The sequence below is a fragment of the Cervus elaphus genome, chromosome 1 (assembly GCF_910594005.1).
Source record: "Cervus elaphus chromosome 1, mCerEla1.1, whole genome shotgun sequence".
NCBI classification, from domain to species: Eukaryota; Metazoa; Chordata; class Mammalia; order Artiodactyla; family Cervidae; genus Cervus; species Cervus elaphus.
The window spans coordinates 95,872,273-95,930,074 of NC_057815.1; the positions used below are offsets into that span (position 1 = coordinate 95,872,273).

At 52.4% G+C, this 57,802-nt stretch overlaps 2 protein-coding genes and 1 non-coding gene across 7 annotated transcripts; 1 reads left to right on the forward strand and 2 right to left on the reverse strand.

The window, feature by feature from the left end:
- The first annotated feature begins 6,512 nt into the window (after positions 1–6,512).
- LOC122676993 (proteoglycan 3-like) lies at positions 6,513–10,581 on the forward strand. The gene is made up of 6 exons (XM_043876695.1): positions 6,513–6,600; positions 6,975–7,104; positions 7,540–7,838; positions 8,319–8,450; positions 9,599–9,710; positions 10,447–10,581. Exons 2-6 carry the CDS (start codon positions 7,047–7,049, stop codon positions 10,503–10,505), a joined length of 660 nt encoding a protein of 219 aa, XP_043732630.1. The 5' UTR covers positions 6,513–6,600; positions 6,975–7,046; the 3' UTR covers positions 10,506–10,581.
- A 21,867-nt stretch (positions 10,582–32,448) lies between these two features.
- On the reverse strand, positions 32,449–32,555 carry LOC122703893. The gene has a single exon (XR_006343643.1). It is a non-coding gene; the product is annotated as a U6 spliceosomal RNA (small nuclear RNA).
- Positions 32,556–40,029: 7,474 nt separating this feature from the next.
- On the reverse strand, positions 40,030–57,506 carry SLC43A3 (solute carrier family 43 member 3). 5 transcript variants are annotated; one of them, XM_043913811.1, is made up of 13 exons: positions 57,382–57,506; positions 55,936–56,315; positions 55,455–55,584; positions 52,994–53,040; positions 50,374–50,450; positions 50,065–50,157; positions 49,232–49,371; positions 47,672–47,769; positions 46,472–46,639; positions 46,131–46,250; positions 42,349–42,535; positions 41,480–41,603; positions 40,030–41,033 (listed from the first exon to the last, which is right to left on the reverse strand). In XM_043913811.1, the coding sequence occupies exons 2-13, from the start codon at positions 56,117–56,119 to the stop codon at positions 40,932–40,934; spliced, it is 1,470 nt and encodes a 489-aa protein (XP_043769746.1). In that variant the 5' UTR covers positions 56,120–56,315; positions 57,382–57,506; the 3' UTR covers positions 40,030–40,931. The 5 variants fall into 5 exon arrangements, with proteins under 5 accessions (XP_043769746.1, XP_043769739.1, XP_043769753.1 ...); XM_043913804.1 differs by having other exon boundaries at positions 57,315–57,453; XM_043913818.1 differs by lacking the exon at positions 57,382–57,506 and adding an exon at positions 56,942–57,122 and having other exon boundaries at positions 55,936–56,277.
- Between the last annotated feature and the right edge of the window lie 296 nt (positions 57,507–57,802).

Consider the following 57,802-nt stretch of genomic DNA (forward strand, 5'->3'; position numbering starts at 1 on the left):
TTAGTTTGCTGATTCCTAGAATGTCGATATTCACTCTTGCCATCTCCTGTTTGACCCCTTCCAATTTGCCTTGATTCATGGACCTAACATTCCAGGTTCCTGTGCAATATTGCTCTTTACAGCATCGAACTGTGCTTCCATCACCAGTCACATCCGCCACTGGTAGCACCTGCAAGGCACGTACCCAGTAATGGTATGTCCTATGGAAACAGCATGTGGGCACCTTCCTCTGTCTGTAAGAAGGCCCCATGGACCCCACACTACAGTCTCCTTCAGAGTGATAACTTCCAGTCCTTTTTATGGAACACAGTAGAGTCGGGAGGCATGATTTTTACAAGGCAGAAATCTCTTGAGGGGGGCTAAGCAAAGAAGATCAATGTCTGGAAGGAAAAGAAATCAGTTTCAGGAAAACACTTTTATTGCTGGGGGTGGGAGGGGCCAGCTGGAGGCTGCCCGGAAGATCCAGCTCAGTAGGAAGAGTGAAACAGGAGGCTGAGCCGCAGTGAGCGACTGCAGGGCCTCCTGTGAAGACACAGAGGGAAGGACTCTGAGCCTCTTGTTCCCCGACTCAGCCCCAGGAGGGTCTTTCCCTACCTGCCTGACACCATGGTGGAGATGAGTCTAGAGACCCAGGAGACCCGTCCTCTGGAGGGCTGGCTCTTCCTAGTGCCCCCCCCCCAGGCTGGCTGACAGTCACCCCCTCTCCCACCTCCAGTCCGGTAACCAGGGCCACACATCCAACTGCTGCCCTAGGGAAGGCCGGCTGCCAGGGATGCAAATTCCAGGCCCTGATGGCAAGCTAGTGAAGGGTGTCCAGTGACCCCAGAGGAGGTGGGAGGGAAGGAGGGGCCTGGGGCCTGGGGCGAAGGGAAGCAGGTGGGCAGCGCTGGCCTGTCCCTGCCTGCTGCTCCTGCTGCCTGCCCGGCATCAACCCTTAAACAGGGGCTGGACCATGCTGGACACTTGCTGGTCAGATGGGATGGAGACCCAAGCGATGGTCCTCCTCACATTCTCTGTGTCCCAGGGACACACGCACCCCTCTGGCTCTAAGGAGAGGAAGGCAGGATGCCACCCAGTCCTACAGATGAGGAACCAGGCTCGTCCTCCTGCCCAAGTTGTACAGACAGTGAGAGACCAAGCGTGACTTCCACACATGTATCCTGACCCTAAACGTTTGGTGGGACTTCCCTGGTCCCATCTCCAGTCTTCAGGGTGGACTCTCAATGCACTGTACTTGCATCTCCATGTCTGAGGACATTTTCTCCCACAAACAGCTATTGCCTTAATGTGCCTGGATATTAGCAAGTCCCTGGGGACAGTCCACAGCTCCCAGGAGTGGGTGTGTGTAGAATTGCAGTCTTGTGCTCCTCGAGTGGAATAATTCTGGGGCATGTCCTGGGCACCGCTTCCCAGAGTTTCCCAGCAGGATTAACTTGCAGCTATCCGCTGAGGAAGGTGGCTTTATCACACACAGTGTACTGGCTGCCTTCTCCTCCCTGTATGAATCCTCCTCTGATTCCAGCATCTCCCAAATATTCTACTTGCTCAAATCCTGTTTCAGGGTCTGTATCTAGGGACTCAACATACGTCGAACCGCTATTAAAATATGTACAACTCTGTGTAAGATCTCAAATATGATCAGACACAGCTTCAGGAACATGAGGATGATTGCAATATAAGCACAAAGTGAAATTCGCTCAGTTGTGTTCGACTATTTTCAACCCCATGGATTGCAGCCTGCCAGGTTCCCCTGTCCGCGGAATTCTCCAGGCAAGAGTACTGGAGTGGGTTGTCATTTCCTTCTCCAGTGAACACAAAAGAATCTGCTAGTTGTTTCTGCTTCTTGTGCTTCTGTAAAGCAACCCCCGACATGGTGAGTGAATGCATGCGTGCTAAAGCACATCCCTCATATCCAACTCTCTGTGACCCCATGGACTGTAGCCGGTCAGGCTCCTCCATCCATGGGATTCTCCAGGCAGGAATCCTGGACTGGGTTGACATGGCCTCCTCCAGGGGATCGTCCCAACCCAGCGATTGAACCGGTGTCTCCTACGTGTACTACATGGCAGATGGTTTCTTTACCACTAGCGCCCCCTGGAAAACCCTAGCTGTGGCAGGCTCCTCCAAGGATGGCCTTGTGTGATCAGTAACTATAGTCCCTTTGACAGAACCAGGTTAGAGAAGTTGTGACCTGGTTTGTGCCCCAGGCTGAGCATCTGAATGTGACCCATGAAGAGATGCAAGGATCTCCAGAGCATGTCCTTTCAGGCAGTAGGATTTCGTGGCTGGAAGTGTTGGCTGCTTCCTGGCCATGATCACAAGTGATACAACATGGAAGGGAGGCAGGACAGTGTCTTCTACTTTTTTTTTTCTTTCCGTTATTTTTCTGAAGTCATTTGCTTACGGCTGTGCTGGTCTTGGTTTCTGAACGCAGGCTTTCTCTAGTTGCAGCAAGTGAGGACTACCCTCTAGTTGCAGCTCACAGGCTCAGTTGCCTCAAGGCATGTGGGATCTTCCCAGACCAGGGACTGAATCACTGTCCCTTGCATTGCAAGGCGGATTCTTATGCACTGGATAGCCCCACGTCCTCTACCCTTGTGTTCACCTTGGGAAACAGGATTCCAACCACACTCGGCTGGATGGAGTCCACTCCCAGTTGAGGACGGAGGGTGTCCTAAACTCCCTCTGCTGGGGGGTGGGGGCGGTGAGCAGAAAGTAAGGGGTCAATGCTTTGAAGTCCTTTTCTCCAGAACTCCTCAAATTTAGAGATGTACAGAAGGTCCCAGGGTCTTACAGGCAAAGGAAAAACTTCACTTAAACATTATTTCATTTTTTACGTATTTGATTTGGCTGTGTTGCGTCTTCCTTGGGGCTCCAGGCATCTCTAGATGTGGCCCCTCATCTCTAGAGCTCACGTGCTCAGTAGCTGAGTCTCGCAGGCTCTGTTCATGGCAGCAAGTGGGATCTAATTCCCTGACCAGGGATGGAACCCTGGCCCCTGATTTGGGAGCTTGGAGTCTTAGCCACTGTGTCACCTGGGAAGTCCCACCCCAGGGTCTTAAGAAGCAAATCAAGAACCTTAATGTTTTGACTGTGGCCCCGATAGGAGAGGTTACTTACTCAAGTTTGCAGAGTAAGTAGAACAAATTAAGAAATCAAACTGAGGTCCGTTGTAACTGCTGTTGTCTTGATTTCAATAACAGTGGTTTTCCGACACAACTATGGGTTCAGCTCTGTGCTGGGTGCAGAGTTTTCACTCCTGTATTCAGGGACTTTGTGTTCTAGGGGGGCATTGCTTCTCTTTGTTCTGGAATTAATAATAAAGAATAACAAAGTCCCTCGTTTATTAAGCATGAAATATGTGCTGCCCTCTGAGACTTTGTGCTAAGGGAGACTTCAGCTTGTTCCTCACAAATCTCTTCTGCTGGCAGTGTGTTTGTGGCAGACGTGTGACTTCTACCTTTGGGGGTTAAAGTCAACGAGGAGGCATCTGGGCTCCTGGAAAGATTCTGGATCTTGAAGTGGGCTCCATCACATTGTGCATTTCTTCCGTGACAATTCCCCGAGCAGTCTATGATACAGTGCAGGGGGCAGGATGCATCTTAAAGCTCCTTAAGATAAATCTTAAATACAATGAGAGGACTGGCCTTATATTCCCAGAGATGGGCTTGCCTGTCCTTCCCCCCTGCAAAATGATGCTAACCAAACTCTGAGCAACTCAGCTGGTGTCTTAAAACAGAATCCCTGGAGTTCCCTACATCATCCTGAAATCCACAGAGTGGGACCTCAACCAACTCCTGGTGTTTACTGGTTGACTAGGGGGGCCGTTGGGTCCTGGATTCCTGACAAAGGCTACCCCCAAGCCCACATGCCACATACTGTCCTCAGAGGCCTACTGGAGTGGATCTCAGTAGAGGTAGGTCCTTTCATCAGCCTTGGTTTGTGGATGGGAATATTGAGAGCCAGATTGGCTGACCCTGGAGTGGTGATTGCATTCTACATCAGAGCACACTGCCTTCTGCGTGATGTGGGGCTGGACGGACTTCACACGAGGGGCAGAGTTGAAACCCCTTCGAGCAGAGATACAAACAGTAAGCTGGGTAGGTGGGGTTTCATGGATGCTGAAAAGGTAGGCACCATTAGCTAATCGGGGTAACACAGCTGAGTGAATCCAAGACAGCAAGGACATGGGAGTCAGACACTAGGGTCAGACATGCGCCTTTGAACTAGCTGTGTGGACTTGGGCAAGTTACTTAACTTCTCTGATGGATCTGTCAACTGAAATGGCAGTGTCTAAAGCCCTCAGGTGAATGTAAGGATTAAGTAAGTAGGATAAGGATGCTAAAGCCTTAATGAAGCACAGCTATGGGATGGTGGTGGAGCTTCAGAGATGTTATGTCCAGACTTCCAGCCCCAGGGTTAAGACTCTGAGCTTCCCCTGCAGGGAGTGTGAGTTTGATCCTTGGTTGGGCAACTAAGACTCCGCCTACATCGTGGCAAGGCCTAGAGAGCTGTGTCCAGTTTCACACCAGACAGGCATCATCGTGATGACTGAGGGGGTCCCTGAAGTCACAGGGATGTCTTTGCCCAGGGTCAGCCTAGGGGAGGGGCCGCCCAGAGGGATGGGCACACAGGGGAGGAGGCCAAGGAAAGGCGGGCAGATAAGGAGCCAGAAGGCCTGTCTCTGACTTGTCGTGTGGTCCTGGGCGATTATTTCAGCTCTCTGAGAGGCCATTTCCAAATGTGTGAAACAGGAATTTTACATGAAACAGCCCTGAAAGCCTATCATGGTGCTGGTTCCCAACACCAGCCGATGTTACTGGTCATCCCAACTGCTGAGTGAAATGGTGTCCTTGGCCTGGGCCCAGGACTGGGAGAATAATGGGGGGTGGGGTGGGGTGGGTGGCCCTCTACTCCTCCTCCAAGGGAAGTCTCCAGTTTGAAATCTGGGGACCAGGTTTTCCCTCTCTGGAATTGACTAATCCCCCCAATCCCCAAGTCAGGTAGATAAGCTGAGGGTCCAGTCCATTGGCCCCGTGAGATAACGGCTGAGACTGTTACTCTGCAATCAGCCCAGAAGTGACCTCTCAGACACTTCTCCATTTGCAGGGCCCCGGGGAGAGCAGAGGCCAGGCAAGAAGGCCTAGGTGACCCATCCCTGGTGCCCTGAGCACTGGGATGGAATCCAAGGTACAAAACTATCCTGCCCAGCTAGGATACCCCAGAGTGGAGGCACCACCCTGACCAGTCCATGGGCTCTGGGCCGTGATGTCTGCAAAATCAAGCCTCAGCCCTGCTGGCCCCTTCTGGATTGCAGTGAATGTGGATTGATGTCTTGCGATTGATGAATATCTTGACATTTTGTTTATCACGGTACTTTTGCATTGATTCTGACTTTTAAGAACGATTGTATGAAATGTTTATTTATCTTGACTACTGAACTCTTTAGTGTCCCATTAAACTCTGCAACTGAGCTGAGTGCCTCACTTGCTGCCCCAGGTGCTGACCGTGGGGGCTCCTGGATTGGAAGGGAAGCGTGGCCCACAGAGAACTGGAATGAATCACTACGAAGGTCTCCACTCCAGCTGTTGCTTCCTTATGAGAAGACCACCTCTAGGCTGGACACCAAGGCCTGAACTAGGTCAGTGATCCTCAGCAGAGGCAGTTTTGCTTTCTAGAAGAGATTTGGAAATGTGTGGAGACATATCAGAGTGACTTAACGCTGCTAAACTTTCTACAAAAGATAGGACAGCCACTCCGACAACCCCTATCAAAGAATGATTTGACTCCCAACAGTCATTGTGCAAAGGCTGAGAACCTTGATTGAGAGCCACAGTATAAAGGAAACAGCATACATTTTTCATCTTAAAGATGAGAAAGAAATAGGCAGAGAGGAGAGGGAGAAACATGAAGAGAGTGAAGAAGGGAAAGAGGAGGAGAGACAGACAGAGACACAGGGAGAGAAGATTTTGAGCCTCAGAGGCTTAGTAATCCCAGCTCCCCCGCGTCCTGCACAACCTTGGCTAGTCACCTGCCCTCTCTGAATCATTCTTCACACCAGTTAGTCAGGCTAATTGCACATTCTCGTGGGACCGAGGTCAGGAAGGTGAGGGGTCAGGAAGGTAATGCACATGTAGCCTGCACACATGGTCCACAGAAGTGCTCAGGAGGGCCGCGCTTCCCCTTAGCCTGCCCCCTGCTCCCCCCGGTGTCCCTGCTCCCTGGGATCCTCATGGCATTTGCTGAAACACTGACCCAGGGAAGGCTGCTCCTGGGACTGAATAGGACAGTTTAGACCTGGACCCTGTAGGGGCATTAATAAAAACTCAGTCTGGGCAATAGTCATGGGGGCTTCTGGAGAATACTAGGGTGTTTGGGCATCTGTGTCCAAACAGGAGGTAGGTACCTGAAGTCCCAGCAGTGTGCAGCGCTCAAGGGTGGGAGGACTGAGCCAACTGCTTATCAGCCCCACTGTCCAACCGCCCGAGCCTGGGGCAATCCTCCTGGCCTCTTCCCACTTCCCCAAAGCCCGGTATAAGGGCAGCTTCTGTGCGCCAGTAGCCAGAGGCGCTGAGAGTGGAGGCTTCAGGCTCTCAGGAGGTAAGTGCTCCCTCGGCTTCCCCGGGAGGACAGGCCCCGGGCTGGGAAGAACCCGGGCTGTATATGGGAAACACCAGGGATTGTGGTCCTCTGCACCATGATGAGCACTGTCCTCCCCCTTCTTCCCCAGTGTGTCTGACTCTGGCGCTGAAGCTGAGCACCCCTGTTCCTCTAGGGGTGATGGTCTGAGCTGAGTGCTGTCCCAGGGAGCCGAGAGGCACTCTCAGGAAAGGGACTCTTGTACTTGAGCTCCCAGCCCTGTGTTCATCCCCTGATCCTCCAGCTCGGGGTCTGTTCTCTGGGGACAAGGAAGCTCTCTCGTTTGCCCTTTAATCTACCAGTTAAGCAGACACTTTCTCTCCACTGTGTTCCAGGGACCGTGCAGACACAAGGAAGTCCCCAGGAGGGAACGTGGAGCTGTGTGTCTGTCACAAGACTGCAGGGACATGAGAGGCTGCCTGCTCCTGCCCTTTCTGCTGGGGACAGTTTCTGCTCTCTATCTGGGTGAGTCCTCCCCTCCCCTTCTCATCTGTTCTCCTTTCTTCTTTCCTGCATTCCTTTTTGCTACTATGGGTCCAGGGCCACAGCCCCTCTTCAGTTGCCCCAGCCCATCTCTAGTTAGATTTCTCCTGGACCTAGAGCTGTGACCTGAACTTTCCCTCAGGGCTCCTTTGCCAGGAAAAACACCCACCTGTGAAGACGAGGGCATCTCACAAGTCTCACTCCCAAATTACCTGCACATGGTGTCAGCCAGCTTCAGGGTCTCATGCAATTGTGTGTGTGATGCAAGAATTCTGGCTCATCCAACCCCCAAGGGATCCTCCCAGTCTTTGATCCCAGAGGGAATCCCTAGGAGAACACAGTGGAGCCATCAGAGCTGTCCGTGGTCCTGGAGGGAGGTGGTACCTTGTCTAACGGTGAGCTATTTCTTTTTTGCAGAGAAGGATGCCCCGCATCTGGGTGGTCCGGAGACAAAGGCAGACCTGAGCCAGGATCTGGAAGGCTCAGGGGGGCAGGAAGGCGTGCTGCCCCTGAGTGGTGAGGTGCTTGAGTCGGGGGCACAGGAGGCCGAGGACGCCCATGACGATGAGTTGGACTCAGAGTTACACCCAGATGATTTAGACAAGGACGTGCAGTGCCCCAAGGAAGAGCAAACAGTGCGACTTCTGGGCAGTCCTGAGTGTGAGAGCTGCCGCTACACAATGGTGGTGACCCCCAGGACGTTTAATGGAGCTCAGGTATATGGCACCAAGGCTGCTTCGGGGACCAGGGATGGAGAGACAGGATTGGATTCAACGTTCTGTTTCTTATTACTTAGATTAGTGGTTCTCTTAGGCTAATATGCATCAGAAAAGAAAGTGAATGAAAGAAAGTGCAGTTGCCCAGTCGTGTCTGACTCTTTGAGACCCCATGACAGTAAGCTATCAGGGTCCTCTGTCCATGGAATTTTCCAGGCAAGAATACTGGAGTGGGTTGCCAGTTCCTTCAGCAGGGGATCTTCCCAACCCAGGGATCAAGCCCAGGTCTCCGGCATTGCAGGAGGATTCTTTACCAGCCGAGCTACCAGGAAAGCCCACATAAAGGCACAAGAGATGGGATTCAGGGGAAGCAGTAGATACCTGATTTCTGATTTGCAAAGGGATGTGGGGTCTGTCCTGGAGGCTCAGGCATTTAACAAGAAATCAGTGAATTTTCTCTCCCACCTATTCTCTCTGCAGACAGTCTGCAGGAGGTGCTACCGAGGTAACCTCTCCTCCATCCACAGCTTCAGTGTCAACAGTCTCATCCATCGCTTGGCCATAAGGACCAACCAAGCGCAGGTTTGGATCGGAGGCTTCATCAGAGGTTGGGTAAGTGAGGGGTCAATGTCCAGGGAGAGGAAGCTCTTTCTTTCTGTCCTCTATAAAAAAGGTTGGCTTAATACTTGGGAAGTCAATCCCCTATCTTTTACAGCCTTTTTCATTTATTCATATTTGGCTGCACCCAGGCTTTCTCTAGGTGTGTCTGGGGCGCTCCCTCACTGGGGGTTATGGGTTTCTTCTTGAAGTGGCTTTGCTTGTTGGGGCACACAGAATCAAGAGCCCTGGCTCAGCAGTGGGAGCACAGGTGGGTGCTCTGCGTCACATGGGATCTTCCAGGAACAGGGATCAAACCCATGGCCCCTGCATGGGCAGGCAGCTTCTTCACCACTGGACCATCAGGGAAGGCCCAGGGGGGAGGGTGCGTCTGATTGCCTCAAGGCCCACCTACTCCCATCGAGCCTCATCCTGGCACCTGAAGCTGCCTTGTACTGACCTAGGAGAGGTGATGATTGAGCTCTTCTCTTCCTCACCGATGTTCAGTGGCTTCATGCTTACAGCTTGAAATCTGCCACAGTGGATGCATTTACACTGAAGAAGTGGGCAATTATTATAAATCAAGATTCTTTCTTTCCTCTGCCTCTCATCTTCCACCAAAGCTGGCTGTGACATGTCTATCAGCCCATCACTGGAGGCAGGAGGTAGAGTTCAGACCCAGCTCTGCGCGTTACTGGCTGAATGACTGCCTCTTAGTTCAGTGTTCTCATCTCTAAGTGGGTCCTTCTCTCAGAGTGACCTTGGGGACTGTGACTAAGTTCTGTTACATTTGCTGCTCATGTGTGGTTCAAGGACCAGCAGTATCAACATCTCCTGGCACTTGTTGAAATATAGGATCTCGGGCCCCACCCCAGACCTCCTGAATCAGAATCCACATTTCCAGCAGATCCCTAGGAGATGTGTCTGCTCAGTGAAGTTTGAGAAGCTTCCTCTGTGTGGGAGCTGGGAGTGATGTTTGCTCTTCCATGTCATTGCCTGAGAACCCTGGGGGGTTGGTCTGTGTGGTGGGGTCCTAGCCAGGTGACACAGTGAGAGGAGATTATAGACACAGTGTCCAGAGGGGATGCTCAGGGGACTTTCAGGAGCCCCAGCCTCTGTGTTCCTGGACCTCTGCCCTCTGACCCAGCCTCTCTCTTCTCTAGTGTCTGTGGAAGAACTATTGCTGGATTGATGGGAGTTCTTGGAATTTTACAAACTGGGCCCGTTGGCAACCTACGTTTGGGTATGGCCACTGCATAGCCCTTTGCACCACAGGTGAGGGGGCCAGGGGCCCAGACAAGGGGGCGAGGTGGACTTGCACACATGTCCCTGTGAGCTGCACACACACGTCTCCCCTCCTAGAGAACCCCGCCCTGTGTGTGAGCAGGGCTGGGGAGCAGGGATCCTCAGAGTCCCAGTGAGGGGTCCTGCATGGGGCTGGGGGCTCTGTGTCCTCCAGACTCAGCGAGGCTCCTTCCCTTCCTCTGATGGGACGGTGACAAGGAGCTAGTGTGGGACAGACGGGAGGGACACTCGGGAATCGGAGGTGTGGCCGAGGGACACAGGAAGACGTGGGAACAAGGGCCAGCTGACAGATGAGTTCCCAGCTCCCACAGCACGGCTGCCCGACGTGCAGGAGTTTAGAACGGGGGGAAGACCATGCGGGCTGGGGTCAGATGGCCGAGGTCCACAGTTGGCTCTGCCCCTTGTCTGCTGAGATCAGGGTGGGTTGTCAGTCCCCCGAGCCTCAGTTTTCCCGCCTGTGAAACGGGAGAGATGACAGCCCTGACCTCGTGGAGTCCCTGTGAGGGTGAAAGCACAGTCCATAGGAAGCACTTAGCACTCTGCCTCTGCAGGGGAGGCGGTCAGTGAAGGGGGCTAGCTGGGACATGGGGAGACATGCGGCCCTCAGCTTGGTAGGCAGAGGTGAGCTGTGAGGCGCGTGGGACTGGGGTGGGGGGACACAGGCACACAGGCGTGCAACTGATATCGCTGTGTTCTCTGCCCCCAGGGGGTCGCTGGCGACGAGCTCAGTGTAATAAGCAGCTGCCCTTCGTCTGCTCCCACTAAGCCAGAGACGGGAAACCCTGCCTCCTTGCTCCCCGGCCTGCCCGGTCTCTCCCTTCGCCCCCTTGCCCCCAGCCTCCCCACATCATAAAGCCTCGTTCTCACAGCATCTCCTGACTGGTTTCTTCATTGCACACTTTGCAGGAGTCCCCTAGGTTGGAAAATCCTGGAAGCTCTCATTCGGCCTTTCCTGGGAAAGATTGAGGGCAGGCAGAGAAGGGGATGACAGAGGATGGCATGCTTGTATGGCATCACTGACTCAATCAACATGGGTTTGAATAAGATTCAGGTGTTGGTGATGGACAGGGAGTCCTGGCGTGCTGCAGTCCATGGGGTCGCAAAGAGTCGGACACGACTGAGCAACTGAACTGAACTGAAGTGTTGTTCCATGTCCAGTTCTAACTGTTGCTCCCTGACCTCCCTACAGATGAGTCAAGAGGCAGGTCAGGTGGTCTGGTATTCCCATCTCTTGAAAAATCTTCTGCAGTTTGTTGTGATCCACACAAAGGCTTTGGCATAGTCATTGAAGCAGAAGTAGATGTTTTTCTGGAACTCTCTTGCTTTTGTGATGATCCAGGGGATGATAGAAATTTGATCTCTGGTTCCTCTGCCTTTTCTAAATCCAGTCATGGTTCTTGGAGAATTTTGAGCATTAGTTTACTAGCGTGTGAGATGAGTGCAATTGTGCAGTAGTTTGAGCATTCTTTGTCATTGCCTTTCTTTGGGATTGGAATGAAAACTGACCTTTTCCAGTTGTGTGGTCACTGCTGAGTTTTCCAAACTTGCTGGCATATTGAGTGCAGCACTTTCACAGCATCATCTTTTAGGATTTGAAATAGCTCAATTGGAATTCCATCCCCTCCACTAGCTTTGTTCATAGTGATGCTCCCTAAGGTCCACTTGACTTCACATTCCAGGATGTCTGGCTCTAGCTGAGTGATCATACCATCGTTATTATCTAGGTCATGAATATCTTTTTTGTACAGTTCTGTGTATTCTTACTACCTCTTAATATCTTCTGCTTCTGTTAGGTCCTTACAATTTCTGTCCTTTATTGTGCCCATCTTTGCATGAAATGTTCCCTTGGTATCTCCAATTTTCTTGAAGAGATCTCTAGTCTTTCCCATTCTGTTCTTTTCCTGTATTTCTTTGCACTGATCACAGAGGAAAGCCGTCTTCTCTATCCTTGCTATTCTTTGGAACTCTGCATTCAGATGGGTATATCTTTCCTTTTCTCCTTTGCCTTTTGCTTCTCTTTTTTTCACGGTAATTTGTAAGGTCTCCTCAGACAACCATTTTGTCTTTCTGCATTTCTTTTTCTTGGGGATGGTCTTGATCCCTGTCTCCTGTACAATGTCACAATCCTCCATCAACAGCTCTTCAGGCACTCTGTGTATCAGATCCAATCCCTTGATTCTATTTCTCACTTCCACCATATAATTGTAAGGGATTTGATTTAGGTCATACCTGAATGGTCTAGTGGTTTTCCCTACTTTCTTCCATTTAAGTCTGAATTTGGTGATAAGGAGTTCATGATCTGAACCACAGTCAGCTCCTGGTCTTGTTTTTGCTGACTGTATAGAGCTTCTCCATTTTTGGCTGCAAAGAATTTAATCAGTCTGATTTCAGTGTTGACTATCTGGTGATGTCCCAGTGTAGAGTCCTCTCTTGTGTTGTTGAAAGAGGGTGTTTGCTATGACCAGTGCGTTCTCTTGGCAAAACTCTATTGGCCTTTGCTCTGCTTCATTCTGTACTCCACAGCCAAATTTTCCTGTTGCTCCAGGTGTTTCTTGACTTCCTACTTTTGCATTCCAGTCCCCTATAATGAAAAGGACATCTTTTTTTGGGTGTTAGTTCTAAAAGGTCTTGTGGGTCTTCATAGAGCTGTTCAACTTCAGCTTCTTCAGCGTTACTGGTTGGGGCATAGACTTGCATTACAGTGATATTGAATGGTTTGACTTGGAAACGAGCAGAGATCATTCTGTTGTTTTTGAGATTGCATCCAAGTACTGCATTTTGGACTCTTTTTGTTGACTATGAAGACTATTCTATTTCTTCTAAGGGATTCCTGCCTGCAGTAGTAGATATAATGGTCATCCGAGTTAAATTCACCCATTCCAGTCCATTTTAGTTTGCTGATTCCTAGAATGTCGATATTCACTCTTGCCATCTCCTGTTTGACCCCTTCCAATTTGCCTTGATTCATGGACCTAACATTCCAGGTTCCTGTGCAATATTGCTCTTTACAGCATCGAACTGTGCTTCCATCACCAGTCACATCCGCCACTGGTAGCACCTGCAAGGCACGTACCCAGTAATGGTATGTCCTATGGAAACAGCATGTGGGCACCTTCCTCTGTCTGTAAGAAGGCCCCATGGACCCCACACTACAGTCTCCTTCAGAGTGATAACTTCCAGTCCTTTTCATGGAACACAGTAGGGTCAGGAGGCATGATCTTTACAAGGCAGAAATCTCTTGAGTGGGGCTAAGCAGAGAAGATCAATGTCTGGAAGGAAAAGAAATCAGTTTCAGGAAAACACTTTTATTGCTGGGGGTGGGAGGGGCCAGCTGGAGGCTGCCCGGAAGATCCAGCTCAGTAGGAAGAGTGAAACAGGAGGCTGAGCCGCAGTGAGCGACTGCAGGGCCTCCTGTGAAGACACAGAGGGAAGGACTCTGAGCCTCTTGTTCCCCGACTCAGCCCCAGGAGGGTCTTTCCCTCCCCACCCCACAGCGCAGTGGAGATGAGTCTAGAGACCCAGGAGACCCGTCCTCTGGAGGGCTGGCTCTTCCTAGTGCCGCCCCCCCCAGGCTGGCTGACAGTCACCCCCTCTCCCACCTCCAGTCCGGTAACCAGGGTCACACATCCAACTGCTGCCCTAGGGAAGGCCGGCTGCCAGGGATGCAAATTCCAGGCCCTGATGGCAAGCTAGTGAAAGGTGTCCAGTGACCCCAGAGGAGGTGGGAGGGAAGGAGGGGCCTGGGGCGAAGGGAAGCAGGTGGGCAGCGCTGGCCTGTCCCTGCCTGCTGCTCCTGCTGCCTGCCCGGCATCAACCCTTAAACAGGGGCTGGACCATGCTGGACACTTGCTGGTCAGCTGGGATGGAGACCCAAGCGATGGTCCTCCTCACATTCTCTGTGTCCCAGGGACACACGCACCCCTCTGGCTCTAAGGAGAGGAGGGCAGGATGCCACCCAGTCCTACAGATGAGGAACCAGGCTCGTCCTCCTGCCCAAGTTGTACAGACAGTGAGAGACCAAGCGTGACTTCCACACATGTATCCTGACCCTAAACGTTTGGTGGGACTTCCCCGGTCCCATCTCCAGTCTTCAGGGTGGACTCTCAATGCACTGTACTTGCATCTCCATGTCTGAGGACATTTTCTCCCACAAACAGCTATTGCCTTAATGTGCCTGGATATTAGCAAGTCCCTGGGGACAGTCCACAGCTCCCAGGAGTGGGTGTGTGTAGAATTGCAGTCTTGTGCTCCTCGAGTGGAATAATTCTGGGGCATGTCCTGGGCACTGCTTCCCAGAGTTTCCCAGCAGGATTAACTTGCAGCTATCCGCTGAGGAAGGTGGCTTTATCACACACAGTGTACTGGCTGCCTTCTCTTCCCTGTATGAATCCTCCTCTGATTCCAGCATCTCCCAAATATTCTACTTGCTCAAATCCTGTTTCAGGGTCTGTATCTAGGGACTCAACATACGTCAAACCGCTATTAAAATATGTACAACTCTGTGTAAGATCTCAAATATGATCAGACACAGCTTCAGGAACATGAGGATGATTGCAATATAAGCACAAAGTGAAATTCGCTCAGTTGTGTTCGACTATTTTCAACCCCATGGATTGCAGCCTGCCAGGTTCCCCTGTCCGCGGAATTCTCCAGGCAAGAGTACTGGAGTGGGTTGTCATTTCCTTCTCCAGTGAACACAAAAGAATCTGCTAGTTGTTTCTGCTTCTTGTGCTTCTGTAAAGCAACCCCCGACATGGTGAGTGCATACATGTGTGCTAAAGCACATCCCTCATATCCAACTCTCTGTGACCCCATGGACTGTAGCCGGTCAGGCTCCTCCATCCATGGGATTCTCCAGGCAGGAATCCTGGACTGGGTTGACATGGCCTCCTCCAGGGGATCGTCCCAACCCAGCGATTGAACCCATGTCTCTTATGTCTCCTGCATGGCAGGTGGTTTCTTTCCCACTAGCGCCCCCTGGAAAACCCTAGCTGTGGCAGGCTCCTCCAGGGATGGCCTTGTGTGATCAGTAACTATAGTCCCTTTGACAGAACCAGGTTAGAGAAGTTGTGACCTGGTTTGTGCCCAGGCTGAGCATCTGAATGTGACCCATGAAGGGATGCGAGGGTCTCCAGAGCATGACTTAGAGACTGGAGAAGAGTGGACTGTTCTAGATACTTTTCATGTATTAGTTAACCCTCACTACAACTCTGACGTGGGACTGTACACTGCCGTTTTACAAGTGAAGACACAGGAGCCCAGGAAGGTGAAGTGACTTGTCCAGATGAAACAGCTGATGAAGGCAGAGCCAGGATTTAGCACAGGTACACCTCACCCCAAAGCTTTTTATCTAAACCAGCAACAATAACATTAACTGGGAATGGGTTATAAATATAAACCCTTACACCCCAGATTTGCTAAACCTGAAATTGAGGGGATGCACCCCAGAGACCTGTGTTTTAACCAGACTTCTGATGCATCCTGGGACTTCCCTGGTGGCTCAGATGGTAAAAAGTCCGTTTGCAATGTGGGAGACCCAGGTTTGATCCCTGGGTCAGGGAGGAGCCCCTGGAGAAGGAAATGGCAACCCACTCCAGTATTCTTGCCTGCAGAATTCCATGGACAGAGGAGCCTGGTGGGCTATACTCCATACGGTCGCAAAGAGCCGGACACAGCTGAGTAACTAACGCATTCTGATGTATATTATGCTTGGAGAACCACTCGTCTAAATAATAGGGAACAGAAGGTTGAATCCACTCTGTCTCCCCCACACCTGGACCAACATAGCAGCCTCCTTGCCACCTACCTGAGCTTTCCTAAATATGTTCCGTGTTTGTACCATCAGGTAGTGGCAGCTGTTGCATCCAGGGGTCCTCGGAAGTTGAACTGCCTCCTCTTCCTTGGAATTCTTGGACATAGATGCCCTAACACCCTAGTATGCTCCAGAAGCCCCCCATGACTACTGTCCAGACTGAATTTTTATTAGTGCCCCTAAAGGGTCCAGGTCTGAGCAGTCCTCTTCAGTCCCAGGAGCAGCCTTCCCTGGGTCAGTGTTCCAGCAAATGCCGTGAGGATCCCAGGGAGCAGGGAGACCGGGGTAGGAGGGGGAATGCTAGGGGCGGCTCAGCCCTCCTGAGTGCTTGTGTGGACTACTTGTGCAGGCTGCATGTGCATCCCATCCTGAATCCTCACCTTCCTAAACTCGGTCCCATGAGAACGTGCCATTAGCCCGGCTTCACAGATGTGAAGAATGAGATTCAGAGAGGGCGGGTGACTTGCCAAGGTTGTGCAGGATGTGGGGGAGCTGGGATTCCTGAGCCCTTGAGGCTCAAAACCTTCTCCCTGTGTCTCTGTCTCTCTCCCTCTTTCCCTTCTTCACTCTCTTCCTGTTTCTCCCTCTCCTCTCTCTCCATCTCTTTCTCTTAATTTGTGAAAATTTTATGCTCTTTCCTTCATGCCATGGCTCCAGATCAAGGTCCTCAACCTTTGTATCGTTACTACTGGGAGTCAAATCATTCTGTTTCGAGGCTGGGGGCGTGATCAGTCCTGTGCCTCGAAAAGTTTAACAGCACCTTTGGATCTCTGCCCGCTGGAAGTCAATTGTGCCTCCCCCAGTCATGCAGAGGACATGTCCCCACACATTTCCACATGTCCTGTGGGGGGTAAAATTACCCCCGTCAGGATCACTGATCTAGAACAGGCCATTTCGTCCAGGCTTGAGCCCTATCTACTGGCAAGGAGACAGCAGGTGGAATGGAGACCTTCCTACAAGGTCATTCAGATGCTAGGTGGGCCGCCCTCCTGCCCACCCAGACTCCCCATCTCCCACCAGCTCTCTGTCACCACCGAGGTGAGCACTAAGGGGCAGCAAGTAAGACACCGACCTCAGTTGCAAAATTTAAGGGGACACCAAAGTATGCAGTCGTCAAGATAAATAAATATTTCATGCAATTTTCCTTAAATATCAGAATAAATGCCAAAGTACCATAGTGAACAAAATGTCTAAATACTAATCAACTTCCAGCCACATTCACTGCGATCCAAGAAGAGGCCGGCAAGGGCTGAGGCTTGATTCTGCATAATGTCACGGCCCCGAGCCCGTGGACCGGTCAGGGCGGGGCTTCCACTCTGAGATACCCTCGCAGGACAGTGCATCTTTGTTCCTGGTCTCCTGCCCAGCCGTCCAGTGCTCAGGGCACCAGGGACAGGGCGCCCAGAGGCTGACCGGCCTGGATGCCTGCCCCTGCTCTGCTCTCCCCGGGGCCCTGCAAATGGAGAAGTGTTTGAGAGGTCACTTCTGGGCTGATTGCAGAGTAACAGTCTCAGCCGTTATCTCCCGGGGCCAACAGACCCGACCCTCAGCTTATCTACCTGACTTGGGGGTTGGGGGGGACTGGTCAATTCCAGAGAGGGAAAACCTGGCCCCCAGATTTCAAACTGGAGACTTCCCTTGGAGGAGGAGTAGAGGGCCACCCACCCCACTCCCTCATTATTCTCCCAGTCCCGGGCCCAGGCCAAGGACACCATTTCACTCAGCAGTTGGGATGACCAGTAACATCGGCTGGTGTTGGGAACCAGCACCACGATAAGCTTTTCAAGCGCTGTTTCATGTAAACGTCCTGTTTCACACATTGGCAAACGGCCTCTCAGAGAGCTGAAATAAGTTGCCCAGGACCACATGACAAGTCAGAGACAGGCCTTCTGTCTCCTTATCCGCCTGCCTGCCCTTGGCCGCCTCCCCTGGATGCCCATCCCTCTGGCCGGCCCCTCCCCTAGGCTGACCTTGGGCAAAAACATCCCCGTGACTTCAGGGACCCCCTCGGTCATCACGGTGATGCTTGTCCGGTGTGAAACTGGACACAGCTCTCTAGGCCTTGCCATGAGGCAGGTGGAGTCTTAGTTCCCCAACCAAGGATCAAACCCACACTCCCTGCAGGGGAAGCTCAGAGTCTTAACCCTGGGGCTGGAAGTCTGGACATAACATCTCTGAAGCTCCACCACCATCCCAACGCTGTGCTTCATTAGGGCTTTAGCATCCTTATCCTACTTACTTAATCCTTACATTCACCTGAGGGCATTAGGCTCTGCCATTCTGGTCGACAGATCCATCAGAGAGGTTAAGTAACTTGCCCAAGTCCACACAGCTAGTTCGAATCTTAGCTCCTTGACCAGGGATTGAATCTGCGTCCTTGCGCTGGAAGGCAGAGTCTTAACCCCCGGACCACAAGGGAACTCCCAACGTGACTCTTAAAGGAAGACCTGGACCTTTGTCTGTAAACCGGAACAGGCACGGATGCTGTATTGAGAAGCGACAAGAGAACAGCAAACTGCAGAACGAAGCTCCTGGTATGAGAATCCTGCTCCCGAAAGGCGCGTGTGGGGTCCGGCTCCTTGCCCATCAAAAGCCAATGAACAGGCCAGGCTGGTGGAAAGGAGAAGCTGCTTTATTTCAGGTGCCGGCAGCTGTTGGGGGAGGGTGGCGTGTGTCCAAAGGCTGACTCCCCCCCAGCCCTGACAAGCAGGGCATGAGAGCCTTTATAGACATGGGGAGTGGAGGGGGCCACACGCAGAAACTGCACAGTCAGCTCTGACAGTCATCTTCAGGTTGGTCATCGCTGGTCTGACCAGCATCATCTTGGTTGTATTAGCTACAGTTAATCTTCTGTTCCGGGGTGCACTTGTTCCCATTTCTTTGAGGCCAGTTCTCGGAACTGTGGCCGCTCATGTCCTGGGTACAATCCGGTCATTAGTGTAGCTAACTTCTCCACCCAGTGTTTCAGTATCAATAAGAGAGCTCACAGGGTGTGGCTCAGAATATGATCTGTAGCCCTTGAGAAAGAACTAAAGTCTTTGACTATGCTTAATGAGTACATTATTATTTATTCTCCTTACACTCTTTTCCTTTGTCTCAGCATTCCTCACTTTTCTGATTGAACTTTCAATTTTTGACTAAAGGTTTCCACATGCAAAAGGCAGGCAGATGACAGGGGGGGCGGGGGGGGGGGGAAGCAAGGACCATATGGTCCTGCTCCGTTTCAATACTTTTACGAAGGAAAAAGCTGTATGCAAGTGTCCATCTGTGAGCTTCCTTTATATAACCACGGACTGTGGAGCTGCCACGCTAAACAGATCCACGCTGGCCTGTTGACCTTGGTGGCCTCCAGGAGCAGAAGGAAGGGAGGGCAAGAAGGGGAAGATGGTTGTCTTCCTTCTTTTTACAGCTGTGCGTGTTTCAGTGGTTGTGATCTGTGTGTGTTCCCTCTGAAATTTTGTAAGAGGCCTTATCAATGATTTTGTAAAATACACAAACCCCACCCTGGGACATTTTGATTGGCTGGTAGATCCAGAGTGGAGGGCATGTGTGCCTTTTCAAAAAGCTTCCCAGCTGACCCTTCTGATGGAAAATGTATCTGAGAATCACAGTCCCGTCTGAGCACAGAAGTGTTCACCTCTGCCTGACCCCACTTCCTTGAGAATGTAACCACTCACTTAGGATGTCCCTGGTGGTACAGTGGATAAGAATCCACTTGCCAGGAGACATGGGGTCGATCCACAGCCCAGGAAGATTCCACATGCCTCAGAGCAACCACGCCGTGCACCAGCAATACTGAAGGCCCCGTGCCAGGAGCCTGCGCCCTGTGATGAGGGGCCTCCACAGGGAGAAGTGCACACACCGCAAGGAGGACGAGTCCCCGCTCCCCGTAGTCAGAGAGAGCCCGCGCTCAGCAGCAAAGACCCAGTGCAACCAAAAAACACAACAATACAAAGCAGTGAAGTTAAAAATAATAAAAGTGTTTTTTTTAAAAAAAGAACTTAATGACTCAGTTGGTCCACCTACCAGCCTTCATTACGGTAACATAACACTGCTCATTTTAAGCCACCTGCTGCATTGCATACTTACCTCATTTACAACAACCTAGTGAGCTAGGTGGCTGATATCTCCCTTGTCCAGGTGAGGAAACTAAGGCTCAGGGTGGCCCCTGGCCCACTCTGCACACCCCCTCCCCACATCGGGTCTCCTTCCTCTACATACGCTCTTGTAACTCCATGTGCTTGAACTTCAGAGGGCCTGTTGGAGTTAGTCATTTTCCCTTTTTTGAGAGATTGGTTAGTGGGTTAACATCTATCTCCCTTCTAGGCTATAAGCTCCAGAATAGCAGAATAGCAGAGACCACATCTGTTTACTTTCTGGTGCCTAGTACAGGGCATGCACATAGTAGGTCCTCAGTAAAGATTGTTCAATGAATGGATGGTTAAGTACATTGTTCAGGCAAACAGCGGGGTTGGAATTCAAATTCAGTTCTCCTTGGCACCAAATTTCTCTTCCCTTTCACGTGCCTGATGTATGTCCAAAACCATGCCATCCATCTAGGTGGAAACAAAATCACAGCAAAGTATAATCCTTGCCTTCAATTTGTTTACAGTCTGGCTGGTAAGAGGAAACACATCCAGGTTAAACAAGAGGAGAAAGATTAATATCCAAGCTAAGAAGCACTCTCCACTGATGCTGAAGAAATTCCACAGTGGAAGAGGGAGGGGAGGCCTCCAGGGAAATAAGGAGCTGATGCTCATCTCGATGCACTAGCAGTGAACAGAAGGGAGGGGAACAGGTGATCCAGGCAGAAAGGACATGAGCAAGAGGTGCAGGCGGGGCGACCTTGGCACACGTGCAGGACAGGGCCCTTTCCCTCACTGCTGTTTTTCAGTTGCTCACTCATGTCCGACTCTTTGTGACCCCATGGACTGCAGCACAGCAGGCCTCCCTGTCCATCACCAACTCCTGGAGCTTGCTCAAACTTATGTCCATGGAGTCAGTGATGCCATCCAACCCTCTCATCCTCTGTTGTCCCCCTCTCCTCCTGCCTTCAATCTTTTCCAGCATCAGGGTCATTTCTAATGAGTCAGCTCTTTGCATCAGGTGGCCAAAGTTTTGGAGCTTCAGTTTCAGCATCATTCATTCTAATGAATATCCAGGATTGATTTCCTTTAGGATTGACTGGTTTGATCTCCTTGCAGTCCAAGAGACTCTCGGGAGTCTTCTTCAACACCATAATTCAAATGAAAGTCAATAGTGTACACATTGGAAGGGGTGGGAAAATCAGGGACCTGTACCTCCCATCCTGAGTCAAGGATGGAGGCATCCTTTCTCTGTATCCACTGACTAAGGAGACAGATGCAGGAATCAGAGGATGACTCAGCAAGAGCCAAGACAGGGGACTTCCCTCGTGGCCCAGTGGATGAGGCTCCATGCTCCCAATGCAGGGGGGCCTGGGTTCGATCCCTGATTGGGGAAATAAGATCCCACATACCACAACTTAGCCTACCAGCTGCAACTACAGAGTCCACATGCCCCAGAGAGCCCACGCGCTACAACTAGAGAGAAGGCCCCACATGACAACTAGAGACGCCTGCTCACTGCAACAAAGACCCAACCCAACACTCCCCTCAGTTCAGTTCAGTCACTCACTCGTGTCTGACTCTTTGCAACCCCATGGACTGCAGCACACCAGCTTTCCTTGTCCTTCGCCATCTCCCAGAGCTTGCTCAAACTCATGTCTATTGTGTCAGTGATGCCATCCAACCATCTCATCCTCTGTCGTCCCCTTCTCCTCCTGCCTTCAATCTTTCCCAGCATCAGGGTCTTTTCCAATGAGTCAGCTATTCCTATCAGGTGGCCAAAGTATTGGAGCTTCAGCTTCAGCATCAGTCCTTCCAGTGAACACCCAGGACTGATCTCCTTTAGGATGGACTGGTTGGATCTCCTTGCAGTCCAAGGGACTCTCAAGAGTCTTCTCCAATACCACAGTTCAAAAGCATCAATTCTTCAGCACTCAGCTTTCTTTATAGTCCAACTCTCACATGCATACATGACTACTGGAAAAACCGTAGATTTGACTACACAGACCTTTGTTAGCAAAGTTATGTCTCTGCTTTTTAATATGCTGTCTCGGTCGGTCATAACTTTTCTTCCAAGGAGTAAGTGTCTTTTAATTTCATGACTGCAATCACCATCTGCAGTGATTTTGGAGCCCAAGAAAATAAAGTCTGTCACTGTTTCCACTATTCCCCCATCTATTTGCCATGAAGTGATGGGACCGGATGTCATGGTCTTAGTTTTCTGAATGTTGAGCTTTAAGACAACTTTTTCACTCTCTTCTTTCACTTTAATCAAGAGGCTCTTTAGTTCCTCTTCACTTTCTGCCATAAGGGTGGTGTCATCTGCATATCTGAGGTTGCAGATATTTCTCCTGGCAATCTTTATCCAGCTTGTGCTTCATCCAGTCCAGCGTTTCTCATGATGTACTCTGCATGTAAGTTAAATAAGCAGGGTGACAATATACAGCCTTGACGTACTCCTTTCCGGATTTGGAACTAGTGTGTTGTTCCATGTCCAGTTCTAACTGTTTCTTCCTGACCTGTATACAGGTTTCTCAAGAGGCAGGTCAGGTGGTCTGGTATTCTCATCTTTTTAAGAATTTTCCACAGTTTGTTGTGATCCACACAGTCAAAGGCTTTGGTATATTCAATAAAGTAGATGTTTTATTGGAACTCTCTTGCTTTTTTGATGACCCAACAGATGTTAGCAATTTGATCTCTGGTTCCTCTGCCTTTTCTAAATCCAGCTTGAACATCTGGAAGTTCACAGTTCATGTCCTGTTGAAGCCTGGCTTGGAGAATTTTGAGCATTACTTTGCTAGCGTGTGAGATGAGTGCAATTATGTGGTAGTTTGAGCATTCTTTGGCATTGCTTTTCTTTGGAATTGGAATGAAAACTAACTTTTTCCAGTCCTGTGGCCACTGTTGAGTTTTCCAAATTTGCTTGCATATTGAGTGCAGCACTTTCACAGCATCATCTTTTAGGATTTGAAAGAGCTCAAGTGGAATTCCATCACCTCCACTAGCTTTGTTTGTAGCGATGCTTCCGAAGGCCCACTTGACTTCACATTCCAGGATGGCTGGCTCTAGGTGAACGATCACACCATCATGGTTATCTGGGTCATGAAGATCCTTTTTGCAGGCAAAACAGGAGCTCTGAGCTGTGTCTGCTCACCCCCATCTCAGGCCCCCTGCAGGAGCATTTTGCACGTGTCTGGAGGGAGCTATTACCATCAGACGAGGACAGGATGGTGCGGACTCATAGAGCTCAGTCGGTGGCTTGGCACCTGTGCCCCAAGTTTACACAATCCACAGTCTAAAATCCACAGCTGAGCAACCGTAGAAAACCCATTTCCTCAAGATCCAGTGGAGGTACAGAGCAGTGGCTGAGAGTGTGGGTTCTGGAGTCAGACAGTCCGTGTTTGAATTGCAACTCTGCCAGTTAAAAGCTGTGTGACCCTGGACATGTTTCTTAACCTCTCTGTGCCTCATTTTCATTGTTCACAAACTGGGGATAACAGCATCTACCTTGCTGAGAATAAATGAGACCCTGCGCATGTAGCAGACACGCTGGGTGCTGCCCAGACTCCTCCCTGTCTTTCTTGGATCCCACTTCCTATGGATCTTGGGCCAGCAGGGGCAGTGGGGAGGAGGTGGGGCATCTTTTTTTAATATTTATTTTTATTTATTGACTTACTTGACTGTGCTGGTCCTTTCCTTAAAATATTTTTAAAATTCATTTACTTTGGACTGTGCTGGATCTTCATTGCTTTGGGGGGCTTTTCTCCAGTTGCGGCGAGTGGGGCTGTTCTCTGGCTGTGGTGCGTGGCTCAGCACGCCTGGATTTCATGGGAGCAAAGAGCCACAGATCTTGGGCCTAGTGCCTTTGAGTCTCAGACCTGCACTCTTCCCCCAAGAAATGTCAGGCCAATGTCACAAGGTCCCGAGTCTTAGGAAGCCCCCTTTCTAGCCCCAAAGTTACTACAGAGCTTGGATGGCCCTGAAGAGCCTCAGTCATCCATTTCTGTATCAGCACAGCCATGGGGGATCCTAGCAGAACCCCTCCTCTCCCCTCCCCTGCACTTCATCCTTCCTGATCTCATTCTCGGGGACTCATCCCAACTTTGGGCTCGTGGAAGAACTTGCTATAGTCCTAAGACAGCCTGTCCAAGGGCAGGCCTGGTTCTCAGGGGTCTTCCCTGCCACCAGTGTACACATGGGTCTACGGGGCATGGAGCAGAGGTCAGCTTGGGCACGGTGGCCAATACCATTGCAGCCTGGCTTATGTCCCTCCCATGATCGCATAACAGCTTGAAGATAGAAAGCCCTGCAGTTGCGCACACCCAGCTCACTCTGCTCAGCTCACCTTCCTACTTGCAGCCTCCCACACCCTGCCCCAGGGTACATCAACCTGGAAACTACCAGTGAGTTCAAGGGGCCTTGAGCTCTGCAATCAGAGACAATACATGGTGTGATGTTCCACACCTTCCAAGAGATTGTTTTCAGTTCAGTTCAGTTCAGTCGCTCAGTCGTGTCCGACTCTTTGCGACCCCATGAATCCCAGCATGCCAGGCCTCCCTGTCCATCACCAACTCCTGGAGTTGACTCAAACTCATGCCCATCGAGTCGGTGATGCCATCCAGCCATCTCATCCTCTGTCGTCCCCTTCTCCTCCTGCCCCCAATCCCTATTGTTTTATGTCCTCCCAAAAGGCAAAGGAAGTGCTAACTTTACTGGATGGTTTGTCCTCAAATTGCTAGGAATCACCACCAAACTTCTGCACAAAAGAAAATGTCCTCCTTGGCTCTTGTGATTCAAATTCTTTTTTTTTTTTTTCATTTATTTTTATTAGTCGAAGGCTAATTACTTTAAAATACTGTAGTGGTTTTTTTCATACATTGACATGAATCAGCCATGGATTTACATGTATTCCCCATCCCGATCCCCCCTACCACCTCCCTCTCCACCCGATTCCTCTGGGTCTTCCCAGTGCACCAGGCCCGAGCACTTGTCTCATGCATCCAGCCTGGGCTGGTGATCTGTTTCACCCTAGGTAATATACATGTTTCGATGCTGTTCTCTCGAAACATCCCACCCTCGCCTTCTCCCACAGAGTCCAAAAGTCTGTTCTGTACATCTGTGTCTCTTTTTCTGTTTTGCATATAGGGTTATCATTACCATCTTTCTCAATTCCATATATATGCCTTAGTATACTATATTGGTCTTTATCTTTCTGGCTTACTTCACTCTGTATAATGGGCTCCAGTTTCATCCATCTCATTAGAACTGATTCAAATGTATTCTTTTTAATGGCTGAGTAATATTCCATGGTATATATGTACCACAGCTTCCTTATCCATTCATCTGCTGATGGGCATCTAGGTTGCTTCCATGTCCTGGCTATTATAAATAGTGCTGCGATGAACACTGGGGTTCATGTGTCTCTTTCAGATCTGGTTTCCTCGGTGTGTATGCCCAGAAGTGGGATTGCTGGGTCATATGGCAGTTCTAATTCCAGTTTTTTTAAGAAATCTCCACACTGTTCCCCATAGTGGCTGTACTAATTTGCATTCCCACCAACAGTGTAAGAGGGTTCCCTTTTCTCCACACCCTCTCCAGCATTTATTGCTTGTAGACTTTTGGATAGCAGCCATCCTGACTGGTGTAATGGTACCTCATTGTGGTTTTGATTTGCATTTCTCTGATAATGAGTGATGTTGAGCATCTTTTCGTGTGTTTGTTAGCCATCTGTATGTCTTCTTTGGAGAAATGTCTGTTTAGTTCTCTGGCCCATTTTTTGATTGGGTCATTTATTTTTCTGGAATTGAGCTGCAGGGGTTGCTTGTATATTTTTGAGATTAATCCTTTGTCTGTTGCTTCGTTTGCTATTATTTTCTCCCAATCTGAGGGCTGTCTTTTCACCTTGCTTATAGTTTCCTTTGTTGTGCAAAAGCTTTTAAGTTTCATTAGGTCCCATTTGTTTATTTTTGCTTTTATTCCCAATATTCTGGGAGGTGGGTCATAGAGGATCCTGCTGTGATTTATGTTGAAGAGTGTTTTGCCTATGTTCTCTTCTAGGAGTTTTATAGTTTCTGGTCTTACATTTAGATCTTTAATCCATTTTGAGTTTATTTTTGTGTATGGTGTTAAAAAGTGTTCTAGTTTCATTCTTTTTTTTTTTTTTTAACTTATTTGTTTGTACCGGGTCTTAGTTGTGGCATGTGGGATCCAGTTCCCTGACCAGGGATTGAACCCGGGCCCCCTGCATTGGGAGCAAGGAGTCTTAACCACTGAACCACGAGGGAAGTCCCTAGTTTCATTCTTTTACAAGTGGTTGACCAGTTTTCCCAGCACCACTTGTTAAAGAGGTTGTCTTTTTTCCATTGTATATCCTTGCCTCCTTTGTCAAAGATAAGGTGTCCATAGGTTCGTGGATTTATCTCTGGGCTTTCTATTCTGTTCCATTGATCTATATTTCTGTCTTTGTGCCAGTACCATACTGTCTTGATGACTGTGGCTTTGTAGTAGAGTCTGAAGTCAGGCAGGTTGATTCCTCCAGTTCCATTCTTCTTTCTCAAGATTACTTTGGCTATTTGAGGTTTTTTGTAATTCCATACAAATTGCAGAATTATTTGTTCTAGTTCTGTGAAAAATACCGTTGGTAGCTTGATAGGGATTGCATTGAATCTATAGATTGCTTTGGGTAGTATAGCCATTTTGACAATATTGATTCTTCCAATCCATGAACACGGTATATTTCTCCATCTGTTTGTGTCCTCTTTGATTTCGTTCATCAGTGTTTTATTGTTTTCTATGTATAAGCCTTTTGTTTCTTTAGGTAGATATACTCCTAAGTATTTTATTCTTTTTGTTGCAATGGTGAATGGTATTGTTTCCTTAATTTCTCTTTCGTTTTTCTCATTGTTAGTGTATAGGAATGCAAGGGATTTCTGTGTGTTAATTTTATATCCTGCAACTTTACTATACTCGTTGATTAGCTCTAGTAATTTTCTGGTAGAGTCTTTAGGGTTTTCTATGTAGAGGATCATGTCATCTGCGAACAGCGAGAGTGATTGAAATTCTAAGATGTCCCCCAAGATCCTTCTCCCACCCCCGGGCACACATGCTTAATAATCCCTGGGGCTGTATAGGACGAATTTTTTCCTGTGGTTGTGTTGTGTTTTATGGACCTTATAAAAGGGAGAACAACCGGGAGGAGTTTAAAGGGAGTAGGCTCTTTCTAAAGTCAGAAATTACAAACTCGATTGGAATTCACCCTGAGGGAGGTTCTCTGTTGCTGGCTTTCAGGATGGAAGGGAGGGCAAGGAATGTGAAGCAGCCCCATCTCAGAGCCAGCCAGGAACAGAATTCTGCTACAACCTCAAGAGCTTGGAGGAGGACCCTGAACTCTAGATAAGAACACAGCTCAGCCAACACCTTGATTCCAGCCTCGGGAGACCCAGGAGCTGAAAATGTGCAGCCACGCTGTTGCGGTTCAGTCAGTCCAGTCACTCAGTCATGTCCGACTCTTTGCGACCCCATGGACTGCAGCATGCCAGGCCTCTCTGTCCATCACCAGCTCCTGGAGTTTACCCAAACTCATGTCCATCGAGTCGGTGATGCCATCCAACCATCTCATCCCCTGCTGTCCCCTTCTCCTCCTGCCTGCAATCCTTCCCAGCATCAGGATCTTTTCCAGTGAATCAGTTCTTTGCATCAGGTGGCCAAAGTATTGGCGTTTCAGCTTCAGCATCAGTCTTTCAATGAATAGTCAGGACTGATGTCCAACTGGTTGGTTGGATCCAACCAGTCCATGCTATCGAAGGGAGGAAGCCAATTTTGACTTTCTGTTGGAACTGTTTCTTTGACTTGCTTTTCCTTGCTTTTGTTATTATAATCATACAGAATTTGTTGCCTGAGAGAATCCTGCCCCTCTGCCTGGCTTTTAAAAAGCCTTTGTTCAGACCCCTGTCCACCTGTGGAAGGCAGAAAGGAAGAAATTAACACATCCCCTGCCTGACACTTGCCATTGTAGATGTTTGCAAGTTTCATGGCCTTTTTACTTTGCATCCTCACCTCCCCTCATCTCTATAAAAGAACCTGGCATCCAGACCCCAATAAGATGGTTGCTTTGAGGTGTTAGTTTGCCATCTTCTTGGTCTGTCGGCTGCCCGTCTCTTCCTTGCCTCAACACTTCGTCTCTCAGATTCATTGGCCTGTTGTGTGGTGAGCAGAGCAAGCTTGGACTAGGTAACAATGCCACACCCACACCTCTGACCTACAGAACTGTGAGTTAATATATGCTGTTTGATGTCACTAAATTTCTGCCAGTTTGTTATATGGCATAAAAGTCACATACAACCCTCAAGGTCCATTTCCTTCTCAGGACAAAATTTACTGTTGGTGCCATTGATGGTGGGGGTGTTGATAGGCACAGGAGAGTGCCCCAAACAAATCGGCTGGGGGACCTCCCAAAGAACCCAGGGAGAAGTCAGGAAATATGAACAGGGAAGAGGAGAGGTTTTATTCCAGCCAGAGATCCCACCTCCCTTCCCCTCAGACCATAAGAAGCTGGTTAGCCTCCTCTAGCTCCAAGTCCCACCCTCAGAGAAGCAGTGAAGGGCAAGAACCAGAACTTCAGGGCTGATCAACTGCCCACTGCCTGGGCTTAACCAACATCCTGCTGGGGCAAGTAAGAGATGGCAGAAGGGCTAACATCACCCCAGGAGTGAGCAGCCCAGGAGATAGGGATCTGGGCCGTTGCCCTGCGAAATCAACCTTGATTCACAATTCCTATGACACTTCCCTATTTGAAAGCTACAACAACTGATGAATGCTAGGGTTTGAAGGATCTTTAGACACGACCCAGTCCAGTCTCCATGCCTGAGATATGAGAAGTGCCCTGGACTGGATTCAAGTGCAGTGCGCTTCCTGCCCCCAAGGTGAGATAATGCCCACTTCCCCTGCAGCATCTCCTCTCCCGGGACGGTGCACATACAGCAAGGCTAGAAGGAATGTCTTTGCAGTCAGCGCCCGTCCCCCTACCCCAGCTTCCACCTCAATACCTCCCCAGGCCATCTGTCGCTCTCCATCTCTGCAGCCACCTCCCTAGCCCAGGCCACCACGCTGGATAATGTACATTCGAGCCCATCATGCCCATGTTTCCCATTCAATGTTGTGCCTCTGCACTAGCAATTAATTCAAACTCATGACCACTGCCGGCAAGGCCCTCCATCCGCCGACTTGTCCAACCACCCTGGTGTGTGTGACCCTTGTCATACTGATTTCTGCTCCTTTGGCCAAGCTGAAGCTTTGATACCGGCTCCTTCTCATCCAGCAGGCTCAGCTCAGAGGTTGCCTTCTCAGAGAAGCATTCTCTGAGAAGTCTTTCTAAAGAAGCCCACCCAACACATTCCCCATATCTAGTTACTTTGATCCACATTATTCATTTATTTCCACCAGAGATATGGAGAACAAAATGGCAACCCACTCCAGCATTCTTGCCTGCAGAATCCCATGGACAGAGGAGCCTGGGGGGCTACAGTCCATGGGGTCGCAAAGAGTCAGACAGACTGAGCAACTAGCACCTCACACTCAGAGAGATACATTCTTGCTCTTTTGCTGGTTTCTTATTTATTATCTGTCTCTCTGGAGGAAGAAAGTTCCAAGAGAAAGGGGACCTTGTCTTTCTTACTCACTGCCTATGTTATAGCCACACTTTCCAGGAAACAAACTCACTCAGAAGGGCAATGCAGATAGTGGAGTGCAGTTTATTACACCTGCGGGCCCAAGGCAGAGTCTCCTCTTAGCCAAGGACGCCAACCAGCATTTGTGAAGATCTTTTATACCCCATGTGTACGTGTCCAAACCCACCACCCCAATTTCCTTGAGAGTTACATAAACAAAGGAAGGGTAAATACCACTACAATAACCCCATCATTCACGTGTTATGTGTTCAAACAGTTAATAATCAATAAGCCCTCAGTTACATTCCAAACAGTTAATAATCAAGCCCATGGTCACATTCCAACCAGTTAATAATCGATAAGCCTGTGATTACATCCTGATAGATACGGGAAAAAATTTATGACCTGTCTGGAGACAGGGGTGATTACAGTATGTTTCCTCTTAGGCAATGAGTAACCTGGATGTGATCTTCAAGATTCCCCTGCCCAGAGCGGGTCTTATCCTTCCATAGTCGTTCCCACAGGCACTAAGCAGAGAGTTCAGAGCCCACTGGAGAGGTGGCCGTGCATGACCAGCACGGACAGGCCTGAGATGGAGTCCAGGCCCTATGAATTCCTTCTTCACCTAGAACTCTACCCAGGTCGTAGAAGGAGCTTTTCAATTAGTTGATTTACCATCTACTTCCTGGAGAAAGTCCAGCGGAGTTAAGACCAGAGTCTAAGTCCATTAATTTGAATTCCACAGGTGTCTTTCTGAGCCCCAGCTGCCATGAACACTATCACGGGCCAGGTTCTTCTGAGCATTGAATCATACGTTCATACATTCAATAGACAGTCAGAGTCTCTAATCTCAGGGAGCCCTAATGTAGCCGATAAAGCAAGACAAACAAAATGAACCTCTTAGTAAAACAAGGCCCTGTATTGAGTGGACACAGAAGGATAAAACCTGCACATGCAGGAAGATACCAATTTTCTGTGCTACTGAAACAGACCAGGACCCTATGGTCCTTGCCCCCATTGCCTCAGCCTGCCTTTTGTCTCTGGAAAAAGACTTTAGCCACAGAGTAAGTTTAGTGACAGAAGTGAGAAAACACAGAAACAAAGGAAATCAAATAATAATACTGCACTCTTTAAGCATCGTCAAGGACCTTTAGTTCCTTCTCAAGGGCTGTGGATGGCATTCTGAGCCGTGTCCTGGGCGCTGTTTTATAGAGACCGAAACCCCCGAGGTGGGGAAGGTGACCACGTGATGACCGACTGCAGCCGGGAAGACTCTGCCGCAATTCTGAGAACTGACCTCAAGAGATGGAGATGAACTGTACCCAAAACAACCCAGATGATGCTGGTCAGACCACCGAAGACCAATTTCAAGGCAACTGTCAGGGCTGGCTGTGCTGTTTCTGCATGTAGCCCCCTCCCTGTGTCTATAAAACTCTTGCCCCCCTGACTGTTGAGGGGCTGGGGTGTCAGCCTCTGGACCGATGTCTGCCCTATGCCTCTAGTTGCTGGCATCTGAAATAAAGCAAACTTTCCTTCCCACAAACTTGTCCTGTTTATTGGTGTTTGAGCAGTAAGCAGCCAGTACCCACTTTCAGTAACACTACCAGAGTCCCATTGAGGGCAAGGGCAGGCAGAGAGGGCTTTCCTGAAAAGGTGCTCCTTGGCCTGGGCTCTGAAAGACTGACAGGCTGCATAGGAGAGGCACTTCCAGGCGCCAAACCACAGCACTGCTGGGATTTGAGCCAGCATGTGGGCGATTTGCTGTTTCCTGGAGGTGAGGTCAAAGAATGATGTGACTTTTCTTTGCACCAAAACCGAGCCCCTCCAATGAGCAGTGTAGACTTAGCGAAAGTCGCTCAGTCGTGTCCGACCCTTTGTGACCCCATGGACTGTATAGCCCATGGAATTCTCCAGGCCAGAGTACTGGAGTGGGTAGGCTTTCCCTTTTCCAGGGGATCTTCCCGACCCAGGGATCAAACCCAGGTCTCCTGCATTGCAGGCAGATTCTTTACCAGTTGAGTCACAGGGGAAGCCCAAGAATACTGGACTGGATAGCCTATCCCTTCTCCAGTGGATCTTCCCGACCCAGGCATCGAACCGGGGTCTCCTGCATTGCAGGTGGATTCTTTACCAACTGAGCTATCAGGGAAGCCCATAGTGTAGACTTAACTGGTCAGCAGCTCAACCCCCTTTATTACCAGGCTACTCTGGTTTCTGCCCACCCTGCGATGCTCCACAGAAACTACTCCTGCCAAGGTCCCCACTGGCTGCCTGACTGCCAAACCCAACAGACACTCTTCAGTTCTTGTCCTACCTGACCTCTGTGGCACCTGATATCTCTTTACTTCCTCCTTCTTAAAAACAGCGTCTTTTCTTAACCTTTCTAGCCACTCCTTCCCAGCTTCTGTTGAGGGGCTCCACTTCCTCTTCCAGAAAGTTAAATATTGGCCATCCCCTGGCTTCTTGGTACCCTTCTTTCCTAACTCCATGCCTGACCTGTGGGTTAGCCCATCCACCACCTTGTCTCAAGCTGTAAGATATATACTAATCACTCCCAAATCTTCATCTCCAGCCCCGGACCTGCCGCTCCCCAGGTCTGGTCCACAACTACAGACTCACCTATCCGGTCACCCAATAAGCTTTCCAACTTGGGTGTCCCACGTGTGTTATGAATTCAACACATGCACACACGCACCCCTACACAAACCTGCTCCTCCTCGTGTAGTCCCTTCTTCTGGAGAAGCCATCACCTTGTACCCACCCCCCCCAAGCCAAGACCCCGGGGCCGTCCTCCACCCACCCTCTCCATCACCCACACATCCAGTCTCAGCACCTTCACCATCTCCACTCCCCACCCAGTCCCACCACCTCCGCCCCTCTTCTAAACAACCGCTGGCCATCTTTCACCTGGACCACCACCCCATCTCATCTTCTAGCCAACCACTGACCATCTTTCACCTGGACCACCTCCCCATCTCATCTTCAAGCCAACTGCTGGCTGTCTTTCACCTGGACCACCCATCTCATCTTCTAACCAGCCGCCGACCATCTTTCACCCAGACCACCTCCCCATCGCATCTTCTTTTTTTTTTTCATTTATTTTTATTAGCTGGAGGCTAATTACTTTACAATATTGTAGTGGTTTTAAAAATATGGAACGCTTCATGAATTTGCGTGTCATCCTTATGCAGGGGCCATGCTAATCTTCTCTGTATCATTCCAATTTTAGTATATGTGCTGCCAAACCAAGCACTCCATCTCATCTTCTAACCAACAGCCGGCCATCAAGTACTTCTGACAAATACTGTCTTTCTGATCTGGCCCCTCCTGACCTCAAGCTGAGCACTTTTGACACTTGGGACCAGGATTCTTCTTCGTTGTGAGGGGTTATCCCGTGCCTGGTTGGGATCTAGCAGCAATGCCCTCACCCTCTAGTTACCAGTGGTACCTTCCCCCCGAGTTGGGGGGTCCAGGTGACAGACGGCCAGCGGTTGGTTAGAAGATGAGATGGGGAGGTGGGAGGTGGTCCAGACATGACTGAGTGATGAACACTTTCACTTTCAATGACAGCTTGCACAATCCAGATCTACACATATAGTGAATATATCTACATATATAGAGGTCCCTGGGACCTCTTCCAAGTTTAAGAAGGAAGGTTATCGCCCAAGGAGTTGTGATCCTTTGTGAGATTAAGAAGGAATGTTGTCTCCTCAGGTGGTCTGATTAATGCCTACACACAACACATATCTTCACTAGCGGGGTCGGGGGCGCCAAACACAAGGAGAAAATTTTTATGTTTTTTATGCTTCAGTCTTTCTTGTCATAAAATATACAATGATTTCATCCATTTCCCCAACACGACACCCCCAACCTGCTCCAAAGCCTCCTGGTTCAAGTCATCCTGCATTTTCCGCAAGCAAATCCTTGCCAATGGCGAACAGAGATCTTATGGTGGTGGAGGCGAAAGAGGCCCCCTTGCCTTCGAACAGTCATTCATTCCTTCCCTCCCTCTTTCCTTCCCCTCCCTTCCTTCCTTCCATCTCTCTGTCTCTCTCTCCTCCTGTGTCTCTTATATCCAGTATTTCTTGAACCTCTATTGTACACCTCCTCGGAAGAAAAGCTACAACAAACCTAGACAGCATATTAAAAAGCAGAGACATTATTTTGCCAGCAAAGGTCTGTCTAATCAAAGCTATGTTATTTCTAGTAGTCATGTATGGATGTGAGGGTTGGACCATAAAGAAAGCTGAGCACTGAAGAACTGATGCCTTCGAACTGTGGTGTTGGAGAAGATTCTTAAGAATCCCCTGGACTGCAAGGAGATCCAACCAGTCCATCCTAGAGGAAATCAGTCCTGATGTTCATTGGAAGGACTGATGCTGAAGCTCCAAACTTTGGCCACCTGATACAAAGAGCCGACTCATTGGAAAAGCCCCTGATGCTGGGAAAGATTGAAGGCAGGAGGAGAAGAGGATGACAGAGGATGAGATGGCTGACAGCATCAAACTGACTCGATGGACATGAGTCTGAGCAAGCTCCAGGAGATGGTGAAGGACAGGGAAGCCTGGCGTGCTGCAGTCCATGGAGGCGCAAAGAGTCAGACACGACTGAACGATTGAACGACAACAATTCTGTGCCAGGTAGTGAAATTCACTCAGTCGTGTCCGACTCTGCGACCCCATGGACTGTATAGTCCATGGAATTCTCCAGGCCAGAATACTGGAGTGGTAGCCTTTCCCTTCTCCAGGGGATCTTCCCAACCCAGGGATCAAACTCAGGTCTCCCGCATTGCAGGCAGATTCTTTACTGGCTGAACCGGAAGGGAAGTCCTCTGTGCCAGGTGGGGAGGGGGCAAAGCCCCGAGGATACAAGAGTAATAAAAGACACAGGCATTGGGCCTCCCTGGTTGGTCACTGGTTAAGAATCTGCCTGCTGATGCAGGGGACACAGTAGTGACCCCTGGTCTGGGAAGACCCCACAAGGCACAGAGCAAAAGCCTGTGGGCCGTAACTACTGAGCCAGAGCTCCAGAGCCTGCGAGCTGCAACCACTGAGCCCACGCACCTCAACTACTGAAGCACAGTGAGGAAGACCCAGCACAGCCAAAAACAGATGCATTTATTAAAAATTACTTTAAAAAGATAACTTTGTCATTAGGGGAAAAAAGATACAATTACTGCCTACCTGGAGTTACCAGACTAATGGAAGTCTTGCATTATTATTTTTCTTTTAATCTGTACATTAAACTGCAACTGTAACAAGCTCTATGCTAGACAAGTGCCTGGTGCAATGAAAATCCATACAGGGTAACGGGCTGGAAAGGAAAGAAGGGAGATAGGAGCTGAAAGCTGGAGAAACTGTAGGACTTAACCATGGGTTGGGTGCAATGCATTCCAAGCAAGGAGAGTAAAATTGTTTCACTTTTAAAGCATGCACGTTAATGGAAAATAATTTCAAAAATAATATATGTGTGTAAGAATCACTGAATCACCTTGCTATGCATCTGAAACATTGTAAATAAACCATGCTTCAATAAAATCTATAAAGAGAAAAAAACAAAAGCATGCACTTGACCTTTAACGCGATATTGTGCATATATTAACAATAAAAATTACTCCAGGACCTGCTTTGAGCCAGGGCCAAGTGCTTTTCACGTGGAGCCTCTTTATCCTCAGCAGCAGTGAGAAGCTGTGACCCGTTCAAGAACACACAGCCTGAGGACATGAGAACAAGGTGCAGGGCTGGCTGTCTGCACTCCTGCCCGGACCCCAGCCGTCCCTGACCCCTGGCCCGGAAGGAATCCACAACCCAATCCCTGGTGAGTGACAGTTCTGTGCCCACAGACTTCCTGCAAGGACCACAGCAGAAGCAAAGAGTAGGGCAAAAGATGAATGTGAAGGTTGACATTTTTCACTGGCTTAAGATTTGGGATAATTAGAAAGTCTTTTTTTTTTTTTTTTTTTTGTCTTGAAGCTTTCCCATTCTACACAATGCAAGAGGATAGAAACGAGCTTGGGCAAACGCTTGCAGGCTGGTTTCTGCCCTGAACCAACGCAGTGACGTTCCAGGCTCCCCCAGGCCTAGAGGTCCGCCCCCCAGGGAATCACAGAAGCTACCGATAGCACGCGGGTGCTTGCCTGCCAGAAGCCAGGCAGTTTGTGTCATGTTCCAACTGCCTTGAAGTCATTACTGCACTTCATCCTCCCAACCCCAAGATACAATTCTATTGTTATTCTCAGTTTACAGATGGAGAAACCGAGGCACCCCGAGCCAAGTCCAGAGCTCAGGTGAGAGAGAGCCAGAAGCTGGTCTTGGAGACTCCGGCTGCCTCCACATTTTATTCCCCGAAGTCCGCTCTAGTCTTTCCAACCAGCCCTGTGCCATTTATTATCTCCATCACAGGTGAGGAAACTGAGGCTCCGGGGATGAAGGGATGCTTTGAGGTCACACAGCTGGTCCATGTCTGGGACGCCCAGAGCCTTTCCCCCGCACCAACGACTTGAGTCTACCTTCAGGCTTGGGAGGTGACCCTGGACTCGGGAAAGGGAACGCAGATGGCCCTGAGCATGGTCCTGGCGAGTCAGCCCCGCGGTGGGCAGCAAGGGGCCAGGAGTGGTCAGACGTGGCCCATCTGGAACTCTTTACCACCAACAGAGGGCCGGAGTCTGGATGGGGGCCTGTGGGCTTGGCGCCGGAACATGAGCGTTCTTCCCGCAGAGGGTTCAAGGAGGGACTCGGGGCTGTGCCCGAGTCACACGCGATGCATTCGGGGATCATCTAGGCCGAGGGATCGGCGGAGAGAGGAGCTCCGGGCCATGCCTGCAGGGACCCCGGGTTTCGAATTGGCAGAGGATCAACCGCCCTGTGAAGCAGACAGCCAGCGCCTTCAGGCCGGAGAACAGTCAGCCCTAGATAAGTGAAAGCCACTCAGCCTGTCTGACTGTTTGCAACCCCGTGGATTATACAGTCCATGAGATTCTCCAGGCCAGAATACTGCAGTGAGGAGTCTTTCCCTTCTCCAGGGGATCTTCCCAACCCAGGGATCAAACCCGAGTCTCCCGCATTGCAGACGGATTCTTTACCAGCTAAGCAACCAGGGGAGCCCAAGGGAAGAGGATTAAGAGCCATGATGGGGTTCCCCCAGAAACTTCCACGGGGGCTCCTCCGGCTGCTATTGTTCACAGCCGTGACCTGCTGCCCTCCGCCCCTCTCCCGAGTCTCCGCCATCTGGGACGCCCGCCCAGGCAGCGCCGGGGAAAGGAGAGACAGAGGCACATCGTCCCAGACGCAGGGCGGAGCGGGGAGGTCACTGTGCCACGGCCATCAGACGGGGGTGTAGGTGACCGTTTACAGTCAGGATTGTGACAGCGGCGTGGTGCCGTGAAGGAGGGCTTGGGAGACGGTTTCCGTCATCACACACGCAGCGGCACCACGGGGAGCACCCAGGCCCCGTGCTCACCGCGGGCACTTCTGGTGCTGAAATGAACAGCGATAGCTCCTCATCACGCGGCTCTTCCTTCTCTGACCTGCTTCACAGCAGCCGTGCCTTTCTTACGTGAGAAGGAACGCCAAGAGCGGAAAGGAAAGGCCGAGGCGCGTGAGGCGTGAGCCGCTTCGGTCTGCACATCTTGCGCAGAGCTTCCAGCAGCGCTGGGTGGGCTCAGGGCAGCTGGAGGTTCTCAACCTCTGCGGTCCACAGGAGCCACCACGAAGAGTGTCCGGGGAAGAATATACCACGTTCAGTGGAAAGCACGTGGAGGTAACTAGCTGTGACGACTGTGTTCTTTGGGTCTGGATTTCCAGCACCTTTCTTGATAGTGAGACACCAACTGCTTAACAAATAATCCATGAGACAGATAGGAAGAGGAGCATATGGAGAGGTGCAACCTCTAAAAAAAAAAGGATCAAACTCGTCCTGGATAATGTTTGCAAATAAACTAACAGCATTAAAAAAAAGGAAGAATGTAAAGAAAAGGTCACACCTAAAAGGAATGTGACCTTAGGAGGCAGACAGATGTGGGTTGTTTTATTTATTTATTTTTTTAGTATCTGTTTTATCTACTTGGCTGCACCAGGTCTCAGTAGCGGCATGCGGGGTCTTCGTTGCAGCATGTGGGACCCCCGTTCCCTGGTCAGGGGTTGAAGCCCGGCCCCCTGCACTGGGAGCACAGTCTCAGCCACTGGAGCACCCAGAGAGTCCCGGGACGTCGGCCGCAGCAGCAGCTCCACCAGGCACTAGTTGGATGGTCCTGGTGAAGCTTGCCGTCAGAGCCTCACAGTCCTCATCCGCAAGTTGGTGGTGAAAGCAGATGGTCACACGCAGTCCCTGACTCACACTGTCCCCGTCCTGGGGGCAGCAGGCGCCCTCGTCTTCCTCCGGGTGGACTGTCCCCCCCAGAGAGGACCCCGCCTGGCACCACCCGCAGCGGCCCCTGAATGCTGAGGCTGGCAGCAGAGAGCAGGGCGGCACTGCCCAGCTGCGGCTGAGCGGAACCAGCCCTCGTGAACCCCCCGGCGAGCCCGCTTCCTTGTTGGAAAGGGCGGTTGATCGCATCTGACGGGGAACTCACAGAAGGGTGTCCAGGATGATAAAAACGCTCTATACTTGACAATGGTGACGGTGGTACAACTCTGAATACACCAGAAACCAACGCGCTGTGCACTTTAAATGGGTGGATTGTACAGTGTATGCATTCTATCCCAATAAAGCTGTTGCTAAAAAAATTAAGGAGCCTGGATCTCTCAGGAAGTGCAGAGAACACCTATATCCAGAGTCAGGGGTGATTTCTGGGGAAAGATGAGTCAGTGAGAAGCAGCTCACGCGCCCAGCCCTAACAGTTCTCATTTCCCTTCTGTGAAAGCCTCTCAGTCGTGTCCGGCTCTTTGCGACCCCATGGACTGTAGAGTCCATGGAATTCTCCAGGCCAGAATACTGACGTGGGTAGCCTTTCCCTTCTCCAGGGGGTCTTCCCAACCCAGGGATCAAACCCGGGTCCCTGCATTGCAGGAGGATTCTTTACCAGCTGAGCCCCCAGGGAAGCCTCTAAGGATGTGCCTGTTCTGGACGTTTCATGTCTGAATGAAAGTCACACTACATTCGTGGTCTCTCTTCCCTCACTTTGCATGTTTTCAAGGTTCACGCATGTGGTGGCAGGTATCAATACCTCACTCCTTCGTATCACCAAGCAATAGTCCACCGTGTGGTCATTCCATTTCATCAATTCGTTCACCAGTTGCTGGACACGAGGCAACCTTGTTAAAATTTAATACATTAACTGTAATGCCAGCTTTGATCTGTTAGGTACACACCGGGTCTAGGCACCTGACCTAACTTCTAACCCGGTCCAGAAAGGCAGGTTTATTTCCCCAAACACTGATAAAATAACTGAGAGGTGGAGAAGCGGTCCGTCCAAGGTCACACTGGTGACCGAGCCGGAATGCCAAGAGGGCTGGCTTGGCTCCCAGTCCACTGTGGCCCAGCCCACCACACCCCACGTGCCCGGCTCTGTGCCTCGTTAAAGCTGAAGCCAGAACAAGACTCCACTCAGTGATCTGTCTTCCAACAGGCAGTAACTGGCACCGCATACCTGGCAAGCAGGCACTAGTCCCTGAGCCGGGGGTGAGACCCAGAGGCTGCCTCCTGGGCCTTTCTGTCCAAATGGGAAAAGCGGTCCCGAGAGGAGGCGGGGGCCAGTCTCCAAGAAGGGTATGACCAAGTCCCGAGAACTCAGGGCTGCTGAAAGCCACGGGAAGGTTTTCAGAGGAGATGGTGTTTCAAGCCGGACCCTAGCGGACCCGGCAGAGTTCCCTGGCAGAGACGGGCTGAGCGGGAGGAACAGGTGGCCTACAGATGCTAGAGCGCACACCTGGGCCCACGGGGATGAGCCGTGCCCCGGGGGCGGGAGGTGAGGAGCAGAGGCGGGAGCTGGAATCACGTTGCTGACCGTCTGCACTGCCAGGCTGGAATCTAGGCTTTGCCCCACGGGCCACAGGGAGCCACTGGAAGCTTTTGAGCAAGACAACTGGATGAAAGCATCTATCAGAAATCATGTCGTTTGCAGACCCAGGCCCGGGCCCAGAAAATTAGCCCTCGGCAGCTGAGAAAAGAGCTGGCTTTAGACCCTCGGGCACCTCTCTTGACTCCCCAGTGCCTAGAACAGACCCCGGAATGACCGAGGGCAGGAGTCGGTCCTCAGTCCTCTCCCGACTAAGAGGAGTAAAAACCCGGGTGTGTTCCAGATCTCCTCCCATCTCGCCCAGCCCGTCCCTCACCTCCTCTCCGGCCTGAGTAAAACGAGTGCTCCAGGGTGCCCCGTGCATGCCAGGCAGTGGAAACCACCTTCCATTCTTGCAGGCGCCCTCCGGGGTGGAGAGGACTCGCCGCACTCAGCGGTTACGGACCTCGTGGCTCAGAGGCTCAGGGGCTGCCCGGCTGCCCCGAGGGGAACTGGGACTTGGGTCAGACCTTCTGGTTCCAGCTGGGGGGGTTGGGGGGCGCACATGGTGCAGCGGGGGCGGGGGGTAGGGTGGAGAGCAAGAGGAGGCAAGCAGGGGATTCCTGGGGGCTCCCCAGCCCAGGCCCCGGGACCAGGTGGCCGGACCCCAGTCTGAGGGCTCCTGCCCCACGCCTGGGGCTGCGGTCAGACGCCCCCAGGCCAGGTCTGGGGTGGGAACACGCAGGCACGCACGCACACACATCACCACAGCCCCAAAGCCTGCGAGCAGCAGTTGTCTTAGACAGAAAGGCTTTATTTCTTTTAATGAAATGATTTAGGACATAACTCAATACGTTATAAAAAGCATTCCCCAGAGGACATTTTTATATCCTATGCGAAGTAAATAATCATCTCCCTTCTTGAAGAGGAAAACCTCCCCGAAAGGCTTCCTCAGAGATCCCTGGGTCCAGCAGGCTCTGAGGGTGGCTGTGCTGACACTATTCTGAAAACCTTCTACTGGGTTGGCCCAAAAGTTCGTTCGGGTTATCTCCCCCCCCACCCCACCTCCCGCCCCCCGTAACATCTTATGAAAAGCTCAAATGAACTTTTTGGCCAATCCAATGTAACACGAATGTCAGAAGGAAGGCCGATGCCAAACCCCCTCTCCTTTCACAGAGGGGAAAACCGGCGCTGGCCTGCTCAAGGCTGCTGGGCATCAGCGGCAGACGTGGGACCCCCGCCCAGGGACCGCCGCCCCAACCCACCTGCCTCTCTCCCCCCGGGCTCATCCTCTGGGCCGCTGGGGGCAAGCTGGGTGCCACTGCTGAACGCTGGGTGGCGGGACAGCCTCAGCCTTCTCCGGGAAGCGTATCCGGCGTGCAGGGCCCAGGCCGGCTCGGGCTTCAGGGGCAGAGAGACCCGCAGAAGCAGGAGACACAGCTCACCACCCCATCACCCGCCTCAGGCCAGGCGTCCGCCAGGGCCAGTTGTTCCCGCCTCTGACACTGAGAGCCTTTCTGTGCCTTTGCTCCTGTGTTGCGGATGAGAAGTCTTGGCAGGCAGAGTGAGTATGGCTTAAGGAAAGAATAACGGCTACTTAATACAAGCAGCCTGGGTGGGCCAAGTCTTTCGGGGGGCCCTCCGAGGGGGAGGAAGATGATGCATCCTCGGGGCTGCAAAGGGGGGCCTTCTGACCTAGGCGACCTCAGGGGATTTTCCCTTCCGCTGGCACTGCCGGTCCACCAGGAAGGGATGCACGAACGTCAGCAGAGTCAGCAGCACCAGGATCAAGTTCACCTGGAGGGTGAGGGGGCAGTGAGGCCAAGTCCACCGCGTGCCGGGGCCAGAATCCCACCCGGTTTCTCCTCTGCGTCCCACTCAGACCTGATGGCGCCCTCTGTGATGGACTCCGGGTGACTTTTCATTCCGCCCCCCTAGGGCAGGGCAAGGAGGTACGCTGTGCCCATTTCACAGGTGGAGAAACTGAGGCCTGAAGAGTCCCTGATGACCTGGGAGGCCATCTACATTAACCCTTTGGCTTCGGGGCTCCCCGGCACACGACTGGGTTCTCCCACGGACTCCCGTTGGAAAAGCAAGGCCCAGGATGTAGCCATGTGCAGAAACGTTCCCGTGGGAACCACACCCAGGCCACCCCGGCCAAGCAAGGGACAACCCCTGCTGGAGACCAACAGAGTCGCCCCGATCTGAGTCTAAGGCCAGGGTCCCCGCCCCCCAGTACTCACGTATAATGGGTCACCCTGGAGAGGGCCTTTGATGAGGGTGAACAGGGGGAACTGCAGCAAAGACACAACAGCCGACAAGGCCATCACAAGTCCAAACAGCTTCCCGAAGTGCTCCGAGGGGAACCTGGGGGGGCAGAGGAGGTTCTGGCGGGCTCTGGGGACCCTTGCTCCATGGAGGGGCCGGGCTCTGGTGGGTCTTGGTCAGCCCCCTGCTCCCGTCCCCCTAGGCTACTCCAGCCATCACTGACCCACACCCACAGGGCCCCCCTTCACCTCTGCTCAGGCTTTCAAGCCACGGACCACAGAGATGGACCCGCGCTCAACCCAGGGAAAACAGCAGGGCCCGAGGAGGTCTCAGGAAAGACACAGATAGATCCACCATATGCTAAATGATGCATGCACCAGCAGAAGAAGCAAGAATAATGACCTCCCTGGTGGTCTAGTGGGTTAAGACGCTGTACTTGCAATGTAAGGGGTGTGGGTTTGATCCCCGGTCAGGGAACTAAGATCTCACAAGCAGTGCGGCAGGGCCAAGAAAATATCCCCCCCCCCAAAAAAAAGAAAAAGAAGAAAAAAGGAGAATAGAGTGCCACAAGAAAAGAAAAAGCGTTCTTTCTGTTCTTCCCTGGGAGAGCTACAACAGAAGTGGGCTTTGGAGGGAGAGTAGGAGTTCGTCAGGCAGATGACAGAGGCAGAGGGGAGCAGACACAAAGGGCGTTCATGGGTGTGAAGGCTCTGCCCGCCCACAGTCTCCAGTGCACGCCCCCTCCCCACCACGTCTGGGGCTCCTCCCTGCCTGCTCTGCCCCCAGCACACCTCCCCCTGCCCCGGGGCATCCCCATTGGGGAGCACACACCAAGCCCACTTACGCCAGCGTGAGGAAGGCCGCATTGCAGCCGTAGAGAAAGGAGCGGCTGACCACCTGCAGGACGAAGGTGGCGTATTGCAGCGGGAGCACGGGCATGGACGCGCAGACGGCGAAGCCCAGGCACAGCAGGGACGTCAGGGCCAGCGAGGGCACCGCCGCGCGCAGGGCGGCGGCCTTGGCCGGGGCCCCTGGACCGAAAGGGGGACAGGAGGCTGACGGGACGCCCACGGCGGGGGGGCCACGCAGACCCCTTCTCTCCACACGCCCCATCTCCAACCCACCAGCACAGGCGGATAACTCACTTCCTAAACATTCGGAGGAGGCTCTTGAGAGTCCCCTGGACTGCAAGGAGATCCAACCAGTCCATGCTAAAGGAGATCAGTCCTGGGTGTTCGTTGGGAGGACTGATGTTGAAGCTGAAGCTACAATACTCTCGCCACCTGATTCGAAGAACTGACTCATTGGAAAAGACCCTGATGCTGGGAGGGATTGAAGGCAAGAGGAGAAGGGGACGACAGAGGATGGGATGGTTGGATGGCATCACCGACTCGATGCACATGGGTTTGGGTGGACTCTGGGAGCTGGTGATGGACAGGGAGGCCTGGTGGGCTGCAGCCCACGGGGTCTCAGAGAGTCAGACACGACGGAGCCGCTAGACAACAGCAGCAGCGGAAGGACGGCCCCAGGACGGGAGCCTGCAGGGTGCTGCCTTTCATCTGAGAAGGAGAAACTGTTTACGCAAACAGAGTCTGTCTTCAAGGGGGAAAAAAAAATCAAAGCAATTACAGATGAGGACAGGAAGGGAGGCCAGGGGACCGAGGAGGGGACTAAACGTGGTGGCTGGATCTCGTTTCCTAGTCGTGGCTTTGGAATAATGTCAACGCTTGATACAAAAATGTTCTTAAAAATTAAATCAGAGTAATAGGAAGAACACAAGCAAAGCCATTCCCCCCCGCCCCCCAAAAAATCCAACGAGATGAAACCAATGAACCCAACTTTTTATATCAAGTTGCTGACTCTTAAAATACCATAATTTTGACTGAGAGCTCCTAGGGGACATATCTGCAGAATGAGAATGGGGGAAAGGAAGGCACGCCAGCATTCAGCACTGATCCTGCTAAACCAGTAATTAATTATCCATAAATTATATTTAAAAAAAACTATATATAGAATATATATGTGTGTGTGTATATATATAGTATACAGTATATGTATATATAGTATATATGTATAGTATTTTAGGAACCATGATCTTCAGAAGAGAAGAGGTACAAATGCAAAAATCAAGTAAAATTTGAACTAAAATATCAGTATTAGGTATTCACGATTTATTTTTTTTCCTCCAAAAGATTATGTATATCTTACCTCTGAGGCCTAAACCCAATGAGAGCCCAGGAGAATCAGAAACCCCAGCATCCAGATTGCCGTCTTTAAACCCTGTTTCTTATTCAAAGGGACCCAGGACTATTTGAAGGGATGGCTGGTTTCAGGTCTGGGTCAGGAAACACACCCAGTCAAAGGGACCCGAGCACTCTCTAAAACCAACGGGACTTTCTGTAAAGGACACAGATGCTGGACTGGTCACACTCCCAGGGGTCAAGGATGAGGGAGTCTGAACCTCAAGAAGGATCATCAGAGACGGACTGAAACACATCAGACATGCTTAAAATAAGATTTCAGAAGAGAAACTATGAGTGGTTACCCCTGGAAGTTGCTTAGATACCAACTCACTTTTCTGAAACTAGTAAAGAAGAGGAAAACATGTGCGCTGCACACTCATGCCTGACTCTTTGCGACCCCGTGGACTGTGGCCCGCCAGGCTCCTCTGTCCTTGGGATTCTCCAGGCAAGAACACTGGCCTGGGTTGCCATTCCCTTTCTCCAGGGGATCCTCCTGACCCAGGGATGGAACCTGGGTCTCCATTATTCAGGCGGATTCTTCACCATTTGAGCCACCAGGGAGACTCAAACAGAGGAAAACATACGCATTTATTTCAGGGTAAACAAAATAGTTAATAAAGTTCGTCTTTCCAGAGAAAGTTTCAGCTATGAAAAGCAGAAGGAAAGAGTAATAGAAATTCTCTATTTTGCAACCCTAATACAATAATGGGTCTAGGCATCGAGCATCAGTAGCTGCAAGGCGTGCAGCTGATGACAAACTTTTACAACGGGCGGATCAGACTGACAACGTCTGAGTGCACAGATCAATCCTAACATCATAAGAAGGCGGCAACCGGTACCCAGGGTCTGCGGACGAGAGCTCGGAGGAAGCCCACGGCTCCGCCTCTTGTTATTCTTGCCAAAACATACTAAACTGAGTCCCCAGTCTGCCTGTTTACAGACAGAGCCCAATCAAAGGAACGCTTTAAAATGACATGCAGAGGGTGCCAAATGCAAAATGTGGGAAGCCTGACAGGACAAATAACCCGGTTCCTTCAATAAACGAACAAAGGGGGAAAAGTGGGTGGGGGACACAGAGACTTACTACACTGTGTGGCCCCGGGATGGATCCGAATTTGGACAAATCGGTGACAAAAAGACACAGATGAGACCATTAGCGAATAACAGGACTTCATGAACAGATGACACTGAGAAATTATCGGAGGCTGTCTCAGGTGTCAGCATGATATTCCTCCCAGCGATGCTTCACTTAAACAAAAGAGGCCTTACTTGTTGGCACTACAAACTGTAGTGTTTACAGATGAAATGACCTGATGTCTGAGGTTAGCTTTAGAAGCAGCTCAGAGAAGCGGGGCGGGGGGAGATGAAACTCTAGGCGTGCCGGCAGCTCCCTGGGGTCCAGCGGTTAGGACTCAGCCCGCTCACTGCCGTGGCCAGGGTCCAACCCCCTGGCTGGGGAACCTAGACCCCACAGGCCGCATGGCGTTCTCATCCCAGGATCAGGCCCCAGCTCCCTGGCAGGACGCCGCCTGCCCCTTCTCCCCTCTCTCTGACCCCCGCGCCCGCACACCCCTATTCCAGAACCACCTTCTGGGGCTCCTCGGCTTCCTCAAGGTCTCACTCTCTTTCACCACCATGAACAATGACCCGCTGCATTCCTGGGCCACTCCCCCAGGCCCTCACCTTCATCTTGCCACCTCTCACTCCTCCGCTAGGAGCTCAGAGGCGGCTTCCGCCAGGAACACTCGGCGTCGCTGCCCTGCTGTGTGTTGCCACAGCCCCCTGCAGGTTTATTTCAGGGACCGCAAACCTTGATTACTGGCATTTCTCTACTCTCTAGACTAGAACAGCGCGAGAACAAGGGCGTGACTGTCAGGCCTGTGACCGAACTGGAACTGTTCTTGGCACATAAATGGCACTCAGTGACTAGTGGGTGGATGGATAGATGGATGATGGATGGATGGTGGATGGATGGACGGATGCGTGATGAATGGATAAAAGGACAGATGATGAATGGAAGGATGAATGAATGAGTGATGGATGGATGGGTGGATAAAAGGACAGATGATGGATGATGGATGAATGATGGAAGGATAAGTGATGGATGAATGAGTGATGGATGGATGATTGATGGATGGATAGGTGATGGGTGGATAAAAGGACAGATAGTGGATGATGGAAGAATGATGGAAGGATGAGTGATGGATGGATGGGTGATGGATGGATAAAAGGACAGATGATGCATGGATGGATGAACGAGCCATGGATGGATGAATAGACAGATACAAGTAGAAAAGGATTTAAGAAAAAAGACGATGGGCGTGGAGGTAAACAAAAACCTCCCCCAGGCTGGCTCCCTGGCCCTCTGGAGAGTGAGGCTCACCTGTTTTCTTTGCCTCCTCCTGGTACTTGTGTTTGAGCCGGTCCATGAGCAGGCCGTTCCAGGGCGCACACAGCACTCCAAAGAACTGAGTCACGGCAAAGGCGTTTGTGTAGGTGCTGACTGCAGAGGGCAGAGAGGGGTTGGGCGGTGAGAGCTCTTCAGGACTGCCTTCCAGAGGAGGCCACCCACTGCCCCTGCCCTGCCTGACCCTCCAGCCCACACCCCAGGCTCAGACCTCCCTCAGAGCACAGAGCCCTGCTGAGCTCAGCGCCCCACCACGCGAGGTGCCAAGTCCCCAGAGGCGATGTGCAGAGGAGCTGCCTCCCGGCCCCACAGCCTACCTAGCGCACTATCCTTGCTGGCCAAGTTGTTCAGCAGGGAGTTGAGGGTGCCGATGAAGAGGTAATGCCACAGCTGTATCACGGACAGCCACACCACGTGCCAGGTAAAGCGCTGAGAGAAGACATAGCTCCAGAAGGAGCCGGGTGCCTGCTGCTCTCCAGGGGTCTCTGAAGGCAGGGGAAGGAGATTCGGGCAAGAGTTACCATTAAATTGGGGGGGAACAGGGTGCAGAAGTCTCAGCGGGAGAGCCCGAGCACTGAGCTCACTCGCTCTTGCCTCCCCGGGCTCTTCGAGGGCAACACCCCCACCTCCACGCAACATCCCAGCCCCACTGCCGGGCACGGCTCTCCCACACTCTGCCATCTGACCCTTCACAGCTGGGACGCTTCTCGCACCACCAACCTTCCCGATCGATCGTTCTTGGCAGGATGAGGAAGACGGGCAAGGACAGGAGAAAGTCGGAGGAGAGTGCGGGATGGCGGGGGACAGCGAGGATTTCTGCGGCTGCGAACCACCCCCCTCCTCTTTCAGGACCAGCATCTGAGTCTCCCACAGAAACCTTCCCCGCCCTGCTCTTCACGGTCCGGGTGAGCTCTGAGCCTCACCCCAGGCTGCCCAATGGGATTGGTCTCCTCGAGGGGCAGACGGGCGAGGATTTGACCCTGGGGTCCCCAGGGGCATCTGCTTCGGCTGCTCCTGGATGCAGCCTGACAAGCTCACTCTTTCCTTCATTGGGTGAACTTCCCAGGGTCTTATTCTTGTTTCTACCTTAGACAGCAGTGCTCTGTGACATTTATAACCAAGGCCCGAAACAGACAGAGGAGGGAGAGGCGAGGCGAACTGGAGATGGGTCAGTGAGAGAGGGCTGACCCGTGGGACGCGTGGATACTGGACAGATAAGGCACACCAAGGAGTGGGCGGGGAGGGGAAGGCGAGCGATGGAAGACAACTCTGGGGAGCAGGGGTGCGGTGCGATGGGAAAGGAACCGGGGACGGAAAGGAGGGATGAAACGGGAATGTTTGCCCCCCTCTGGACCCCCTGGAGGCTGAGGGGGTCGGGAAGATCCTACAGGTCTTTTTGCCACCTGACCTTCTCTGGCCCTGAGTCCCTGGCAAAGCTCTGGAGGTGAAGAGCCACGCTGGCCGCAGGGGAAGGCCAGGTTCTGGGTGGGGGGAATGGGTTAACCAGCTGGCTTCACCTTTCTTCGGGGAAATGAACTCCTTTGACTGCAGCTCCAGCTTTTTGGACTCAGCTGCCTTCTTGTCTTCCTCTTGGGGGCTGTCCCCGGAGCAGAGACTGTGGAAACAGAAGCTCTATCAGCCCAAGCCAAGGACTGGGAGCTGAGCCTGACGTGCCTGCGGGCTGCGGGCTGCGGGGAATGGAAACGGTCCCTCTCACTGCACACCGGGATCACCTTTTCACAGCCCCGGCGCCCGCGTCCAGGCCCAGAGCAGCTGAGTCAGAAGGTCGGGGCGTGGAAGGCAGGCTCCCGCTATCTTTTTTAGAAACATCTCCAGGTAATCCCAGCAATTCTAATCTGCAGCCACACACGGGAGTGAGGAAAGGGCGGGAAGGGTGGAACAGGCGCGGGTTCGAATCCCAGCCCTGCCTCTTCCTGGCTGCGGCAACACAGCTCAGACCTAACTCTTCCGAGCCTCACTGTTCTCGTCTGGAGGATGGAGACGCGGATGTGCATCCGAGGACTACCGGGAGACGAGGCCAGAGAGCACGCCCGGCCGCCAGGGAGGGAGGAGCTGCCAGCAAACGTCCCCGCCGCCGCTGCCCGCACCGCACGGACGCAGAGATGGTCCCGTTTCTTCACCTGCTCTCTTCTCTACTCCTTGCAAAGGAACTTGGCGGCTCTGTTTTCCCAACCCCTGAATCTGGGCTGGCCTCGTGAGCGGCTTCAACCAAGACAACCCATCACAAGGCGTCCCTGGGGGCTCAGCGGTGGAGAATCCGCCTGCCAATGCAGGAGCCACGGGTTCGACCCCTGATCCGGGAGGATCCCGCATGCCGCGGAGCAACTAAGCCCGGGCGCCAGGGCGATCAGCCTGTGCGCTGCAGAGCCTGGGGCTCTGAGCTCTGGGGCGGCAGTTACTGAAGCCTGCGCGCCCGAGACCCTGTGCTCCCCAACAACAGAAGCCCCAGCAGCGAGAAGCCCGCTCGCCACAACCTGAGAAGAGCCCGTGCAGCAAAGACCCAGCACAGCCAGAAACAAACAATAATGCATAAAATTATTAAAAAAATAAATATATAGTGTGCCAATTCCAGCCTTAAACCAGAAGAAACCTTGGGTGTTTCTGCACGCTCTCTTGGAACCCTGAAACCGTTAAGTGAAGAAGCACAAGCTAGCCTGCTGGAGGATGTGAGCCACGTGACCCAGATATCCTCGCCATCCCAGACAAGCAGACAAATCCCATGTGAGTAAGGCCATCCTAGGCCAGCCGGCCCCCCGCTAGCCCTCCAGACTATCACAGGCATGAGAAGTCCTGTCAAGAGCATTCAAGTAGCTCTCTGATCAGTAGAACTAGCCAGCTACCCCTAGACTTGGGGAGATAATAAACACCTAACATTCTTAAGTTTTGGGATCGGTCGTTATGCAGCAGTAGCTAACCGATACATCCGTGACCTAGTCCTCTTCTCCAGAGACTGGTTTCCTCTGCCCTACTGTAACCATGTCCATCCCAAACCCTCTTCCCACGCCAGGTCAGAGGAGGGGCTCTGGCCACACCGCCCCCAGCTCACAAGTCCTTACCCGTAGCGGTAGTCGGCGGGCAGCGGGTAGGGGATGTGCCCCCGGGGCATCAGGAGGAGAGTGCGCCCGACGTGCCAGACACTGCAGACAGAGATGAAGATGAAGGAGGCCTTGATGGTGATGCCCTGTTCATAAAGGAGCTGCAGAGAAGGGGGGACAGGTCAGCGCAACAGTCACGTTCACACCAGCATCACTCACGACGTGCGAAAGCTGGGCATAAACCAACGTCCCTTCCTGGGTGCATGGACAGGAAGCTGTGGCGCCCACGCACAGCAGAACAGTAGTCAGTCTTGAGAGGAAGGAAATTCTGACACCGGCTAAAACAAACTTTGAGCTTTGAGGACATGATGCTAAATGAAATAACACAGTCACAGAAAGAAAAAAAAAAAAATAGTATGTGATTCTACTTAGGAGGTACCTGCAGTAGCCAAGATCACAGAAGCAGAAATTGTAACGGTGGTTGTCAGGGTCTAGGGGGAGGCAGATGGTGGGTGGGGAGTTACTGCCTAACGAGCAGTCTCAGTTTCACAGGGTTAAGAAGAGTCCCAGAGATGGGTGCTGGTGATGGTTGTACAACAACATGAATGAACTCAATGCTACTGAACTGCACACTTAGACACGGTGAAGGTGGCGAAGTTTATGTTGTCATAACCTGCGCATTTTATCATACAAAAAGTCCAGGTAAGAATCCAGGGCTGAAACTTATTTCTAAAAACGAGTCTCGGTCCAGGCTCTCTCCTTCTACGCTGGAAGCTGATTATGGATGCCTGGCGCCCACCCCAAGGCCCGGCCAGCAGCAGGGGCGATAAACACGGGCTACTGCCACCCTCTACCTTGATGATGAGGAAGACCGCCGAGGAGGAGTCAAACGCTCCATTGTACATGGTGATGATGGTCGAGCGGTGTTTGCCAAACAGGTTCCCGATCTGGAGAACACAGGACCAGCCCGAGTCACTTACTCACCCGTGAAACACATCCCGTATACCCAGCAAGCGTCAGGCCCTCGTACGCAGACGCTCCTCCGCCCCAGGAGCTGCCACTCCAGCTGGGGCCCCCCCATCAGAGGCCGCCAAAGCAGTGGGGGGCTTGTGCCTCCGCCCGCCCGCCCCAAGGTCCCGCCCGTGCCCTCGGCCGCCTGGCACCTGCAGGTTGGTGATCAGGAACAGGATGCCCCCCACGGCGAGCATGGGCATGGCCAGGAAGAGCAGCACAGCTGAGTCTGCAAGGATCCGAGACGGAGGGGGGGTGACGCCACCCAGCGACCCGAACACGGAGCCCCGCACTCTGGGGCTCCCCCCGCTCCCTACAAGTCTGTGCTCAGGGCCCCGATTCCCCAGCACCCTCCAAGGGTCTCAGGGGACCGTCAAGCCTCCCTCACATGCTCCTGCAAAGGGACCCTCCTCCCCATCAAAGGTGACCCTTGGTCGATGGCAGGCTGGATGTCTACAGAGAGAGGCAGGACTCGACCCGCTGCCCGCTTCCTTCACTAAATCACGCAATCCCTTTCATCTTGACACAGCAGGGCCGGGGAGCCTGGGCTGGGCCCACACACCCACTCACTGCACTGAGCTGGATTCTGAATCGTGACTGTCATCTCATCTGATAAATGGGAACACCAGTCCCTGCTAGTCTGCCTCCCTGAGGCACCGTGAGATCTGAGTGAGAGAATGCCCGTGAACTGCGTTCCCTCTGTTCATCAGACTTGGAGCATTTCCTTTGTGGTAGGTGTTGTGCCTGGCGTTAGAAGTGCAGGGCGAAGAAAAAGAATTTCTTGCCCTTGAAAAGACCAACATGCGAAAAAAAAAAAAAATCATTCCAATCGCTCTGCCAAATGTTGGACAAGAAGACCAGACTAAGAACAACTAAGCACCAAGGACTGGAGTTGGTGCTCAGTTGCAGACGACTCTTTGCAGCCCCACGGACTGTAGCCCGCCAGGCTCCTCTGTCCATGGGATTCTCCAGGCAAGAATACTGGAGTGGGTTGGCATTTTCTTCTCCAGGGGATCTTCCCGACCCAGGGATCAAACCCAGATCTCCTGCATTGCAGGGAGATGCTTACAGTCTGAGCTACTAGGGAAGCCCTAACTATAAAAATAAGTACAATGAAAACAGTGTTAATAAATTGTAACTGAATGCAGTTGCACTTAGAATGTTCAAAGCCTGATTTCTGCTCTTGCCAGTGTTAAAATTACCCCAACCCTATGCGATTTCCCGAGTGAAATCAGAGGCCTGAATGAGAAATAAAAGAGTAACATTCCCACCAGGTGATTCAACCTTAACAAAGCATATGTGTGCTTCCTAATAATATTCTCCAAAGTAACTACTATTCTAGTAACTACTGCTCCCTACCTCGAGACACACTGTGAACTTGCTCATTTCAAAGCGTTCACACTCCTTACCATTCAATTTCTGTCTCTAGAAAAGGTGCCTCCCCAAATGCCCTGAAGGTTGGCTGAGATTCCTTTCAAAAATAGCATCACTGTGGTCTCCACACTTTTTCCAAAACCAAAAAGCCCCATTTTCTGGGGGAAGGGCAAATTGTGGCTCCAGTGATTCACAGATGGGAGTCGAACATAGCCAGCCATTACGTCCACACTCGGCCACTTGAAAGTCACGTTCAGGCTTTCAGGGACGAAGCTGAGCTGATGAGCAGAGTGGGTTTTAAATAACTGGCTTGAGGATCCAGGCTGCCTCCCGAGGTCTGCTCAGACAGAACCCTCCGTCGGCCGTGTTCACGGAACACCAGCGGAGACCACCTGCGTCGGGCCAGTGCCACTCACAGCAGATCCAGCTGCTCTTACCTCCTAAGCCCAAACCTGAGCCCCGCAACCTGACTCCGGGGAGAAGACCGGAAGGCAGCCGTCCGCCTCTATAATGAGACGCTGCGAGCAAAGAGCAAAGCCGGGGCCCCAGCTCCACTTCGCACTAACATGCGCTGTGGCCCTTGCTGAGTCTTTGCAAGGGGGTCTCTGACCTCGGCTTTCTCCTCTACACATTCCCCACTTTATTCCCCATGATGAAAGTGGGGAATAAACCAGACTAGGCATTGAACGGTGGCTCAGACGGCAAAGAATCTGCCTGCAATGTGGAAGACCTGGGTTTGACCCCTGTGTTGGGAAGATCCCCTGGAGGAAGGGAAAGGCTACCCACTCCAGTGTTCTTGCCTGGAGAATCCCCACGGACAGAGGAGCCTGGCCGGCTCAAGTCCGTGGGGTCGCAAAGAGTCAGAGACGAATGAGCAACTAAGCATAGCACAGCACCCAGACCAGTAAAATTTGAAGAGGAAACTTTTTTGGCTACCGTAGAGTTGTTGGTTTGCACCCTGCTAAGTCAGGATATTTTCAACGATAACCGTTTATGTTTTCATTTCTTTTCTTTCTGCTTATTTTGGCCATGCTGCACAGCTTGTGAAATCTTCGTCCTCTGACCAAGGATCACAAATCCAAGCAGAAGTGCACACTGGACTGCCAGGGAATTCCCTATTATTTCATTTTTAAAAAAGAGAGGACATTCTCAGACATAACAGAAGGATGCAATCTCTAGAATCAACTCTTTCTCTCTGAAGCAACTTCTCCCCTGCCCTTATTTTTCACATTTCTCACTAAGCTGTTTTGAGAGACCAGCAACAACTCCCTCAAGGGCCCTTTCCAGCTCAGAGCCTGTGTATCTGAGTCCTTGTGGGGTCAGTGTCCCCCCAGGCCCCTTCTGCCCCTGCCCCATCCAGCAGGTGCCTGAGGTCACGACCCTCCCGACAGCACTCACCTGCAGAGGTGAAGGCTATGGTGAGCGTGGCGCTGGTGTAGAGAAATCTGGAACACAGAAGGGGAGACGGAGAATGTTGTCACAAAGAGAGAAACCTGGGGGGCTCCCCTTGTGACCCGGTGACTTGGACTCAGACCTCCCAACGCAGGGGCCTGGGTTCAACTCCTGGCCAGGGAACGAGACCCCACATACTGCAACTAAGGCCCAACGCAGCCAAACAAACATTTCTTTAGAAGACAGAGAAGCCTGGAGGGTGGATCCAAGGTCCTCCAGCCTAGACGTCCCAACCAGCCAAGCCCTTAAAGACGTTTGTGCCTGGTCTACAAAACCTGGAGTTCAAACGCCTCTTGCTGTGTGACCTTGGGCAAGGCACCTCACTCTCTTAGAAGCTTTTTTCTATCAAGGAAATGACTGGACTGATCTAGACCCCAAGCTTAAAGTTCTAGGATGCTATAGATTTCACGACCAAGATCCCAAGGTTACTGGGGCCTCTTAGACGTGTTTGGGGATCTTGTTAGGCAGGGGGCAATAAAAACAGGGCTTACGTGTGAAGTTCTGATTTATGACAAGAACTACATATTTGGTCCTTGTTCCCAGGTCTTGACACAGGGCTTCTAATAATCTTATAAGCTTTTGCATAGAAGACACTATGAGCATCTTTTGTTCTCCTGTTCTGATGAGATAACTGTGGATGCGCTCTGGAAAAGCCACAATGAGATGCTTGGAATTTCCACCCCTGTGTCCACTTCTCTACAGAGACGGAAGAGGGCTGGAAATGGAGGAGTTTGCAGAGCTCCCAGGTTGGCAAACACCTCCACAGAACAGGAGGATGCTGCACCCCAAGCCCACAGGGACGCAGGAGTTCCTGGGCTCGGAACCACTGCCCACCTGGCCCTGTGTCTCTTCATGTGGCTGTTTACCTGTATCCTTTATCCTACCCTTTTAGGAACTGGTCAAGGTGTCTCCCTGCGTTCAGCAAGCCCTTTAGCAAAGAACTGAATCCAAGGAGGAGGTCAGGGGCATCTCAAGAGTTGCAGCTGACTCAGACAGATGTGGGGAACCTGGGGACCTACCATTGCAACTGGCCTCTTAGGGGGGTGGGGAGGGTCTGGTGGGACTGAGCCCTTAACCTGTGGGGTCTGCTGCAGAGCCTCCAGAGAGACTGTCAGGACTGAGTTAAGTTATAAGACCCCCGAGGGCTTCCCTGATGGCTCAGCAGATAAAGAATCCACCTGCAATGCAGGAGACAGAAGAGACACAGGTTCGATCCCTGGGTGGGGAAGATCCCCTGGAGGAGGGCACGGCAACCCACCCCAGTATCCTTGCCTGGGAAATCCCATGGACGGAGGAGCCTGGCGAGCTCCAGTCCATGGGGGTCACGGTGAGTCGGACACGACCGAGCACTTGGCACACACACCTAAGACACCCAGCTGATGCCAGAGAGTGGCTTGCCACTTCACTTCTGACACATCTGTTGACCAGCAGTATCTCAGAAGTGACATGTTCTGTGTAAAAGTGGAGGAGAAAACACAGGTGGGAAGACTGGGCTTTGCTTCACACACTCAAGGCTGGAGAAGAGGGAAAGGGCAACAGCAGGACAGGAAAGAGGAGACAGGAAACGAGCCCAGGAACAGCGGAGACAGTTGCCCAAGGGCCCAGAGAGCCAAGGACCCACCGCGCCTTCGGCTACGGCCTGGCCCAGCCGCCCTCCAGCCTCTCCGACAGCTGAACGGGGAGACGCCCGCGCTACGTCCTAATCACGTCCTGCAGGCCGCCGCTTATCACAGAAGCCTGCCAGCTCGGCAGCACCCCTGGGAGCCAGCGTGGCCTTCCTCCTCCTCCTCCTCGACTACTCGGCCTGGGCACCCCCGTCAGAGGGAACCTGGAGTCCCCGCCGCCGAAGACACCCCGGGGCGCCGTCCTGCCTAACTTCTGGGAAGTGACGGGGTGATGGGGGAGGCCAGGAAGTGGGTGGTGAGGAGCCACTTGGGTGTGATGAAGACACGGGGTCCCCTGCACCAAGGCAGAGAGACAGTTCCGTTTTTCTCTGTGGCCACGCCACTCGGCGTGCGGGATCTGGGGTTCCCCGCCCAGGGATCGAACCTGCGCCCCTGCAGTGGGAGCTCCTAGTCTTACGGGTGTCAGCGGCAGTTCTAGGCTTTGCTGATTTCACAAGCCCTGCCCCAGGCCAGCCCCTGCTACGGGAAGCAGGCCTGGCCGCCTGCCCATTTCAGTACGACCGATGGCCCAGTTTCACATGCAACAGAGGAAGGAGGAGAGGAAAGGGAAGCAGGGGCTCAGGGAACAGGGAAGGTCGAGACAGGGTGCCCACACCCGGGCATGTTCCTGGCAGCGCTGCTGGGAAAAAGGCGCCCAGCTGCCTGGCCCGGGGCTCCCGGCAAAGAACGCCGCTGCCCAAAGTCCTCTTGCCCGGCCCTGCCCCGGGGCCCCTGGGACCTACATGGCAATGAGGCGGGCCACAGTGGTCTGGAAACGGTCGAAGATGTAGCCCGTAGGGAAGGTCATGAAGTTGTTCATGAAAGAGGCCAGGGTGAAGATGAGTGAGAACTGCTCGTCCCGGGCCCTGCAGTCTGAAGGAGAGACGGGCACATCTCAGGAGTCCAGGGTGGACGGGCCAACCCCCCACCCGTCCCAGCCTTCCTGCCAGGCGGGCACCCGGCCTGGCCCCAGTCCAGGGCAGCCTCTTCCATCTCGGACAGCCTGCCGGGGGGGCAGGGAAGTTACCCCTCGGACGAACTGAGCCGTGACAGCCGCTAATCACGCCTTGGAAGCGGGCACCTCCCTCCCCAGGCACCTCGTAGGTCCAGGTTGAGGGTGGGGCAGGCTGACGCCCCCTTTTTCTCACCACAGAAAGCCTGGCGGGGGGTGGGGGGCAGAGCTGGAGTCTGAGTACGGACTCAGAGAAGGTCCTGCTTCCTTACCATCCAGTCCGGTGGCATTGCCCAGCGGCCCGGCATCCGGTTCACACAGCTCCTCAAAGTAATGCTGCTCTTTGAAGACGAACACCAGGGACGTCCAGCCAAAGAGGACGCCCGCGAAGCCGAGGCACTCCAGGAGGCCTGTCACCAGGGTGGCCACACGGAAGGGCAGGCTGCGGCCCTGCATGGCGCCAGGGGCAGCCGAAGCCGCGATCCCACCGCTGGCCTCCGGGCTGACCCCGCCTGGCTTCTGAGCCCTTGGAAAACTCCTAGGGTCCCGCTGGCTCTCTGCTTTCTGGCTGTTTCAGGCTTGAGCAACAGTCATCCACTGGGCTTCTCTGGCTCCTGTGAAGTCAGGCGGAGGCTGCTTGGTCCACAGGGCACTGTTGGGCAAGGCAGGGCGGACCAGAGGCCAACTATCAGAGACAGTTACAAAAGCTCCTCCATCACACAGCTGGCAACAGCTGGGGAGGCTGGAGCTGAGCCCCAGTTTCAGAGCCGCGGCCGCTGAGGAACAGTAGCAGTTCTGGGCCAGGCACAGAGGCTGGGGGCCCCGCACGAGTCCTCACTGAGCCTGCCGGTACCTTGGTTAAGTGGATGTCTTCCTAATTCCAGTTCACTGACATAAGCAGGGAATTTTGTCAGCGTCCCCAGGTCACGTGGGCTGATGCGTCACGCCGCCGGCAAGGAAATGGCAAAAACATCCCCCCAAGCCCCCTCTCTCCCAGATCCCCCGCGATCCAAGGCTGGGACCCCCAATACCTCCACCCCAAACCCCGCGCCCCTCTTCCCATCACCATCCGCCGGGAAAGCACCCGGGAGCCGCTCCCCACCCCCATCTCGCTGCCCGCGGCCTGCGGCCCCTGGCACGTGGTCAGCCGCCCGGCGGACTGGGGCGCCCGGGCGTTTGCGCAGCGCCGGAGCGCGCCGCCCCACCGGCCCCGCGCCCGCGGCTCCGGCCCCGCGTCCTAGCGACCCCGTGCCCCTGGGCCCTGGCCCCGCGCCCTACCGGCCTGCCGGCTCGCTGAGCTCCCCTGGCGGCCCGCCGCGCGCCCTTCCCGATTTGCTGTCGCACCGCCCCTCCCAGCCCGTCTCCCGCTCTGGTCGCGCGCGCGGAAACCCGGGGCGGGGCGGCGGGCAGAGCCGCCGCGGGCCCCGCGCTCTCCACAACTTGCTTCTGCCCGACCCTCGCAGTCTGGCGCCTCTTTGACCACGCCCGGGGGCCTTCCCTTCCTGCCCGCGTCTGACCCCTGCGGCGTTGTTTTCCTTTCGGATCCTCTTCCCCGCTCCCAGCTGCCATGACCGACACAGTTTTAATGCTGTTGCGCGCACGGGCAGCACCGCCGCCCCCCGCCCCACGGAGAAAAAAATCACAAACTCACAGCACACAAAGGGCTTGCCCGCAGGCAGACGGACGGGGACACACACAACTGCTTCCTTGAGCCCCACCTGGACCAAGTGGGCGGGCACGCGTCACAACTCTTCGCATTTGCCCACCAGCTCAATCCTTTCTCCTGAGTTTATGCCCCTCGCGCCGTCAGCAAACCCCAGGAGAGTCAGAGAACCAAAAACAAGAACTAGAAAATGCAGACCAAAAACAAAAGTGCCTGTGTGTCAGTTATTTCAGGAACTGTGGCCTCCCATTGCAGGGCGTGCCTGCCTGCTCAGCTCAGTCGCACAGTCTCGTCTGACTCTTTGCGACCCCGTGGACCGCGGCACGCCGGGCCTCCCTGTCCGTCACCAACTCCCGGACCTTGCTCAAACTCGTCCATCCATTCCGTGACGCCATCCAACCACCTCATCCTCGGTCATCCCCTTCTCCTCCTGCCTTCAATCTTTCCCAGCATCAGGGTCTTTTCCAAGGAGTCAG

What these genes read in the sequence shown, in the direction of transcription:
- LOC122676993 (XM_043876695.1), top strand. Translation starts at nt 7,047, where the DNA reads ATGAGAGGCTGCCTGCTCCTGCCCTTTCTGCTGGGGACAGTTTCTGCT. An exon ending in GGACGTTTAATGGAGCTCAG is followed by an intron (nt 7,839 to 8,318) that starts GTATATGGCACC and finishes TTCTCTCTGCAG; the next exon opens with ACAGTCTGCAGGAGGTGCTA. An exon ending in GAGGCTTCATCAGAGGTTGG is followed by an intron (nt 8,451 to 9,598) that starts GTAAGTGAGGGG and finishes TCTCTTCTCTAG; the next exon opens with TGTCTGTGGAAGAACTATTG.
- SLC43A3 (XM_043913811.1), bottom strand. Translation starts at nt 56,119, where the DNA reads ATGCAGGGCCGCAGCCTGCCCTTCCGTGTGGCCACCCTGGTGACAGGC. An exon ending in CCCGCCGACTACCGCTACGG is followed by an intron (nt 47,770 to 49,231) that starts GTAAGGACTTGT and finishes CTGTTTCCACAG; the next exon opens with TCTCTGCTCCGGGGACAGCC. An exon ending in CAGCAAGGATAGTGCGCTAG is followed by an intron (nt 46,251 to 46,471) that starts GTAGGCTGTGGG and finishes TGCCCTCTGCAG; the next exon opens with TCAGCACCTACACAAACGCC.